Source organism: Amia ocellicauda, chromosome 7 (genome assembly GCF_036373705.1).
Source record: "Amia ocellicauda isolate fAmiCal2 chromosome 7, fAmiCal2.hap1, whole genome shotgun sequence".
NCBI classification, from domain to species: domain Eukaryota; kingdom Metazoa; phylum Chordata; class Actinopteri; order Amiiformes; family Amiidae; genus Amia; species Amia ocellicauda.
Window position 1 is genome coordinate 44,867,009 of NC_089856.1, and position 72,089 is coordinate 44,939,097.

The 72,089-nt window shown below is 41.5% G+C and overlaps 4 protein-coding genes across 10 annotated transcripts in view; 3 read left to right on the top strand and 1 right to left on the bottom strand.

The window, feature by feature from the left end:
* Positions 1–3,612: 3,612 nt before the first annotated feature.
* LOC136753967 (deleted in malignant brain tumors 1 protein) lies at positions 3,613–13,733 on the top strand. Its single transcript, XM_066710346.1, has 14 exons — positions 3,613–3,622; positions 4,067–4,372; positions 4,636–4,839; positions 4,939–5,244; positions 5,689–5,994; positions 6,471–6,779; positions 7,319–7,624; positions 8,694–8,990; positions 9,207–9,515; positions 10,026–10,331; positions 10,756–11,049; positions 11,412–11,726; positions 11,980–12,123; positions 12,911–13,733. Exons 1-14 carry the CDS (start codon positions 3,613–3,615, stop codon positions 13,114–13,116), a joined length of 3,618 nt encoding a protein of 1,205 aa, XP_066566443.1. The 3' UTR covers positions 13,117–13,733.
* A 316-nt stretch (positions 13,734–14,049) lies between these two features.
* Positions 14,050–24,966, top strand: b4galt3 (UDP-Gal:betaGlcNAc beta 1,4- galactosyltransferase, polypeptide 3). Of its 6 annotated transcripts, none has more exons than XM_066709868.1 (9): positions 14,050–14,307; positions 14,628–14,724; positions 15,421–15,521; positions 16,510–17,363; positions 18,473–18,708; positions 19,370–19,560; positions 20,105–20,227; positions 21,155–21,259; positions 22,011–24,966. In XM_066709868.1, exons 4-9 carry the CDS (start codon positions 17,078–17,080, stop codon positions 22,450–22,452), a joined length of 1,383 nt encoding a protein of 460 aa, XP_066565965.1. In that variant the 5' UTR covers positions 14,050–14,307; positions 14,628–14,724; positions 15,421–15,521; positions 16,510–17,077; the 3' UTR covers positions 22,453–24,966. The 6 variants fall into 6 exon arrangements, with proteins under 6 accessions (XP_066565965.1, XP_066565970.1, XP_066565964.1 ...); XM_066709873.1 differs by lacking the exon at positions 14,628–14,724 and adding an exon at positions 21,582–21,628 and having other exon boundaries at positions 22,011–22,141; XM_066709867.1 differs by lacking the exon at positions 14,628–14,724.
* Positions 24,967–42,991: 18,025 nt separating this feature from the next.
* On the bottom strand, positions 42,992–54,752 carry LOC136753610 (guanylate-binding protein 1). 2 transcript variants are annotated; one of them, XM_066709874.1, is made up of 11 exons: positions 54,576–54,752; positions 52,522–52,635; positions 51,213–51,417; positions 50,615–50,742; positions 50,150–50,259; positions 49,521–49,708; positions 48,678–48,920; positions 47,947–48,212; positions 47,081–47,293; positions 46,815–46,917; positions 42,992–44,330 (listed from the first exon to the last, which is right to left on the bottom strand). In XM_066709874.1, the coding sequence occupies exons 1-11, from the start codon at positions 54,702–54,704 to the stop codon at positions 43,990–43,992; spliced, it is 2,040 nt and encodes a 679-aa protein (XP_066565971.1). In that variant the 5' UTR covers positions 54,705–54,752; the 3' UTR covers positions 42,992–43,989. The 2 variants fall into 2 exon arrangements, with proteins under 2 accessions (XP_066565971.1, XP_066565972.1); XM_066709875.1 differs by lacking the exon at positions 48,678–48,920.
* Positions 54,753–67,125: 12,373 nt separating this feature from the next.
* The window catches only part of LOC136753968 (NXPE family member 2), a 5,773-nt gene continuing 809 nt past the window's right edge, over positions 67,126–72,089 (top strand). The window contains exons 1-3 of the mRNA XM_066710347.1: positions 67,126–67,780; positions 68,156–68,422; positions 71,221–72,089. The exon at positions 71,221–72,089 is cut by the window's right edge and continues 809 nt beyond it. Coding sequence (XP_066566444.1) covers positions 67,147–67,780; positions 68,156–68,422; positions 71,221–71,786 — 1,467 coding nt within the window. The 5' untranslated portion in view covers positions 67,126–67,146 and the 3' untranslated portion in view covers positions 71,787–72,089. The remainder of the gene's footprint in view (positions 67,781–68,155; positions 68,423–71,220) is intronic.

Below are 72,089 nucleotides of genomic sequence, written 5' to 3' on the forward strand. Positions count from 1 at the left end.
GCCTGATGCAGATGTGGTGTGCAGACAGCTGGGGTGTGGGGCTGCTGTGTCTGCCCCTCATGGAGCTGTCTATGGGAAGGGCAGTGGACCCATTTTACTGAGTGATGTGGGGTGCACTGGGGGAGAGACTGTGCTCTCTCAGTGTCCTTCTAGGGGCTGGAGGAGTCATAACTGCACCCATGGGGAAGACGCCTCTGTGATCTGCTTCAATTCTGGTAGGTCTTGAATATCCTGGTTTCTCTAGGTCTTGACTAGCTCACTGCCAAAGAGGCTCAGGGTAGATAAGAAGAATCACAAATCTGTGTATTAAGGTTAGGATTGAGGAGCAGAAGCTTTGTGGTCTACAGTCTTCTGAAGGAGAAGTCAACCACAAAAGTTTCTTCAGGTTCAGTCTGGAGACAACGGGTTCAGTCCCAAGACTTATCTAGCTCCAGCCTGATGAGAGAAAGCAGGCGGAGAATAATGTCTGAGCTTGACAATCACAATTAAGATGTATGATTGTGGCCATTTTTATTCCTGGATCTTCCACGAAGGAAGATCCTTATATTTGCATAAGACAGACTGAATAATAACACATGCCATTTATTTTTTTATCTCTTTTACTGATGATGTCTGTTTCTCACTTCACTGTATCCTCACGCAGGCCTTATTAAGACTCCTTCAATCACTCTGCTCTCCTCTTATCCGGCCTTCATACCTGGGGAGACAGCCCGTTTCAGCTGCAGTGCCCCCTCTGAACTCTACACCAACATTGAGTTTGACCTGTACAGCAGCAATGCTGGAAACTCCATTGTGACCCAACAAGCTGGATCCCCAAACACCAGCGTGGAGCTGACTGTGTCTAATGTGGACCCGTCACACCAGGGCAGCTACAGCTGTCTGTACAAAGTCCAGGGGAGGACACAGACCTTCAGCTCAAATCACAGCAACTCCATTAACATTGCTGTGGGTGAGTTATATGCTAACGTTACACTGTATCAGTTTATATTCTGTACATATTCCTTAATCCATACCAGTGGAATTGTTTCTATACTGTATCTGTATTCTGAATTGCTTCTAATGTAATTTGGAGAGTGTGTTGTGACTTCACTCAGAGTGGACTCTATAACCACATATCTCCGTTATTCCTACATACAGAAAACAAGCCATTAAATACACAGATTGTAATCATACTGTTATACTGCATTGATAAACACTGAGCACACCTTTTATGTGACTCATAAAGGACCACAAAAAAGTTAATTTATTAAATCATTCAAAGTATGGTGAGAATAAATCATACATTTATTCTGGGATTCTTCACCCCAACCAGTGCATCTGCAGAAACCCACCATCTCCATTAGTCCTTCTACAGGAGACGTGACCAAGGGACAGAGATTCTTCATCACCTGCCGCTCTGCCTCCCTGCACCCCAATGGGAAGCTGAATCTCCTCCAGTCCACAGGGGGCGCTGTGGGCACAGTGCGCTCTCAGTCAGTCGGCAGTGGCTCTGTCACTTTCAGGTTTCCTTCCTCAGTCTTCTCTGAGGATGGGATCTACAGCTGCCAGTATCAGACCCAGCTGTCTGGGAGAACAATCATCTCTACTCTGAGTGACCTGGCCCAGATTACAGTGACAGGTGAGGTGTAGTGAAATAAAACCATGAGACTAGCTGTTCACAAGTGAACTTGTTCTGTGGGGCACAAATTGCATTCACATTTATGGACTGATTCCCTACAACTGTGATGTAATAAGATCATTTGTTGAATTTAAGTTTAGTTGCAAATACATTCAGAATGCAGACCAGCTATTTTTTTCGGTTTCTAGAAGATAGTTGCTAATGTGTTTTGTAGGGTCACGAGCCTGAAACAATTGAACTTCTCAATAAGTAGCTGACATGCCACTGCTGGAAATGTGCCTGCAGAAATACTTTAAATCCAAATACCGTCGGGTACTTTTCAAAATCTGAGAGAGACAGAAGGGAAAAACCATCTATAGTATTGCCAAATGTAAGTAAGAGGGTAAGAGTAAAAAGATGTGCCAATATTGAAAGCAATCTATGAAAATGCATCTTGTTACAGGGATTGCTAAAAAACTGTATGCTTTGCAATATCAATGTATATAAGCTCTAGAAATGCTTGATCCACTGACCTAGTGAACTCACATATGGTAAGCTGATATCAGAGTAATTTTACTGAACCTGTCTTGTCTTTGATTTAAGATCTCAGACTTGGAGGGGGCGGCTCCTGTGCTGGAAGAGTGGAGGTGTATCACAGAGGAGACTGGGGCACTGTCTGTGAGGATGGCTGGGGATTGCCTGATGCAGATGTGGTGTGCAGACAGCTGGGGTGTGGGGCTGCTGTGTCTGCCCCTCATGGAGCTGTCTATGGGCAGGGCAGTGGACCCATCTTACTTAATTACGTGGGGTGCACTGGGAAAGTGGCTGTACTCTCTCAGTGTCCTTCTAGGGGCTGGAGGCGTCACAACTGCACACATGAGAAGGATGCCTCTGTGATCTGCTTTGATTCTGGTAGGTCTGGCTCAAATCTTTTAATAGGGAAATATGAATAATCAGAGATTCCTACTAGTTACATACAAATTGTAAAAGTGGTTTATTTGTAAAATTTGCTGATTTGTAGTAGTAGTAGTAGTGTATATTAATAGCAATAGTTAGAAGTGTAAAGCTAGGCTAGATTTCATGATAAATGAGTTGTTCTGACACCTTAAGCAACAGCAGCAAAAATAGATATGTCTAACACATTACATGCCACATAACAAGGATACAATGATAAAGGAATATGTAGTTTAAATGAGGTTCACCTTTAAGATTATATTTAAACAAATGCCCCCAATTCTACTCATATTATAAAATATAGAATTAAATGTGACATTAAACAGAGCAATAGCACAAATTCACATTCTGAATCAAGCCTACCTAACACACGCTATACATTAAACTAATGCTTTTCCTTTCCCTGAATTAATCTAAACACTCTGCATGCGTCCCCTCTAGAAGGATTGCCAATATGATCTCTCTTCTACACACAGACACATTAATTTTGCAAGGCAGGAATAATTCTTATTGAAATGCACAATACAATTTACCAAGCACATATCCAGTTAATTTATTTTTTATAGCAGATAATGTTTTAGCATAATCTGGAAGTGTAAGATTGTGATCTTTCAATAAGGGGGAAATGAGCTCTCTGCTGTTGTCAATGCAGGTTCTGTTCAGAAGCCTTCTGTCTCCCTGCTCTCTACTCATCCTGCTTTTATACCTGGAGAATCTGCACGTTTCCTCTGCAAATCTCCCAACAAACTGTACACCAGCATCACCTTTCAACTGTACCGCAACAGCGATGTGAACCCCATTGCTTCCATGCACAGCAGATCTCCAGATAACACTGCAAAGCTGACTGTCTCTAATCTGGATGCCTCACATGAGGGCAACTACAGCTGTCTGTACAGAGTGCAGGGCAGGACACAGAAGTTCTGGTCAAATCACAGTGAATCCATTAGCATCACTGTTGGTGAGTTGGTTGCTATTACTCAAAGCTTTTTTTGTGTAGGGTTCCTATTTGTTGTGTTAGCACAGCACCTCCATTACAGACAGGGAGTGCTCTTGACTTTCTGATGCATGAGGGTGATCTACCGAAACTACTTCCAAGTTCAACTTGAGCTGATATCTATCAATCGAGATTAAACACGTTGAACAGAAAAGGTGAGATTTTTCAACCCAGATGGTTGAGCAAGAATTTGCATATATTCACACACAATCTCTACCCTTGGTAAAATGTTGCATTCTTCCAATGAAAGGAGACCAAATAGCAGGGAAAAAATTAAATCCAGAAAACACACATGAAAATGATGCTGAAATCATTTGTATGCATCTATATTTAGGCAATTAAAAATAAACTGCCATGGTATTCAATGCCAAATGAATTACAATATATAGTGCTATCTAAACTAAAGCAACTCAGTTGCTTTCATGCAGTAGATTAGTAGACTTGATCAGTCTAGCCCAAGTGGCTCTGCCTAGTTATTGGATGGTTTCACTTGGCCATTGTTGCTTTTCCTTCAATCCCAGTGCATCTGCAGAAGCCCAACATCTCCATTAGTCCCTCTACAGGAGATGTGACCAAGGGACAGAACTTCTCCATCACCTGCCGCTCTGCCTCCCTGCACCCCAATGGGACGCTGAATCTCCTCCAGGCCACAGGGGGCGCAGTGACCACAGTGCGCTCTCAGTCTGTTGGCAACGGCTCTGTCACATTCAGGTTTCCCTCCTCAGTCTTCTCTGAGGATGGGAGCTACAGCTGTCAGTATCAGACCCAGGTGTCCGGGCGCACAATCAACTCCTCCCTGAGTGACCCGGCCCAGATCACAGTGACAGGTGAGTGGGTTGATGAATAAAATCATCAGACCTGCTGTCAAAGACCAAAAGAGTCAGGGAATTCAAAACCTGATGCACAGCTGTAAGAGTTTGTAATGATAAATCACTGTGGGGATTAATAACCTGTCCTGATGCATCTGTTTTCAATCCACATTTAGATGTGAGGCTAAGAGGGAACAACTCCTGTGCTGGAAGAGTGGAGGTGTATCACAGAGGAGACTGGGGCACTGTCTGTGATGATGACTGGGGATTGCCTGATGCAGATGTGGTGTGCAGACAGCTGGGGTGTGGGGCTGCTGTGTCTGCCCCTCATGGAGCTGTCTATGGGAAGGGCAGTGGACCCATCTTACTGAGTGATGTGGGGTGCACTGGGGGAGAGACAGTGCTTTCTCAGTGTCCTAATAGGGGCTGGAGGAGTCACAACTGCACCCATGGGCAGGACACCTCTGTGATCTGCTTTGATTCTGGTAGGTTAGGAGTGGAAGGGTTAACTGAAATAAAGAACAAGATACCATAATTCATTTGTAGCGGTTCTTAAAAAGGTGTCTTTTGTTATCTCCAATCAGGATTCATAGGGAAGCCCAGCATCTCTCTGCTCTCCCCTTATCCTACCTTCATACCTGGGGAGACACCACGTTTCAGCTGCATTGCCCCCTCCAGTCTCTACACCACCATTGACTTTGACTTAAACCACAGCAGCAGTGAGAATCACATTGTGACACAAAGAGCTGGATCCCCACAGACCAGTGTGGAGCTGACTGTGTCTAATGTGGACCTGTCACACCAGGGGAGCTACAGCTGTCAGTACAGAGTCCAGGGCAGGACTACAAAATTCACCTCTCCTCACAGCAACCCCATCACCATCACTGTGGGTGAGTTGTATTGTGGCCTTTTACTATATCAATTTTAAAGAGTATATACGGCATAATTCAAATAACGAAATATGTACTTTCTTTGTCTGTATCTTGTTATTATTATTTTTTTAACTATTCAGGTTTGTAAAACAGGATAAGATTTTAATTTAGCTCAGTGCTTGAACCCAATACAAGGAGGTGCAATGCTTGTAATGCTAGTAATGAATAGTGTTTTGTATTTTGTATGTTTAAATTGTTTCTGGATGTTTTACTGCCTTCACTCTTCAACACTTGGATTGTCATCACAAATGATATATTCAACTTATCCTAGAGAATTACACTGATTGAACAAAGAGACACATCATCATACACACAGCAAGTGAGATATATTGCAGGAGTTCCCTTAAAGAAATTTGTCTGACCACTGTCTCGTATGCTTCCTTTATGTTTCTGACCTCCCAGTGCATCTGCAGAAGCCCAACATCTCCATTAGTCCCTCTACAGGAGACGTGACCAAGGGACAGAACTTCTCCATCACCTGCCGCTCTGCCTCCCTGCATCCCAATGGGAAGCTGAATCTCCTCCAGTCCACAGGGGGCGCTGTGAGCACAGTGCGCTCTCAATCTGTCGGCAACGGCTCTGTCACATTCAGGTTTCCCTCCTCAGTCTTCTCTGAGGATGGGAGCTACAGCTGCCAGTATCAGACCCAGGTGTCCAGGCGCACAATCAACTCCTCCCTGAGTGACCCGGCCCAGATCACAGTGACAGGTGACACTCCTTAGTCTGGAGAGATATTAATTCAGTTCTATTAAATAAGCCTGAAGTTGAGGATGACCAGATCTCAGAATTGGCAAACTTCCCCTTTAAAATTGGTTTGTTCTTCTTCCAAAATTCAGTTGTAGAAATATGTAGACAATCGTAAACATGATTAAAACATATTTAAAAAAACACATGGTATAGTAATTCCAGGAGTTGATTTATCACACTGAAAAATATGTATTCTGTAAAAAGTACTTGTTCTAAGCAATTAAATACTATGGTATGTCGGATCCCATATAACTCACAGAATATTATAGTATGTACTATGTTTTAGTATAAAAGAGCAGGCCCGGATTGGCCTGCTGGCACAATGGGCAAATATCCAGTGGGCCGCAGGTACAGTGATGTTTGTTGGGCCTGTATTTGGAAGCATAGCCCACAGATGCTGAAATACGTGTTTGTTAATTTCGTGTCTCTGGTCACAGATTTGAGGGTCACAGGGGGTGACTCCTGTGCTGGGAGAGTGGAGGTGTATCACAGAGGAGACTGGGGCACTGTCTGTGATGATGACTGGGGATTGCCTGATGCAGATGTGGTGTGCAGACAGCTGGGGTGTGGGGCTGCTGTGTCTGCCCCTCATGGAGAGGTCTATGGGCAGGGCAGTGGACCCATCTTACTGGATAACGTGGGGTGCACTGGGGGAGAGACTGTGCTCTCTCAGTGTCCTAATAGGGGCTGGAGGATACACAACTGCAACCATGGCGAGGACGCCTCTGTGATCTGCTTCAATTCTGGTATGACTAAAATTCAGTACATTACCAAATAGTAGTATTTTAATGTGACGGTCTATTTTGTTTCTGGAGAAATAATTCATTTTACTATGATCTTATCATGTACTATGCATTTTGTTTCTCATCTTGTTCAAGATGCAGCCAAAAGCAAACTGAGCATAAAATGAAACATTGGTCTAACATGCCACACAATTAGCTAGGGGTGGGCAACTGTCATTAAAAATACTATCACAGCACTTAAGACCTCACTATGATAATGATATATTTTTGCAATATTTAAAATGTGCTGCTTGATGATAATCCTGTTTCTTGTCATTTATGCATTTATTTGGAAAATATATCTATAATTTTTGTGTCCAGAGTTTGAATTGATACCTCTTTCACAGGTGCTATTGCTAAGCCCACCATTTCTCTGAGTGTCACTTCAGTTTGATGTATATTTGCATGTGTTTGCCATTTAAAAGGGTTATCTCCCTGGTTCCAAACTTAGAGGACGAAAACTAATTTAATGACCATCTTCTGTGTGCTTTACTCCACTACAGGCACACTCGGGAAGGCGATCCTCTCCCTGGTGTCTGACTATCCTTCCTCTTTGCCCGGAGAATCAGTCACTTTCAGCTGCACTTCCCCCTCCAGCCTCTACACCAGCATTGACTTTGACCTGTACAGGAGCAGTGCTGGAAAACCCATTATGACCAGGAGGGTCGTATCCCCACAAACCAGTGTGGAGCTGACTGTGTACAATATGAATATGTCTCACCAGGGCAGCTACAGCTGTCAATACAGAGTCCAGGGGTTGACAAGGAACTTCACCTCGCTTCGCAGTGACTCCATTTCCATCACTGTCGGTGAGTCAATCACTGGAATAAATTGTATTTCCATCCAGAAAACAGTGTCAAGACTCAAATTTTTGGCATAGTGTATCATATCCAGCCTCACTTTGGCAAGGTGTCAGGCTGAGGACACCTGACTGTTCCTCAATTCACCACCTGAGGTCGCCTACACACCAGGTCGTCTATCAATTATCTCTCACCTGTCCCCAGTTACCTCTCCCCTTCCTTTAGTATTTATACACCTCTGTTCATAACATTCTCTGTGAAGCCTTTTGGATAATTGCTCCGTCGCCTGACCTCTTGCTTGTTCACCTACCTTGCCTCATGGACATCCTTTGATACAGTGTTAGCCGGCCCCAGACCTTTTGCCTGTTCTCGGACTCTGTCTGCAGCCCCGCTCCTGGATGCTTTATCCCTGGCCTTGTTGACGTAACACAAGGAGAGACATTAGAAATTAGAAAATGAATAATCCTTTTTGCGCACACTTGTGACGGTTGTAAAGAACAATACCAAACTGTCCCTTTTGATTGTTTATCTGGGGTGCCAGGTATATTCTAATATACCAAAGCAGAATAAATCTTTGTATTTCCTTCCAAACTCATCACAAGGACATGGGAGTGAGGCTCACCCCCCCCCCCCCCCCCCACCAATTCCCTAACTCCAGGGAGGTGCTATGGCAGTCAGAAGTGTTCCTCCTCTTCAAGAAAAAGACAAAGTTGTCTCCTCAGTTGGCCTGATTGCTTGTTAGCAGCTTGATAAATCCAGCGTGGGTCCTCTATTGCAATTTGCATCAGTTTATGTGTGATTATTAAAACATAAATCCATATCTACCTAACTAGTAAAATAACAAAACTATGAAAACAAAAAACAGCTGTGGTTGGGCTAACAAGACCCGCCCCGTCTGGAACTCCTTGCCTACAGAATGAAAATAAGCAAAAAAAACTGCTGGGTTCCTACTTCCTCTTTTAAGCTGACGACTTAAAGGGCCAGTCAGCAAGTGCACACATCACACACTTAAAAGGTTTTTGGGACTTTCCTCCTGTTTGCAAAAATCCATTAATTTGTGATTTATTCTCCCCTCTAGTTGATCTACAGACTCCCAACATCTCCCTTAGTGACTCTAGTGGGGAAGTGACCGTGGGGCACACCATTCAAATCACCTGCTCCACCGTGCCACAGTACCCAGGTGGCACTTTCCTCCTCCTCCACCTGTCAGGTGCAGAAAGACAGTGGATGCCAGCCACCAGTCACACTGCAGTGTTCACCCTCCCTGCTGTTAACTATTCCCATGATGGCAATTACTCCTGTCAGTTCAGCACCCAAGTGTCCAGTCGCACTTTCAACTCCTTGAATAGCAGCTCTGCGAGGGTGACAGTAATAGGTAAGGAATCCAGGGTCCAGAGTTTTCCATAGCATTGCTTCATATAGCTAGCTATCCTTACAGTAGTGCTTACACACAATGGGTGTTTGCTCTTTGAAATGCTACATTGCTACCAGGAGGTCACTGCTACAATTGTTACTAGCAGGTGGTCTTTTAAAGACACTACTTAAACACTCACGACTGAAGGTTGAAACCTTCTCATCTCTCTGCATACAGACCTGAGGCTTCAAGAGGGACACGTCTGCGCTGGGAGAGTGGAGGTGTACTACAGAAGAGACTGGGGCACTGTCTGTGAGGATGGCTGGGGATTGCCTGATGCAGATGTGGTGTGCAGACAGCTGGGGTGTGGGGCTGCTGTGTCTGCCCCTGGGGGAGCTGTCTATGGGCAGGGCAGTGGACCCATCTTACTGGATAATGTGGGGTGCAGTGGGGGAGAGACTGTGCTCTCTCAGTGTCCTTCTAGGGGCTGGAGAAGTCATAACTGCAGTGATGGTCAGGACGCCTCTGTGATCTGCCTCAGTTCTGGTAGGTCTGAATTACACTAGTACACTATCTAATACAAATCAGAAGTACACTTTCAGTCACCATTGGAGCCATTTTTAGTGACTCAAATTTTTTTAGTGTGACGTGCCAGGCTTACTTTCTGGAGAAACCGCTTCAAAACACTGGATTGGCTTCATTCAGGACAAATTCAAAGTTTTGATGTGATGGTATATACCAGTTGTTTTTACTCAAACTAGGTCACCAAATTGAGCAGGAAAAACAGTGCAAATTCTGAAGACATTAAACATAATGTCTAGCAATGTAAACAAACCAAGTGGAACTTTAAAATGATTAAATATTGCTTAATCATTTTATTATAAAACTATGTAAAGCTAATTCTGTCCTATCTAGGGACAGTGTTACTCTATTAAATAACTGTAAACTGTATTTACATCTCAGCTGGTTGTGTGTGTTAAGTTAGATGTTTATCTTGACCTGACCTTCCTGGAAGAACTTTCACATTCACCTTTTCTGTCTTTTACTCCACTGCAGGTACAGTTGGGAAGGCAGTCCTTTCCCTGGTAACTGACTATCCCTCTTTTTCGCCTGGAGAATCTATCACTTTTAACTGCACTGCCCCCTCCAGGCTCTATACCAGCATTATATTTGAGCTGTACAGGAACAGTGCTGGAAACCCCATTGTGACCCAGAGGGCTGGATCCCCAAACACCAGTGTGGAGCTGAGTATATCTAATTTGGACCCGTCACACCAGGGCAGCTATAGCTGTCAGTACAGAGTCCAGGGGAGGACACAGACCTTCAGCTCAAATCACAGTGACTCCATTAATATTTTTGTGGGTGAGTGAATCAACCTTGAATGGATCTGAGTTATTAATGGCAGTTCCTACCAGTTCCCAAGAGTTTAGTACACAACTGTCCAAGCATGATTAGGGGGGGTTGTGGGAGAGACCTCAACTGGCCAACCCTCAGATTTTTACTCACTAGAGCTTTCCTGTGGCTTCTCAGGAGCCTGCAGATTGAGGTTGTTAACTTTTTCCAGCTGCATATTAAATCACCCTATTGGTGAGAAAGCTGGGTCTGTGGACATTCTGGGCTTGCATACGTTTACAAGGAAAGCATGCTTCATCTCATCCTTCAAGAAGCAGAGAGTTCTTAAGATGGGGAGGAACTAACAAAATGGTGATTCTTAATAGGATGGGTAAAAAAAGTGAAGGAATTATCTAATAAATCTTAACTTTGTGAAATGTAATTTCTCTTCCAGTGGTTCTAGAGACTCCAAGGATCACCACCACTGCCCCCAATGGAGAGGTGTCCAGGGGGCAGAACTTACAAATCACCTGCTCCACACCATCACAATACCCCGGTGGCAGCTTTCACCTCCTCCTGTCGGGATCAAAGTTTCAGTCCAAACTGGCCATCAATCACGTTGCCATCTTCGACTTCAGTTATGTGGATTTTCATCACGGGGGATCTTACCGCTGTCAGTATCAAACTCAAGTAGCCGGCCGGTTGTTCAAATCACCTGAAACCCAGTCAGTCCCTATTGCTGTGAAATGTAAGTTGAGATTAACTTGCAATGCAGCCATTCTACAGCTAAGACTGCACAAGCACTCAATTGTACTCTGGAATTTACCAAGATGGTATCTGGCCTTTACTGGTATTCCCCGTGCTTTACTACACACTACCATGAATATATGATGATCTACCATAGTAAATGAGCCTTATAAATATGTACCATAGTATTTCCATGGTCCTGTGTTGGAAAGCACTATGGAGGCCTGCTCATCCAATTGGTAACTACTGTAGAACTGTAGTAAAGCCACAATGTTCAAAAATCCTATAATAATTTAAAAAGTATAAACCTGCATAAGGGAAGCTTCTTTTCCTTCATTCAGCAATTCTTGTTATCTTTTCCAGTGGTCCTGCACAAGCCCATCATCTCCTTGGATGTACCTTCTGGAGAACTGGCCAGAGGGGACAGCTTTACAGTCACCTGCTCCACTGCCCCACAGTACCCAGACGGCACCTTTTATGTGCTCCACAACTCGCTCAATAACGGTTCATTCTTTCACTCTGAGCCGGCTCACAACCACACAGCCTTCTTCGCCTTTGCTGCTGTGGACAGAACTCATGCTGGGGATTACCGGTGTCAGTACCAGGCTGTGGTCTCTGGCCAGCAAGTCTATTCTCCCGAGAGCGACGTTGTTGTTTTGGCAGTGAAGGAAAAGAATCGTAAATTTCTATTTTTAATCTCCAAAATTACATGCTGATGTTTATATTCATAAATCTATTTAAATTGCCCTCCAGAATGCCTATTTTTTGTAAAAGATCGAATCACTTTACATATTAGCTCTTACTAAGGCACTTTAGGATGGTGATCACAATGGTATGGCATATACTAATGCATACAAATACAACATAAATAGGATGCTGCATAGAGAGATGCATTAACCTGATGCTTGTTCTGTTTTACTTTGTCTTTCAGAGTCCGTATCAGTGCTAGGAAACACTGGTAAGATAGCTATTGGTGTAACTGGGGGGCTATTCCTAGCAATAGTCCTGGGCTCTATGATTCTGGTCTGCAAGAAGTACAAGAGAAGAGAAACATATGATGCAGCCACCAGAGGAAGTGAGTGTCACTTACAACAGATTTGGATATCACCATATGTAAATGATGCATATTTATATAATATTATTCTATCCATAATTTGATCATATTACATTAACCTACTTTGCCCTTTGAGTTCATAACTGTTCTCTTCATGTAGATGTTAGTGAACATATACAATAGATACTGCATTTATATGTCTGTATATGTTTTAATTTATTTGTTTTTGCATCTCCTGCTTTGTCTGTCCTTCATAATCTTTGTTGTTGTTAATGGTCGCATTGTTCCAATCTGCCCCAGACTAGGTATTATCTCCCCCCCCTCCCCAAAGAGATAATTAAAGAAATTCCTCCATCTCTAAGATGATTTGAGAGGAAGCAGGAGCAAATTAGTGTTCAACAGTATATTGAAGGCCATGAAAACAAAAACTGTATGCTGAAGTTACATTCACGTGTTGTGGTGTATTCCTAAATTACTTTGGTGTTACTCTTTCTGAAGCAATTAATCCATAATAACACACTGATTTCATTAGCAGAGACAAGTCACCCAGAATGCACAGTGTAGTTATTTACCTTAATAAGTATCTTTCTAAAAGACAAGAATGCGAAATACCTGACTTGACTTCGGCAAAAAAGCTAAATTATTCCCCGTTCGAGTGAATACTCCTGCGCAGAGAAGTCAGTCCTTTTCTCTTTATTTGGCCCCTGAGATCCTTTCCAAAGAAACCAGGCTACGTTCAGTAGAAGACGACTATATGTGAGAATTTTCTAGATCTCTTTAGCTGATCTAACTCTGTTCCCTTTCCTAGCTCTACTCAATACCTACCTCTCAGCTCAAGGTCAGCCATGTCCTGGCCTCTCACACAAGAACATTGATGACATCTACACTAACACAGCCATTACTTCCATGGAGAGGACATCTTTCAGGGAAGCCAACCATAAAGAAACCATCTACTCCAATGACAGCTCTTCATCACACCATTGTAACCAGGACACTGCTTACGAGTCTTATTAGGCAAACCTGGACCTACATTTCTCAATAGTGCTTTAAAAATTTGCTTGAAACTTTTTAGAAGGGAGTCAATGTGCATGCGCTGTTGACAAATACAGGCCCAGGTCCTTAGGACACCCTGTATCTTCTGAACTGCTTTGTAATTAAAAAAATAATTCAACTTGTATCAAGGGTTGAGTTTTGCTCTGAATTTCACAACTCTTCATCAAGATCTCTACATATCATGTCTGAATTCTTCTTATGTTACAGAGCCTGGGTGATCACTATGGATTTATTATCACAGTGCCAGTCTAATATCAGCAGTATGATCTGCACATTTTGTATGTAGCACCCTAATACATTAAACATGAGTAGACCTATTTATTCATTTTAAGATTAAATATTATTCATATTTTTGCATAGGGTATAGGCATAGGCATGAGATAAAAGTTTATTCCATTCACATCAGCGTTCATATTAAATTCTATTAAATTCCATGTACTTTTATGGGTTGTTAAACATTGTTATGTTTAATTTCAGTTCGATTAAATACATTTAGAAATTATTTGTGTACTATAGGTATGATCATGATTGTGTGGGTGTGTGTTGGCGAGTGGAGGGGCGTCTTCATTGTAATTGAGTGTTTGGATTTTTTAATAAATATAATGCTTATTGAACAATGTTATTTTATATCTGGGCAAATATTTAACAAGGGAATCATTATACACGAATAATTTGAAATCAATATGTTACTGAAAATACACAGATCTATACTAATGGTTTAATTACTAACTTAAATAATTTGTATGTATACCATTTCATTTCAGCAATTAAGAATTGGTAAGTGGTGCCAACTGGTGATACATGGTGTGTCCGTGTGTGGCTCTTGCCTAGAACTGCTTATCTCCAACAATACTGGCTCTTTGCCCCGCACGTTGCGTCACTTTGTCCCTGTGCCCCTCAACATGGCGCTCCTCGGAGCGGACTGTCTGTGAAGCGGGGCAGCGGAGCAGGTTAGGGGGGGTGGTCATCAATATTTACTTTCATTTCCAAGTCATTTATCCGGTGAAACTACAGGATATTTAAATCACGGATGAGAAGGCCGACGGGCTTTCACACCCCCTTTCTTCCCAGTGGAGTATTTTACAACCTGCGGCCTAGCATCCTGCCTGCGGAGCCTCGGTCTCGGGTTGGAAACCGAAGCGGGCGATCAGGGTGAGTTCCTGCGGGTTCCCCTGAAGTTTCCTTTGCTACATTGTGAGGAGTAAGGCGGGATATTTTAAAGAGGAAATACAATTATCGAGGACACTGACATTAAGAGTGTTTCCTAGATACTATACGTCTCGTCTTTATTACATACGTATTTGGTGCGTTTGTCCTTGTAAACTCGGGCTACCTGATACAACTGAGCAGTCGAGATTTTGTCTGATGAAAACAACCCTTTTGCACAGAAAAAGCTAATGTGCAAAACAATGCGTATGTGGCTGTATGCATGTCTGTCGTAGAGTGACTGGAGTCTTTGCATTCATGATTAGGCTCTCAGACATGAAACCTGCTTTATTTCTCTCTGGCTGGACACACTGGACCTGTAGTTGTTGATTCCCGCAGTAATCGCCCGTTTGCCCGCAGCTGGTGTGTATTTGCGCTGGGGAGGTACAGTAGCTTACCGGCGTGAGTGACTGCACTTGGGTGATGTTTTGCCGTTTAATTCACAGATAGATACAGTAAGTTGTAATAAATGGGACTTCATCGCCATGACCAGCAGCTTTCTGTTGGAGAACATTGATTTATATGTCGCATCCTCAGCTGTACTTCAGCGGAGGCTCGCAGGAGGAACACAGGCTGGAACCTGTTGCTGAAATGTGCGGATCTGACGAGCAGGGGCTGCGCAGTCCTGTCGGTCTGTAGCTGTGCAGATATTGTGCTTAATGTTTTATCTGTGCACTCATAATTATTCACTAGTCGTCGATCAAATGTTTTTATTGAAACCGACTAAGGGAGGCTGTCCAGTACAGACTATTTCATTTAACCCTATATTGATTGTTTAATATAGACTATTGATTATGTATTTAATTTTTCACATGTATCCTATACATATCCTTTATTATAATAAAAGTAAAGAACATAGTCGTGTTGAGCAGTTGAGCATACATGTATATATCACTGACACTAAGAATATTTTGACCAATTTTTCCATGTGCAATTGAGTGTAATTATATGTTATGGCCCTCTTGGACCCATCAGAGAAATCTGTTTAATTATTGTGTTCCCACAAACAAGAGCCCTGTCCTGACTGAAGTGTGAACTGCACTCTTGTGTTGCTTCCAGATGTAAGGATGGGCCCGATGGGAGAAGCCAGGCATAGCGAGGGCTTGTTGTATTGCAGACCTTGACCATCCCTCTCCCCTACTGGGACTTCCTCTGACTTGGTAAGAATGGAAATACTGGTTTATTTTTAGCTGGAATAATTATGTAATTTTAATAATACTAATCAATTGCCATATAACCATAATTTTAAGTGCAGTGCAGTTATACGAGTTGACCCTGCAGAATAGGTGTGTATCTAACTGTTCAACTTGTCATTGTTTGATTAGATAATTCACTCATATTTATTTTAAGATTTTAATTTTAAACCACTAAGCCAGTCCTGGATTAAGCATCCGTGTGAAAGAATGGGGTATAAGCAGAGGTGTAGTGGCACTGGTAGGAAAAAGGTTCGGGTCGGTGGGGGCGGAGCGGATTCCTCTGCATGTCACTTGATCAATGTAATGAGAGACTGTACAGTAACTCCCTCTTTTCATTTCACACATTTGTATTGTTTATTTTAAACATTTGATATGGTCCTTGTAATTAAAGTGTTTGAACTTAATACACGTCTGCTTGCTCCAGGACTCCCTTGTAAACATGGTAAATCTCAAGGGGTGTTTTGCTAGTGTGTGTGTGTGTGTGTGTTTTTTTTTTTGTTTTTTTAATAAATAAATAAAAGTACATTTGCTAAAAGGAAACTCAGTGCAGTCAGTCTTTATGGTCTTGTGATGCATTAATAAATCAATACAGAAGGAAATGCTGCACAGATAGAAAGCCAAAGTGTTCATTAGTAGTGCACATCATTTAATCTGGTTTATGTCCTGCTTAGATTTAGTCTATTGGATGGATTGTAGCCAATTGTGAATACATTCCATAAGCCATTCATTATACTACTGGGCAAGGGTACAGCCATTGTGTGGTTAAACTAGAGCCAAATTACTAATCTATTTAATTTCTTGTGGTAGGCAGTTTGGCCCATAGGGAAACTAGGGGTCTTGTCACATTTGTTTAAGGGATTCACTAAATTGAGTGTTTGGGATATCTGTAAAGTATTCAAATGGTTAAAAGAATGTGCATTGAATATAAATATTGATTTTGTTTGATTCCCAGCCCTGGTTTAGAAGCCCCGTCTGTCACCTTCGACACAGACCCACACCAAGCCAGCTCCACTCCACCCCTCTAGAGACTCACCCAGATGCATGTTTGAAATGCGCTGCTTGTCTGAGTGAAGACACACCTCTTAAATAACCTTCCTCCCTGTCTCCGCCCCACCTTCTCTCCTTTCCCTGCCTTTCTTTTCCTCGCTCAACCCCAACCCCACATCCTTCCTTACCCCAACTTTTCCATCCATTTCCCCAGATCCCCTCCCTGGCTTCTTTCCACCTCAACACTTCTCATAATCTCTCAATCATTTCTCTCCACCCCTCTCTCTTCACTCTCTCTCCCTTTCTCTCTGCCACTTTCTTTCGGTCTTTCTCATTTGTCTGCCTTCCCCCTTTCCCAGATCTCTCTCTCTTCGACTCTTTGTCCCTCTTACTCAAAAAACTTCCCTTCTCTTCACTCTTTGCTCCCTCCTCTCTCACTTCCCCACCTTCTCTCCAACTCTCCTGGAAACTCTTCCATCCTTTGGTCCTCCCTGCTCTCTCTCTATCTCTCCCCCTCTCTCCATCTCAGTAAGATGCTGTGTCTGGGACGCTCTCTGGACTCTCCCTGCACTCTGGCCCTGCTTGTGGGTTTCCAGTTCGCCTTTGTGGTTTACTTCTCTCTGGGGGGGTTCAAAGGCCTGGTTTCGGTCCTCGTCCGCTCCGCTGACCCCGAATTTGACTATTCCAAACCTCACGACGTCTACACCAATCTCAGCCAGCTGGGGGCGCCACTGATCCACCCGGAGACCACTGGGGCCACGGCGTTAGCATCAGGCAGGGAGCACCTGAAAGACTGCCCAGACCCCTCACCTCTCTTGGGTGAGTCTCCCAACCAGTGATCCCCAAACCTGGTCACCAAAGGCTCCCATTGAGAAGCTTGCATATATATTTGTCAGTATATACAATGCTCTTAGGAGAGAATAGATTTATTTGTCGGTTCCGGAGGAAATAATATAATCAGTTTAATAAAATAATTTGCTGATTCATCCACTATGGTGACTCAGTTAAGAAACTGGCAAGGTTTAACAATCATTATTTACATCTTTAAATGCAGACAGACTGGGCTGAGCTACAAGCACAAAGCTGACAGCTCTCCGTCTCGTGCTAATAAAATATTCACCGCCCGCTGCCCCCCAGCTCTGGTGCAATCAATAGCAGTCTACCTTTAATCAGATCTGGAAATTGTAGTTGGCATAAAACGGTAAGCCTGATTACAGAGGGAGAGCAATAGATAGAACCGTATTAGATTAAGAGGTTGTTGGTTTTTTTTCTACATTTTGTTCAAAATACCTTTTTAATTAAGTCCCATGCCAGTGACCCGTAGAGAAAATATCTCATAAAATATTTATTATGTAGCAAGCAGAGCCAAAATCTACTAGTTTCAGAATGGGCACTTTAATTAACAGATAAATGTAACCAAACAGATCAATTCTGGTGTAATTGATTTGTAAAGTGATCTAATGCAGCCCGGAAGATACCATTCTGTATTTGTTTATTCCAATATATATATAAATAAATGGTCAGGAACATATATTGAAGGACATTTTGAAAATATACTGAAAAGTCTTATTCATATATTAATGGAAATACATTTCAGGTACAGGTTGAATTGTGATTGTGATTATGTTGAAATATATCATTTCATATTCTTAATTCAATATCACTGGATTTTCAAAATGCATTTAACCAGATTTTTCAGGCCAAATATTTATTAGCATATATTCATGGGATGTTTCTGTAGGAGGTACAAATACCTTGGTACCCACAAAAGCTTCTCTGCAGAGACAAGTTTTTCTCTAGATATATTTCTTCCAAGTGTAGTCCTACGCTTTAGACCTTCTCTTTTGTCTGGGGGTCTTTAAGTCTGTAGTATCACAGGTGCACTCTTGAACCCGCCCTCTCTCTCCGTCTCTCTCTTTGTACACCAGTGGGACCTGTAGCCGTGCTGCTCTCGTCGTCCTTCTCTCTCGACCAGATCCGGGATCGCAACCCCCTGGTTCTGCCGGGTGGCCGCTACCTCCCCCCGGATTGTGAGCCCAGGCATCACACCGCCGTCATCATCCCCTACCGCAACAGGCAGGCCCACCTTCGCGCCCTACTCTACCACCTGCACCCCTTCCTGCAGAGGCAACAGCTCCACTATGGCATCTACATCGTGCACCAGGTTGGCCCTAGATGTTCTATGCTGGGGGTCCTAATCACTGGTTCTGGGGGGGTTCTCCACAGGAATGCTCTGTGGTTGGGCAGCAGAAAAAAACCACACACAATCTTCCAAATGTAGCCGATTGCTGTTCTTCGCTGTACAAACTTTCAGTAGTGATTCAGACTAGTTAACAACATTGTTAGTCTGATAGTGGAGTTCGTTTTATAAATATGACCACCTTCAAATAGTTAGCTGTTCCATTAAATACATTAATTGTTAAAGCTCACACTCTTCTGATATTATGCGGAATCGGCAGAGAGACATCCGTGTCTTTTACACAGTGTTAATGCAAGCAGGAAACTGTGGCCCAGCTGCCAGTCAGCGGTTTGGAGGTCAAAGGTCAGTTGAAACAAAAACTGGAAGATGTGGAAGTATTACAGGACCAGGGATGGACAAGTGTATGGAAAAAGGTCCTACCTTCATGCCCCACACCTATGGCCTGGACTCCATCAAAAGAGCCATATCTGCCATTTGTCAATTACAAGCTTGTACTTTCTTTCCTCAGTTGTCAGAAGCCACTTTCTACTACTAATACAGAAATACGTGAGGTCTGTGAGGTTGAAATATGGTTTTCATTTGGTCTAGGCCTTACTCTCTTGCATTCTCTCTCTCTCTCTCTCAGATGGGAAACTCTACCTTTAACCGGGCCAAGCTGCTCAATGTGGGGGTGAAGGAGGCTCTGAAAGACGGGGAGTGGCAGTGTCTGTTTCTGCATGATGTGGATCTGCTGCCCGAGAACGACCACAACCTATATGTGTGTGACCCCAAGTCGCCCAAGCATGTCTCTGTGGCCATGGACAAGTTCAGATACAGGTACCATGTGTCTCTGGGGCTCCTCACTTGGCAGGGTGGGATGGGGGAATTTTTAGATCCACATAGAGACGGAAAAAAAAGACCTACAGCCAAGGTTGATTATACTGCATATACTGTATATCAGTCAGTTTATAAGAACATATACAGATACTATGAATAAGAAGAGACTTGTTGGTCCATCCACCTCATTTGGTTCCATGCTGATAACGTATTGATTCAAGGACTTAAAATATTTAAGCTCAAAACTGATTGCGAACGAGTTCTGCAGGCGGCTGTTTTCCCGCTTTGGTCGGATTTTGGAGCTGATAAAATGTTGTTTCTAGAAGGAACCCACAGAGTCCTCCACAGCTATGTGTTTGGAGAGCTTCTTCCTAAATTTAAAACCTAAACTTTTGCTGTATTTTAACTGTTTGATGCAGCAGAACACTTTCAACCTACCTCTGTAGGTTAAGCCCCTTACTTCAGAAGCATTTGACATCTTGAGGCCTCCCCATGCTCTAATGACATTAAGCCGTGTCTGTGTCTGATCCTCGTATCCCTTCAGATTGCCTTATCCCCAGTATTTCGGGGGTGTGTCGGCCCTGACTCCTGACCAGTACATGAAGATGAATGGCTTTCCCAACCAGTACTGGGGCTGGGGGGGGGAGGACGATGACATTGCTGCTAGGTAAGAGAGAGAAAAAGAGATCGCTCTGATCTCTGAGTGTTCAACAATTACTGATCTCTCAATATTTTTGTAGTTCCTTGATTGACAATTGCACTGTTTTCCCAGAGATCAGTGCAGATTCTATGTCATATGTCACAGTCATGTGATCTATATACCATGGTTCAGTGTCTCAACTTTGAATTTGAAAGCAGTAATACAAATCTGCACTTTATTAAATGATATTGGGTTATTGCTGCATTTTTGATGACTCAAAATCTGAACCCTTACCCCAGAACAGGCCAACATACTGTTTTCTTTAAATGTGAATGGTAGCAAATACAAGCCAAACTTCAGGGTAGGTGTGTTATTGGTGAGAAATATATTGTGTATTTATTTGAGGGTGGGAAGCTCCGTTTATATTAGCTGGCTGAGAGTGCATCAATTATAGGACAAGTAACACTTAATGAAAGCAAGCATGGATTTGTGACGTACCCTGAAGGAACAGTCAATTGAAAAGCACCTCTTGAATGGCCATCCCATATTTGTTGCAGTTCATTTATTCTTTCCATTCTATTTTCCATTCATCTTGTCGAAGTCCACTAGAATCCATCTTTGGTTGCTTTTATTACTCTGTCTTCATTTTTCCCACCATTCTCTCAAAACTCACTGCCATCATCTGGGAGATCAGTGTTTGAGGGGCAGGTAAGTTGTCTAACCAGACCAGTAGTGCTTTCGTTTAGTTCTCCTTAGATTAGAGATCTAGTTTGTAGTACGGAATCCTCACCACGTCCTTTTGGTAGTCTAAACCTGATTTGTGTGTATTGAACAGATCCATTTTTGATTTTAACCCTCGCAGAGTAGCGAACCTAAATATAAGTTTAGTACAATGTAGGAATACAACTGGAGACTACTGCATCTCAGTACGTATGGTGTCTGGTTGTCCTACAGAGTGCGATTGTCTGGAATGAAGATCACGCGCCCCTCTGTGGCAGTGGGCCACTATAAGATGATCAAGCACAGGGGAGACCGGGGGAATGAGGAGAACCCACGCAGGTAACACTACAGACTTCTGCTTGTTAACTTGCCTGGCTTCTCAAATACAAGGCCGTATGTTTCATTATGTCAGATGGGGGGGAAAAGGATAATGTTTAATCTGAAACTTGTATCTGTATCTGAGACGGTGATTGTCGAGGATTTGTTTTCTATAGATGCTGTTGTGCAATGTTTCAATGTTTAGCTGCCTCTGAGATTGAAGAGTTCTAATGATTCAGCAGATTTTCAGAATTCCACGTGGCAGTACTTTGAGAGAAGTACAGATTTCCCTTCTCTGCACAACACATACTGCTGTTCACACAAAACTTGTATTCATTTCCAGCCCCGACGTTTCAAACTCAGATCTTTGTCAAGACTTCTGACACACAGGTACCTTCAATCTATTTAAAGAAAACAACCAAAACAAAAAACGCTTTAATGTTTTAACATGATTAACCGGTTGTTGATCAGTCCTCCTAATTAAACCTATTTTTATTAAAGAACACCATACATTGATTAACACTTATATAAACCTGTACAAAACTGTAATAACTTATCCTAATATTCAGTCATTTCCATATGGATGCAATCGGAACAAGTACATCAGTCGTGCCAAGACCTTTTAATGCACTATCCTTCCCTTTGCCACCGCAACATTTTCAAATCTTGTTAAAGCATCTTTTTCAGTTCCCATGTTATTAAATGTGATGGGGTTGGGGGGGTTAGTTGCTGACAGTGCAGTTTATTCTTCTCTCCTGTCTCTCTGCTCAAGATTTGACTTGCTGATACGAACCAGGAGTAACTGGAAGTCTGACGGCCTGAACTCTCTGACTTACGAGCTCTTGTCCAAGGAGCTGGAGCCGCTCTATACCAACCTGTCGGTCCACATAGGCGAAGACCCCCGGAAACCACAGAAGACCCACCCGCCCTACAAATCTCCCGAAGGCTCGCAAAAAAAGCAGACGCCCCCCAAGGCGCCCGGATCCACCGACCTACAGAAAACCCAAAAGGCCAAGAAAGACGCGGCAGGTGGGCTTGGAAGGGAAAGGGGTGGATCTGTATCGGAAGGGCAAGGGGGTAGTCATCAAGACGGTGGGGTCCGGAAGGCCAATGAGACCCGAGGTGTGGCTTTACCGGGCAGGCTCGGCAATCACTCGTTCGGGGTACCGGCACAGGAAGGCGGGGTTAAGAATGTGTCGGCTCAGGTGACATAAAGGAGGACACGCCCCCCACCGCTGCCATTGGCCACAGACTGTCCTCAGCCACTGTTGCCCGTTCGCCAAGTCGTCGCTGGTTCTGCACACAGATCATTCTCTGGGAACCTGCCGATTTGCCGAAACGAAAGTGAAAAATGCTGTACACTACGATTCCCCTCCTTGTTTCTGTGCCTTTTGTGTTGTCATTTTCTCTCTCTCTCTCTTTTCGTTGGGACACCCTCGCCGATCTCTTGCTGGGTTTGCAGATGCGGGAGGCTGTTTCTTTCAGTTGAATCTGCTGTGCCGTATGCTTGTGCGTGCGCTGGTGTGACTGCGTTCGACTTTCATGAGGTGAACTGTGACAATGGAGGGAGTCGCCCTTTCTAGTTTTTTTTGTTTTGTTATTGTTGTTGTGAAACATTGCCATTAATTTAAATTTCTATTGACATTTAGTCATTTGTGTATAGACACGATAATCAACAAACTAACAACAAAGAAAAATTGCAATCCATTTTGTTGTAAAAATTGTTAGAAAACAGAAAGCAGAGCAGTTATTAATGGGATATGCAAAACGGTTTCCTTATCTATGTATATCCCATAACGAATCATACTGACAATCAGACTTTTTTTTTTTTAAGGTTTATTAAACAATCGCCTGTTTCAGACCATTGCGAATGCATCAAACTTAATGCTTGGAGATTGACAGGACGTTGTATTTCGTGCACTTATTCTAACTGTGCTTTTGTTACATTGGAAAATGTCCACCATTCCCTAGTTGACACATCACCAGCTACGAAACTACTGTAGAGGGTTTGTTGTTGCACGGCACACCTACTGTTCTCTTTCACGCTAGCATCCTCTACCAACCTGCACTCGGTGTCAAGTGGGTCGGATGTGGGCTATCGCACTACAGTTTCTGTTAGCAGGTTAGAGCAGCGGTCTCTGATGGAAGTTCATTGTGCATCTCGCTCGACCCGGGTCGGTGCCGGTTAACCCACTTCCTGAGATGGACCCGGGTCAAGCTGCTTCCCGCAGGTATCTGCCTGCACGCTAACGAAAATCATAACCTGCCTCATAAGAAGACATTGATGCACATCTGTAATATGACTAGTACTCTCAGTTTTACCATAGTCTTCTGAAAGATCAGTGTGAAGTCAAGCAAGTGGAACCAATTTCGGAAGATCTCGCATCCCCGGGACTGAAGTTCGATACCCCTGGATAGTTGTAGTGTTGGCAATCTAAGTCTGTAATAGCTGATTGCTTTGAAGTTTTGCAATTCAGCCTCACCTGACTGATGTCCCTTTTGACAGGCTGAACAATGCTTTAACCAAACGTTTTTTAAACTGCAAGTCACCTTTCCAACGTGTTGCATCCCTCTTCATTCTAAAGCATCAGAACACGATTGCCTTCGACTGTCAGATTTCCAGACGTGGAAGATGTGATAGTATTTGATCATTAATTAATCCGACTCCTACCATCCACAGTTTGACAGCACTTGTTTTAGCGTGCTAGGATATTGAGAAATTATACTTGTATTAAACGGGAGACTGGATTGTGTTATATTTTTCTTGATATGGTTTGTTGTATCTTTTTGTTTTCTTGTTCTGCACTACAAATTCATTGTTTTGTAAGAATCTGTTCAAAAAAAGAAAAACTTGCTAAAGCTCTAGGTGCCTCTTAATAGAATCGATCGCTCTCCTGCAGTTTCCTCATTCTTAGTTCTGTCCTGTTTCCCCTGCAGTGTGACTCCAGGCGTTGTGCTGGCGAGGCTGAGTGTGCTTGGTAGATTCGCAGTCTGTCGCTTTCCAATGGAGTCTGTTGTTGACTGTTAAGATCTTGATATGCGCTCGCTATGCAATTACTCTGCATACATGTTGATAATATAATAATAATAATAATAATGCAATTTATATATTCTAAATTCAACCTCATTCGTTCAAATTAGTAATCCATGCCATGAGCAGGCCTTTGAAAGTTGTTAGGTTAATGCTGCGCATCAGATATCGCATTTTGAAAAGTGCAAGTGCTCCTTGCTGTACAATGCTGCATGGATGTTGACCAAGATGAAGGATTTATGATTGGACGTAATGAGAGAACCACTGGAGCACCACGATCAAACAATCCGGTCGGTGCTGGGTTAAGATGACATGGCACAGTTCATGACGATGGCAAACGGAGATACAGAACGCACAGTTGGAGAGGTACAGAAACATATCTTTATCACCTTCTGTGTACCACTAGTGAATTGGCCTGAATCAAAGTGGCAATGGCGAAGGAAAACAAATAGCAGGTCCCCCCCCACCCAAAAAAAAGCAATTGAGAAGATGAAATTGCTAGGGAGTGATTGTGTAGCTGTGTTTGTTTGTGAAATCTCTATATTTAATGAAATACCTAGTTTTGTATCAACTACATGGGACGGGCTGCGATGGCACTCATCTCTGGAGTGTGAGAACAAGATCGTTTTTATCTGGAATATATCTCTGATGTGCACTGAAAGATGTATATGTTATTAATAAATCATATTTAAAGGTGTTTATGATGAGTTTACTTTATTTTTCTCCCCCCACCCCCCAAGGTTGCCACAAGCATGTAGCCTACCTGTTATCAACTGAAGTGCCATAGTTGTCGTAGTTCAAACAAGTATTGCATTTTAAACTGTATTTCTCTATTAGAACATAAGGAAGTTTACACTCGAGACGAGGCCATTCACACCATTGTGCTCATTTGGTGTCCATTAATAAATTAGTGATCCAAGGATCCTATCCAGTCTATTTTTGAATGTTCCCAAATTGTTGCTTCAACCACATTGCTGGGGAGTTTGTTCAGATTGTGACGCCTCTCTGCGTGAAGAAGTGTCTCCTGCTTTCTTTCCTGAATGCCTTGAAGCCCAGTTTCCATTTTGTGTCCCTAGGTGCGTGTGTCCCTGCTGATCTGGAAAAGCTCCTCTGGTTTGATGCGGTCGATGCCTTTCATGATTTTGAAGACTTGGATCAAGTCCCCACGTAGTCTCCTCTGTTCCAGGGTGAAAAGGTTCAGTTCCTCAGTCTCTCGGTAGGACATTCCCTTCAGACCTGGAATAAGTCTGGTTGCTCTCCTCTGAACTGCCTCTAGAGCAGTGATATCTTTCTTGAGGTGTGGAGCCCAGAACTGTGTACAGTATCCAGATGAGCTCTAACTAGTGCATTGTACAGTCTGAACATTACTGCCCTTGTTCTCAATTCTACACTTCTGACAATATACCCTAACACTCTGTTTGCCTTTTTTAATGCTTCCACACATTGGATGGAGAAAGTGAGGAGTCCACATAGACTCCTACGTCTTTCTCAAGTGTAACTTCATCTAGTTCTATTCCTCCCATAGTGTAATTATAGTGGACATTTTTGTTACCTGCATGTAATAACTTAGCACTTGTCCACATTGAATTTCATCTGCCAGGTGTCGCTAAAGGATTATTAGGAACACCTGTTCAATTTCTCATTAATGCAATTATCTAACCAACCAATCACATGGCAGTTGCTTCAATGCATTTAGGGGTGTGGTCCTGGTCAAGACAATCTCCTGAACTCCAAACTGAATGTCTGAATGGGAAAGAAAGGTGATTTAAGCAATTTTGAGCGTGGCATGGTTGTTGGTGCCAGACGGGCCGGTCTGAGTATTTCACAATCTGCTCAGTTACTGGGATTTTCACGCACAACCATTTCTAGGGTTTACAAAGAATGGTGTGAAAAGGGAAAAACATCCAGTATGCGGCAGTCCTGTGGGCGAAAATGCCTTGTTGATGCTAGAGGTCAGAGGAGAATGGGCCGACTGATTCAAGCTGATAGAAGAGCAACTTTGACTGAAATAACCACTCGTTACAACCGAGGTATGCAGCAAAGCATTTGTGAAGCCACAACACGTACAACCTTGAGGCGGATGGGCTACAACAGCAGAAGACCCCACCGGGTACCACTCATCTCCACTACAAATAGGAAAAAGAGGCTACAATTTGCACAAGCTCACCAGAATTGGACAGTTGAAGACTGGAAAAATGTTGCCTGGTCTGATGAGTCTCGATTTCTGTTGAGACATTCAGATGGTAGAGTCAGAATTTGACGTAAACAGAATGAGAACATGGATCCATCATGCCTTGTTACCACTGTGCAGGCTGGTGGTGGTGGTGTAATGGTGTGGGGGATGTTTTCTTGGCATACTTTAGGCCCCTTAGTGCCAATTGGGCATCGTTTAAATGCCACGGCCTACCTGAGCATTGTTTCTGACCATGTCCATCCCTTTATGACCACCATGTACCCATCCTCTGATGGCTACTTCCAGCAGGATAATGCACCATGTCACAAAGGTCGAATCATTTCAAATTGGTTTCTTGAACATGACAATGAGTTCACTGTACTAAACTGGCCCCCACAGTCACCAGATCTCAACCCAATAGAGCATCTTTGGGATGTGGTGGAACGGGAGCTTCGTGCCCTGGATGTGCATCCCACAAATCTCCATCAACTGCAAGATGCTATCCTATCAATATGGGCCAACATTTCTAAAGAATGCTTTCAGCACCTTGTTGAATCAATGCCACGTAGAATTAAGGCAGTTCTGAAGGCGAAAGGGGGTCAAACACAGTATTAGTATGGTGTTCCTAATAATCCTTTAGGTGAGTGTATATATATATTAGTTAAATGCTTTTAAGCTCTCTATAAACTTTTATATCCCTAATTTATCATTGGCACCCTTTGGCACTTAGCAAAGTATACAAACCAGACTTTGGGCACTCCAGCCAAAAAAGGTTCGCCTTCCCTGGTCTATTTGCTGATTTGACCTCGGTCTAACCCATTTGCAACCAGCTCTGCCTTTACTTTGCACAAAGCGTAGAGAAAAAGAAAAAGTAACTGAAAAATAACGGAATAAGACCAAAATGTATCCTCCTAGAGTTCTTAGTGACATTGAAAGTAAAATACGTCCCATAACTCCTGAATGAAAAATATTCTCTGTTGATCATTTTCACCGGATTTGTCTTTTCTAGCAACCTTACAGTGTTATAGGAGCTGTTAAGCACAGGCAGGGCATTATCAGGAAGTGGTGTAGGTATTAAACACTGAACCGCAAGAGAAGAACAAAGTTCATCTGAACGCCATGCTCTCGGACAGGCTGAACATGAGAAGTGTTTCAGACACAAAGACACGTCGATGAGTGAGGCTTTTGCGCAGTTCACGGTAAGTCTTTGTGTTACCGTGCATGCTTCTCTTCACTTTATACTGAGCCTTATATGTCTATTCTGCTTCAAAGAACATCTCTAGCTATCCAAATTGTGACGTTTAGCAAAATTAGTAAAAGACACGAATATATATTTAGGGGAGACTGTGTAGTGTTGTAACACTGGGTTAGTTGTTACACTGTCAGTTTGACCAATCAGAAAAGAGCTGCGATTATCTAATCAATATCATAGACTCCCATTTCCTTTTCGAGCTCACATGAGAAGTGGCATGTCTGTTAGCAACACTGTGAATTTTTCAACCAAAACACGGATTTTCAGGTAAGAAAGTATGTGTGTATATATATATATATATATATATATATATATATATATATATATATATATACACAATTGGTGATGAAGCTGCCGGTGATATCTGTCTTCACTGGCACAGTGACATCCACTTCATACTCAAAGTCTTTGTTGGCTTCAATACAGTTTTGGTGTTGTTGCATGGCCTGTTTTGTTGCTAGAATTTCATCAAGCTTATGCAATCCTGCTTTGATTATTGGCTGAAGTCCTTCGACTGTTGTTTCTTGTGCCTTTCTTTCAGCCAGCACCTCCTTGGTCAGCTGCAAACTTTTGGTCTCCATTCTCTCCAAGTCTTCAAAGAACATCTTCATACTGTTGATGCCCATTCTCCAGAACATCTTATTAAAGTTGTCATCTGTGGACTGGTCTTCGGTCACTGTGGATCCTTTGTTGCATGCGAATAAAGCCGAGTTATTGAATTTAAAAGGTGTGCCACTGCTGTTTTTGGCACAAGGCACCTCGGAAGCATTGATGGCCTCTAACACCGGAGGGGGCTGGGCATCTGCAAAAGTCACCAGGAGCTGGATGTTGTCACTGATGTCCTTGCCGAAAATAGAAAGGATGGAATCAAAGATGTATTTCTGGGTGGGTGTCAGGCGAGCCAGTGCTGCCTGGACTATAAAGCAAACAACGTCGATGTGAGTGGCGCCATTTGGGTTGGAGAAAAATTCCCGGATCTGCTCGATGATCTGCTTATCTCGCTCGATCCCCTTGGTGTCACCAAACCCTGGCGTGTCCACAATAGTGAGCGAGTAAGGAACACTGAATCCGCGTTGGTAATGGATCTCATACGCTGTTATTTCAGATGTCTGGCTTTCGGCTTGGGTTTGTTGCGTCTCTTCCAGGATTAGCTTGAAGCGGAAGCTGTCCTCCCATTCTACACCCAAGATATAGTTGATCATCCCGTTTATGAGTGTGGTTTTCCCCGACCCGGTGGCTCCAAGCACCATAATGGTTTTGTTTTTTCTCTGTCGATCGTACTTTCCGAATGTACATTTCTGAAAAAATCCACGCTGGTCAATAACTTGCTTAACTAAGTTCAGCTTGTAAATGCTAGGAGTTCCTTTTTCTACACAATTCTGAGTTTTTTTTTCAATGATCTCCTGTGCTATCTTCTTTACCAGTGTCTCTGCAGATGTCACACCACTTGCAGCACTCTGACCGAAATCTCCGCAGTCACAGGAAATGCGGATGACGTAGGATGTGTTTGGCGTTAACCCTTCAAGCTTGTATGTGTATTCTTCTTTCCTTGTAAGTTTTTCAGACCATTTATCTGTATCATTTTCATCTTTTCTCTCTTTGTATTCGATCTTGTACCCCCTGAGAATGATGCCTTCCCCTATGACAGCTGGGTTCATCCAGGCTATGGTTATGGTGGTTGTTGTTACCTGCACTATTTCAGGGGCCGAAGGTGGGCTTGTAGGGAGTGTCCTGACAGTGGCACTTGTTTTGCTCTTTACCATATATCCCAGTTTACCTTCTGTGAAGTTTCTAAACTGGTACTCAGTATAGGGTTGTAAATCTGGTATAATGATCTGGCTTTCTTCATCAAGGAACAGAAATTGTTTCCAGCAGCTGTCCTCATTAGCTTTGAGTTCAACTCCAAATTTCACCACTTGAGTCTTTTCAGGTGACTGGGCCTTTATCACCACACTGCTGTGGGTGGTCTTGCAAACTTCTGGAGCATCAGGTGTTGGTGGCAGGTCAAGATATGTGCCTTCCAACAGTCCATCTTCGAACAGAAGGATACCTGCCCCAGGAAGTTGCTCATCATACTTGGATGCTACAAAAAACCTTGTTTGTTCATTATTAGCTTGGATACTCACTAGCTCCATAAAAAACTTTGCAAGCAGTCTCATTTTCTGCATTGACTTGGAGCATATCCATTGTTTGGGCTCTCTCAGGTTGTACTGCTGGAGATCCCCGGTGGTTGTGGGATTGCTCTTGTGGGCGTCTGAGTTCAGATAGTTGTACAGGTCTGAGAGGTAGGGCTCCGGCTGATGCAGGGAGGTAAACATGAAGCACACTACGTTTTCAACATCGGGGTTCAGCACAGCATCGTCCAGTTGACTTACAGAAAAGGCTACTTTTATACCCTTAAATTTGGAAAGGTAGGACCGGACCAGGGTGATCTCTCGGTCTTTTAGGTCCAGCCATTTCGATGCGGTCTTCACATTGAAGGGGGAACTTTCATTAAGTCGCAGAATGTCCATGAGTGTATCCTCCTCCTGTTCTCCTCCACGGACAGCTGGCAGCAGCTTGCGTATTTTGTCCTGAAAGGTTGATTTGTACTGGTGGTACATCCGTGTCAACTTCTCCACCTTTTTCTGTAACTCAGGAAACTGTTTTGGAACCTGATCATTCATCATGTCGCTGCATCGTATTTCAATGCCATTAACCTCTTCCAAAGTGGTTTGATATTGTTCAATGAAGTTCACTGGGAGGTTACGCACTATTCTGGAAGTCTTGAACCCAAGCTCTGATAAGGGGCACAACCAAGCTTTTATAGCCACTGCACGTTCTCCGTTTGGCCCAAGGGCTTCCGTAAGAACCCTGTAGGCGGTGATGGCCTCTTGGAACGTAACAGGTTTGCTTGGAAGGGAGAAGTCCCCAAAATAGGTGCAGCTCCACTTTGTGGCGATGGCTTTCTTTCTTCTGTCAGTTTGGCCAGGCTATTTTCTTCCACAGAAAGAGAGGGTATCTTTTTGATCAGAGCGTGCAGATCTACTCACTCACGGTCATCCTCTGAGCCACACAGGTCAAACACAAAATACGCATCGGCACCGTACTGCAAAGCTGTGGTCACATGGGTTGCTGTTAGTTTCTCTGCCCCAGTCTGGTAAGAGGCAGTGCCCCCTCCCATTTCACTGACCCTCAACTGAACGATTTTGCTGGTGGCACGGTACTGCAGAGTCAGACGAATTTGTTTATGGGATTTCCTTCTCTCATGGAAATAAGTTGCAGCCCCTTTGGTATCAATCAATCCACTTAGCAGGCTTGCCTTGAGCTGAAGGCCTGTATTCAGCACAGAAGCTTTCTCTTGGATGGAGTCGGACTCGAGGACGGAGAACTCCGTGGTATTCATTGTCTGTGTTTGTGAGGCTCTCTCTATGGTCTCCTGGACCCAAAAATTGGAACCTGTGGGAATGAGGGAAGATTATTTTTATGATGCTTATTAACCCTCAGAAACCCAAGCATTGATTTAAATAATGATTTCCAACGAAAGAACGTTGCAAATATGCAACAGTGGGACTCATTGGTCACAAAATTTTACCACTGTGATTTAAACAAAGTCCAAACGTGATTAGGCATTTTTAGATTTTGATTCCTTGCAAATAGCCTCCCTGAAATCATAGATTGTGTACCTTTATTGATAGCTTTATTGCATTCTGGAGCCCTACTTTCAATGATTGTCAAAATAAAGACCACCAGCAGAAGTGTCTCCACCAAAAAATTAATCCACTCAAAAACAGTTATTTCTCATGAACACATTATCCACATCAATACATCATAAATTACTAAAGTTTAATAAATATTACCCAGTTTCTGTACAATCAATTAATCAAGTAAGACAACAAGGGTCGATATTTCAGAGTTAAAATCACTATTTCACCGATTCGGTCTCAATCCAGCTATTGTGCAATATTGTGCAAAAACAAAAACATGTGACAACTACATGACAATTTGGCCATTAAATAGCTTGGCCTCAACAGACCAGACATTCATATATTATTCTACAAACCAAGGACAAGGGGAAAGTGTACAACAGGACATTTTCAGGTGCATGGTAAGATAAGAAAACTGGGCTCTGTATTGTGTTTCCCCTGCATATTGTCCCGGTCATCGTTAGCAGGAGATAATGGATGAACGCAGGGGTGAGAGATTTGAAACTTCAGAATGGACTGAGAAACACGAAACACAAGAATAAACTGAAAAGGGGACGCATCCTCCTTAAAGGCTTTTCCTATTTCTTGTCAATTTCAAAACTGTCATGCTTCTCATTGTTGTGAAAATAATCTAAAATGCCGTAGGCTATTTTTAGACATTAGTTTATCACGTGCCTTTTTTGCCAAGGACACTTGTAATAGGATAAAGGAAATCCATCTTTAAAGTATGTGTAACTAGTTGCAATGGTCTCAGAAGGCTATTTACTATTCTCATATAACCTACAATTCAGTAACAGGTGACTCTCTGCTTGCCTGATTTCCATTTAGATTCATGTCATTATTCAAATAACAATTTCAAAAGTGCGCATGGTTAGCGATTCAGGGACCGCCCCACCAGTATTAATAGCCATGAGCTGCTACTGCTAAGAAGTAATGTCACTTATATTTTTAGGGCCGTATTTTTTTTTATTCGACAGATGTCATTAAAAACTGATTGAGAATGATAAGACATTACCTAATGACACTGAACTGTGACTTTTGCAAGTACTGGAAAACTGACGAATTAAATTAAAGCCACGTGTATTTGGAAAGGACTTTAAATTACACTACCATAAAGAAGAGGGATCTGTATTCTAACCAAAAGATCCAAATTAATATCTGTTGAATCTCTGAGGAATAGAACATTCAGATGTTTTATTTGTATTTTATTTTTATATATTAATTTGTAAGAAAAAATTAAATAAAACATGAACTTCAATCACTAACCACACGGAAGTGACCTTCGTAGCCATACTTAATATATCAACTAACTTCATTAGGCAACATATAAGCATGTCTTTGTGAGATATACAGCAGGATTTACAGTCCCTGATTAGCACTAGTTATTGATCCCGTAATCCAGGACTAGTGGACTATAGTAAATTGGAATTTGTAAAATGTATTATATTTTGAATTGCTATGTTTTATTTAAATTTAATTTGTAATGATTGATGCCTTTTATTTAACTGTATTTTTGCCCTTTGTTTTGCACTTATTTTGTAAGTCTCCCTGGGTAAGGGCATCTGAAAAGAAATAATAATAATAATAATAATAATAATAGTGCTAAACTGTGTCTGTGAAACCACCCCATTGTGTTTATTTTCATCAGTTAAATAACAACACCTGCATGTATTTAAAAGTGGTACATATTTGTGCATTAAATTCACACACAGTTTTGATCCTTAATTTTGTGGTTAATATCTCACTGGCAACGTCAATGTCACGTTTCCCTCGGGGAGTCGGGAACAGGGGACCCAAATGTAGTGCTGGATTGCAGGATGGTCGGACAGGTGTGGGTCAGGTACCGGCAGATCAGGGCAATGGAGGCTAGACGTGGCCGTGGTCACGGGCGATGGTCGAGGGAACAGGGCTCGGAATTGCAGTAAGGACTGGCAAAACTTATAAAGGGAAGCAGGAACCAGGCTTGATAGGTGCAGGGCAAATAGGAACAGAGGAATAGAACAGGAGTGCACATGGGTGACCGGAGTGTTAATAGAGAGAGTGATGAGAGCAGGGAGAAGGCAGGGAAATGGCAGCCCCTAGTGGGGATAGAGGGGGAGCGCTAGGAGACCATGACAGTCAATTCAATTCAATTTGAATTAAACATTTTACTGTTTTCAGAATTGTTGCACATTGTTACCTGGATCAAGGGCATCCCTATGCCCATCATACAGCATGCCCAACTGGAATGATCGCCCAAGAACTGGCATCTCCATCTTCAAGGAAACCATGTTGATGGAGAGAACGCCTGCAACTGGAAATTCAGACTCTTAGACTTCAGACATTAACAAGACATTAATGCTGATTAACACATGGTTTGTAATTCAGGTATTTTTGACTTCTTTCTTTTCATGTCTTCTGGAATAAGTGTCATAGTGTCTTAATATTATTATTATTATAATTGTTGTTGTTGTTCGACTGGAAACATTGAGCTAGAGACATTTATTAAGGATGATGGAAATACAGAACTCATGGGTATACAGAACTGTTTACAGACCTAAAAGAACCGATTCAAATTACACAAAAGAAAGAAAAACACCATTCCATAAAGGGTGGCACAAAGTATATAATTGTAGGTAACTGATCGCAGTAAAATACTATTATTACTGTCAATAACAATAGTAACACTATTGAATAATTTACACTACTAGAAGTAGTATAAAATGTTATAGCACAAACATCAAAACAAAAGTATGCTCACCTAAGGACTCTTGTTGTATTGAATTTGAGGTGGGATCTGCAAGGATTTCAACCCTCTGGGGGAGAGAAAAAGGTAAGTTCCCATGTGTTAGTGAAGAGTGAGAGTCAGACAAGGAAGAAGTCACTGCGTTGATCACACTCTGGAGTCTATTAATACTGGTATGGGAGAGCACACTTGGGGAGAACTATTTAAAAAGCACATGGGGAACAAAGGAAGGACAAAGGAGAGTCTAAGGGAAAGACAACCACAGTGTGGCTAGGTGGAAGAAACAAAGGGGTTTTGTTACAGGGTAAACAGACATAGCTGTCCCTGGCCAGTTGTTTTCATTTGATGTATATTTGAGTGCCCAGAAACAGGTTAGGTTTATATTGTTTTTTTTTTTTTTTTGTCAATAAATACATGCTCTGGTGCTACCAACTATATCTGGTTGCATGAGTTTTCAGATGTATTGACCATACAGGGAAGCTGATCCATCATATGTGGTACCAGGAGTTGGGTCATTTTGTTTCCGGAGAGAAAAAAAAAGGATGAAAATGGAAGAGATTCTCAATGCAGTGTTACATGCCACAGCAGTGCAGCAGCAAGCTACAATATCCCTGCAGGAAAATAGTAAAGTCATGGCTGACCAAGCACCCAAAGATCACAAGGAGTGGAGGTCTCTTGTAGCTGAACTGCGGGCCACCGCGACAACCGCAGCACCTGCGACACCTACTCCCAAACCCATTCGAGCAAGCTATGTTTTACAGAAGATGATGGCAACTGATGATGATGAGGCTTAACTGTTGGCGTTTCAGAGGACGGCGGCTAAGGAAGCTTGGCCAGAGAACCAGTGGGCCAGCATCATTGACCCATTTCTGAGTGGAGAGGCTCAAAAAGCATATTTTGACCAGGAACCTGATTCAGCGGCTGACTACAAAATCTTGAAAGCAGAAATCCTGGCCAGGGATGGTGTTACCACGGCCATGAGGGCACAAAGATTTCATACCTGGTGGCATGAGGAGGGCAAACCACCCAGGTCACAGTTGTTTCACCTAATTCATCTAGCCTGGAGGAGGCTGAAACGCGGAGGTCCACGGGTCAGCCCGCATTGTAGAACTGTTGCTGTTTGAGGACTTTCTGAAATCTTTGCCTTCCACTCTAAACAAAATGGGTAGTACAAGGTGATCCTCAAACGGCCGATGAGCTGATGAGGTAACTGCACATCCAGGCAATCTCTCCCAGCAAAGGATTACATGTTTTAAAAGATTCACCTATCAGCAGGTCACACAAACTCAATATTATCCTAATAAAGTGATAAATCAGCACCTGCATATTAAGTTTCAGTTCGTTACACACTTTCCCCAGTCCTATGTGCATGGCATGACTTGAACAGACCAAGTTTCAGAAGCACACTGCTGTACCTGGTACGATAATGAACAAACGTCTTGGTATTTAGTTCTAGTTCTGCAATTTACAGACAGTGATGCAATTTTAGACTTCTTCATTGGTATCTCAATGTAAATGGACAGATTATTAAAATATAGTATTTTGCATTACATAAGAAGCATAAACGCTTTGAATTTGAAACGCTGTGAATTCTCGCATTATCTGCATTGATGAGGTGCATGATCAGCAATTGTGCGCAACAAAGTGCGCGATATTGAACTTGTAGACCATTAGAGCAGAATGAACAAACTAGTAAATACATCACACACGTGTTTTACATGACCACGTTAGTATTAAGATCGTCCATGATCAAATGCATAGAACCGCTTATACATGTTGTGTGCTGATATTTTAACCAGGGTCTGTCTTGTAAGATTTCCATTTGTGGAACATTTTGTGATTAGAATCAATGCAATGGCACACACATACAAACAATACAAAATGTATAACAGTTTCAGTAAATGTACTTATGAATAACTAATGTCTGTCTTTGTTACTCTGCTTACCGGAGCGCCGGACTCTGAAGCAGCCCTAGAAGCTCTGACGCCTGATCTCCGCAACTTCACCTTTTGATTTTCAGGAATTGGCTGGAAATTGAAGCCACACCTCATAGATGTACGTTTTTCGTTGTGCAATCGCTCACTGTTGAAAATGCGATGGGCTAAGTTTCGTTTTAGATTCAGCTTTCTTTTTCAGCTGAATGAAACCACTACAGGGATGTGAGCCATCCGTAGAATTTAAGTATGAGAATAAAAACCAATCGTGCAGAAAATGTGCATGACGTTTATTTATTGGATTATTTAATACTTAAACAGTTATGACATATCCCTTTGTTGTTGTTGTTGTTGTTGGTTTAGTTTTAACCTAAATCTTCAAATACTGTGCATCTTGGAAGATCAGTATCCAATGAAATGCATAGTGTTTTAGGTTGGATGTTTAGAGCACAAATGACTGCTGTTCGGCTTTTACTTCCAGATCTTTACAATTCTGGATGAATCTGACAACTTCAGTAAGAGAACTACACCAAAATCATGATAGAACATTTGATGCATTGTTATTATTACATCAGTAATAACGTTTCGTGTAACTGTTATTTAAGGTATCACAATTGTTTAATTGAAACATGCTTGTATGTGGTTGTGTATGACTAACCCTTTAGGTCCAATATGCAGATACATTTTCCGTGCTCACATCACAGGTTCAAGAGAGCTAACACATCAAACCGAGGTGTTCAGGAGAATAGGTAACCAGAAAGTGAATAGTATTACATTTTAGGATGCACCTTATTAATGACTTACAGAAACTGAGGGTAATTTCAATATCTCAGAACCAAAATCATAACCTACAACTACAAGCTCTATTTTAAAATATTTGTGCTGCATGTTCACTTCACTGTATCAATAGGGTGCTGCGCTGTGTCTCGATTACAATTGTCACCTGTATCAATGCTTTCATTGACAATGTATATTACTAGATCAATAATGAACAACTACATGGTATAGAGTTTGCACTGCGGAATAACTGTGTATATCTAGCGATGCTAACTTTGTATGCTCTACAGCATTGGCTTTAACTTTTTCAGCCTGAACACCCACACAGATAACTCCATCAGAACATTGTTATTGGTCTTTCTGTAGTCCTGGCAAACAGATAGATACATGTGTGTTTCTCATTGTTGTGTTGCTTTTTTTATTTTTAATAGTACAAAAGTCAACAAAATATGTTTAACCTTTGTGCACAGTCTGCTGTTAGTACATTGTAAAGTTCAATAAAGTACTGTCCAGACAAGAACATCAATCCCAGAACCACAATTTCTCAAGGTCTGAGCTCCATGTGGAACCCAGAACTGTACACAGTATTCCAGATGAGGTGTAACTAGTTCATTACATTACTTCTCTTGTTTTAAATTCGACACTTTTAACAATATACCCTAGCATGCCAGCACTCATCCCCGGTGTCTGGGAGTCCACCTGTCCTCCCCTAATGCCAGCAGTCCCAGCTCCCTGTAACCTAGTGCCTGCACTAGTTCCCGGTATCAGGGGATACACTAGCCCATCCACACTGACTGACGCCATGACATCAGGTAAAAGCTTGGAAGGGGAAATTTGGTCATAGTGGCCACAGACTCAACCAGAAAAAAGAACAACAACCAGAAACAGTGGATTCAGGAGACATGAACCAAGAATCGTAAAATCATGAGAAAAAGAAAGACAGATGCACACAGACCTGCTGCATCTCTCACTCACTCGAAACTCCACCCTCACTCTCCCAGCATACACTCGATAGAGAGAGAGAGAGAAAGAGATGGCGCCTCTCCCTGGCCTTGAAAGGGGCCAGGTGGTGGATGAGGTGAGGGCAAAGAAACCTGACTCCCACACGGCCTCAGTCGGTGGAAGATAGGGGAGCACACCGGCATTGTGCCCCTGGGATCCTGGACTGTGAGAGAGGCAGACACAGCAGCAAGCAAGCAGCCACAGGGGCAGAACACAACAGAGAGCACCTGTGGAAGAGCAGCTGGAGGGGTAGATAGCAGGGAACAGCAAGGCAGGGCTCTGTGACTAGAGTGAGGACACACGTGGGATACTGCAACTTGAGAAAACGAAATGGTTACAGTCTTCGAGACTTCAGTGTGGCAATATATAAATGAACCCATCATCATCTTTGATCTGTAGTTCAATAAAGGTTGTGGAAAAAATAATGTGTTGATGTGTACATCTCCTAAAATATGCAGTCATAAATCTTGCTTTGTCACCAAGGTATGAATAACATTATATAATAGTTTAGCACTTTGATCAGGATTTCCCATTCTCGCACATTTCCCAGATATTTTATGCTGCAACCTCTGAATGATCGGAATTACTTTTGAAGCAGACACGCTCTTCAACCCTGGCAGCTCAACGTTGGCATGATTGAAAGGTGCCAGAACATCAAGGCACTCATTGATGGCCACATACTCCATGCTGCTCAGTGGGGTTATGACAGTTCCAGTGAGGCAAGGGCTGCTCACACAGCTCAAACAGCCATTGCAACATGTGGAAGGTGCTGATCCACTGCTTCTCCACTTCCTGGAGCAGCTCAAGCTTTGGCTTTCCCAACTATGTTTGGACCTCTGTGAGCCTCTCCATTGCAGTTGTACTGGATTTAAAATAGCCAGCAATTCTCCTGGCTTGTGTTCTGATCTGAAATGTATGATCTGATATGTATGTACAGACTGGTGACAAATTAAAGGAAAAACCTGAATAATTGAGCGGAGGAACATAATGAATGCAGATGCCTCCAAATAGGTGTACTGCATGATACAATTAAACAATTAACATCCTATCATGCTCTGTGGCATGTATACAAATGCTGAGCAGGCCCAGTTGACCTGTTGGCAAGAGGAAAGGATGTCAGTGACTTTGAAAGAGTGGTCATTATTGGGGCACCATAGGCAGTGGTCTACAGAGATGATATAGTCAGATGAGTCATCCTTCACTATATTCTTGACAAGTGGGCAAGTGCATGTGTGGGACACCAAGAGATCGGTACATGCCTGACTGCTGAGTGAGGGGGTCAGGAGGCTCTGTTATGCTGTGGGGGCATTTTCTTGGCATGGTCTGTGTCCATGGCCACTTGTCCCCTTAGAGGGACGGGTCACTGCAAATCATTACAAAGTTATTCTGAATGATCACCTTTATCCTATGGTGACACATTTCTCTCCTGATGGGAGTGGTCTCTTCCAGGATGACAATGCCCCCATTCACAGGGCACGAGGGCTCACTGAATGGTGTGATGGGTATGAAAATTATGTGAATCATATGCTATGGCCTTTGCAATCACCAGATTTCAACCCAATTGAACACCTATGGGAGATTGTGGACCGAAGTGTCAGACAGCGCTCTCCACCACCATCATCAAAACCCCAAATGAGGGAATATCTTTTGGAAGAATGGTGTTCGTCCCTCCAGTAGAGTCAGAGACTCGTAGAATCTGTGCCAAGAGCATTGAAGCTGTTCTGGGGCTCGTGGTGCCCAACACCTTACTGAGACACTTAATGTTGGTTTTCCCTTTAGTATGTCACCAGTCTCAAAAAATACATACACACATGTATGTATTATTTTTTTCTCAATTTATATAGACAAACTCCAATAATTCAGTCTTATAGACCACACCTAATAAGGGCAGTTGGCTGTGGCAGTAAGCCATTTAAAACAGGTTTCACATTAGGCATTTTATATGTATTTCCTGGCATAGTAGCTAAGAAACACAGCTGTGAACCTGATGTTGTAGGTTCAGTTACACACAGGAGTTATTTAATATGTAGGTATTGATTTTATAATATAAAGTAAAACACAGTAAGACTATTTGTTTCATATTGCAGAAACATTTCAGTCCAAAGTTTATTGTATTTTAATGTTTAAGGTATTTCAATAACCAGTTATAAACACTGGATAAATAAATCCCATAATGGCGATTGTCCCAGAATGAGTTTTGACCTTTGGCGTCTCACATTCACTTCGTAGGACAGATGTACCTCTCGAAAATGAATGGAAACGGAGGCGGCATTGCACCTAATGCCCGGTTTCCAGTGGCGGACGCTGCGGCCCGGACGCGCCGTGTTTACAGCCGGTTAACTGGACGTCCGTCCACTGAGGACACGAGTCCCTGTCAGAGGAGCGAGTTTGACTGAGACACAGGAGGACAGCAGACACACTGTGCCGGAGATATAATCTCAAGTGCCGGTGCGATGACCAAGAAATGACAGTTGTATTAGCAGCATGGAGTGAAATGCACGTACAGAGACAGTGATACAGTTCATATCAGCGCATTAAACCCCGAGATGCACAGACCGGCGCAGCGCTGACTATTACAATAAACTGAAGAATAATAATGTATTAATACTGTATGACAGCTGGCCGGGGTTCAGGCTGTGTGTGTGAATGTGCGCAGGACAATGCAGAGACAGTGTGAAGCAACACGAGTCATTAACGTGTCCATTGACAAGATACATGAATGGATACATAAATTAATACAGCAGATCTGGGTTTCCTCTAAAACATGAAGGGCTGGTCAAATAAATGCGTCCATAAACGCCATGACTGAGACGCGCACTTCAGTTCAATTATAACCGGCTATATTGTATCCGGATGATCAATCGTTAAACGTGTGTATTGTGTTTCAGGTTAAGGACGTCTGATAAGTACATTATAAATAATAGTATGGTTTGCAGTTACAGATCTGTAGTAAGAGTAATAAGTGAAGGGAGTCACGCTGTGCCTTTTAAAATGCATATATACCAGCACACATGATGACGATATAATAACAATACATATTCGCTATGTAGTATTATTGTTGCGCATGGAAACGTATTCTTATGGGGACGTGCTTGTGTGAATATAATGTCTCTACACGTTCAGCTCTTCCTAATATCTCTGACAGAAACGTGTATTTATTACGCTGTTCACAGTCATGTAAAGCACACGCAATAAAACACGCACAGTGCTGTCCTCTCCAGTGTCTCTGTCTGTTTGAACACGAACACAATGCAGCCCCGCAGTGGAAGGGTTTGAAAAGACATAAGTAATCCATGATGTAACATCATGGGGAACAATATTTGTGTCAAGCCTTTAGATTTTAGCATGCAACATGTATCTGCTTCTCCATTAACGTTTCAAGAGAATAACCACATGCTTTTCAAACTGATACATTTATCAGGTCCCTGCTACTTGTCATTCGAGTGACACAATCTTATAAAATAAATGTACAAATATTGATTATGGATATTTTTACAATTCAGATTACATTTTTAACAGCCACTAACGTATTAGTATCTGGGGGCAGAAATGCATACTTTTTTATTGTTTAGCAAATTAATCTGATATAAAATGTAATTCAAAGCTAAATGCAACTCTACAATTTGTGAGTATCGCTTTTGCAACCAACCACAAAGTCTGACATTTGTCTAACATACAGTGACATGTTTTTTGCCTTTCAGAAATTCACAAAAGAATTGATTGAGATTTATTATTTTTGTCATTTAGCTGACGCTCTCATGCAGGGCGACTTACATTTGTACCAATTTATATAGCTGGGTATTTTACTGGAGCCATCTAAGTGAAGTACCTGCGCACGGGTACAACAGCACTGCGACACCCAGGATTTGAACCGACAACCTTCCAGTCATGAGTCTAGAGCCCTCTCCACTACTTCACAGTGCTGACTTTTATTTAGATTTATTAATTTATTCATTTACATTTATCTTGATAGGGAAGCTGCTGATGCAGCTCAGCAACAGAGGCTCCAACAGGGGTGGCCAACCCTGGTCCTCGAAGGGCTACAGTGCCTTGTGGTTTATGTTTTATTCAGACCATTAAGTCTTAACAGCTTAATTAGACATAACATTTATATGCATTCAAAGCATCTAGTGATTGTGATGTAGAGAGACCTATAAACTCTGCAGAATTGTGGCCCTCCAGGAGCAGGGTTTGAACAGGGGATCTTTGCTGCAGATCACTGTCAGCAGCACACAAGGGCTTATAGGAGTGGCCCTGCAGACTTTAAGACTTTGGACTATGCAGCCAGGGCACCAGACAGCTGCTATTGTAAATAGTTGTTGTGTGGACTTGCCATCCTGTGTGTGTCAGTAAGTGCCTGTCATAGCCTTCCTCCCCTTTCCCTCATGTCTACGTGTATGTCACTGTTCAGCCTCTGTACAGTCATTGAATAAACAGCAATTCCTTGGCTTTCCAATTACTTAGAACCTATACAGTCCATAACTGTTACACTTTTACTGGTTACAGAATGATTAATAATGTGTTTAAAGCATTTTGAAGTGAAAACTGAGCATTCGTAAATGTAGATTATTATTTTTTCAGTCAGATAATTAAAGTATCCCCAAAAAATCTACAACAGGAATGTTTAGACATGTTATTTGAACAATTAACATTAACACTTAAACAAGAAATTACTTCTATATGTGGTAAAATATAGTGACATTTGCTTAATAATAATAATAATAATAATAATAATAATAATAATAATAATAATAATAATAATAATAATAATAATAATAATAATAATGCATTTTAGCCCTTTTGCTATGTGGATTCACCAGCCCAAAACAAATAATGATAGGGAGTCGGGGTTTCTGCAACAGGTTTATTTCTCAGAACAAACAGACTTTGAACAGACGGCAGGAGCTGGGGTACCCTGTGATCAGCTCCTCCAATCATGACACCCCCCCCCCCCCCCCACTCTGTTCCTGCACCGAGTAGACACATGACCCCGGATGCCCCCACAATACAACAAGAACAAACATCCAACACAAACTGCCCCACCGCAAAACACAGAGAACTGGCAGACACACACACAGTCCCAGATCGCTGCAATAATAATCAGTGGCGTCATGCCATTGGGGCACATGCTTCCTCAAATAATTTTAATTGTTCATATTGTTTTTGTCAAACCTTTGTAGAAACATTTCTGTAAATATGATCCCTCGCCACTTATAGACCCTTAAACATCATCGAGTCTCTATCTGGCACACCGGTGTCTCTGGTGTACGTTGTGCGCAAAGCAGCAGGTACAGTACATCACAGACTGAACAACACCGATTATTACAACAGGTTCTTCAAAATGACCTCTGTTTACACAATTTAGTTTATCTTGCTTATTCAGGGGCAGTTTCAAGTATAAATGGTTTGTCTTTGTTTTGTTAAAATCAAGTATAACATTGTTTTCTTAGTTGATTTTTTGGTGGTAATGTTTTCTTTGTTTATACTGATTACAATGTGCTTAAAACAATATTTAAGGAAATAAAAAATATAGGCATTGTTGTTTTATCTCTCATACTATGTTTTTATAAGGCATACGTGTCTATAAATGTGTTTTTACAGAAATGCAGAATTCTAAAACGTGTAAGTGGGGTGTACAGCATCAATTCCTGTATATTTTACTTTTGGTACTTTAATATTTAAGTGTTCCTTAAATAATAATTCCTAATCCTAAATTAGCAGAGAAGAAAAATACATTACAGATACAGTTTCCTCCAGAATTATTCACATCCTTCATAGACTACAGTGGGTTTAAGTGACAAATGCAATTGTACATTTGTATTTGTTGCAAAAAATGAATGACAACAGAACTATTTTAAGACATTCAGTAATGGACTTGACTAAAATATATTTGTCCAACATACTTGCAAATGTTTTCAAAAACAAGATTCAAAATTATAATAATAATAATAATAATAATAATAATAATAATAATATTAATAATAATAATAATAATAATAATAATAATAATAATAATAATAAAGCCTATGTTTCTACTAATCAAATGTTAATGTATGTGAGATTCCAAAGACCTGAATCTAGCAATGGACATAGCTTTTAGTCACCATCTCTATTTTCAACTAGATGTGTGTGTGTTTGCAGTTTGTAGGCTGCTCAAAACAAGCCTCATCTTCAATGCAGAAAAAACCAATCATAAATCCAGACTGCAAACTCTTTGAAGGACTCATACCACGAGTTACGTCGTTTCTCTTCCTTTTCTTCAAAATGCTCTCTCTCTCGTCTCATCCGTTCGCTGTCTTCTTTGCTTCCTTCTTTCTTGTAAATTTCCATTTCACTCGTCTTCTTCTCCTGCACTTCTCTAGCCTTGGTGGACTTCATCTGGCTAATTTCTTCAATTTTCTCATTCAGCTGTTTGATTGTTTCTTCATAGCGCTTCATTTGCTCGTCCTTCTCTTTTTCCTCTTGTCTCCTCGTTTTCTCTTTAGCTTCCTCTTGCTGTCCCTTTAGGAAGTCTTTTCATTGTTAAACATTGTGAGGAAGAGACACAATCAAGAGAACAATCATGCCGCCGTTTTTAGAAGTTAGTGCAATTAACATTTATAGATCTCTACATATCATTAAATAAAAAATGAATTGGAATTTAAGTCATTTAACTCAATTTACAGATATCTGAAATCCACATTATCTGAAACAAATTCAAAAGATAGGTCAAATTAATTTAACATATCATTTTTAGATATCTGAAAATAACTTCCTGTCTATTTTAAGATTTCTGAATTGCCCTCTTGAGTCCATAACTGATCAGGGTCAGACATAAGTCTTGAACAAGATCACAGCATAGTGAATGAAGTAGATGCATGCCTCTATCATTCAAAAACATATTATATAATGTACACATTTAGAAAATATGAATATAAACTTAACTCTACCTAATGGCCTTAGACATTGTTCTTGGAAAAATACTTATTTCCCTCATTAACATGCAAATCAATTTATACCTTTTTTGAAATGCATTTTTCTGGATTTTATTATCTTATTCTGTCTCTCACTGCTAAATTACACCTACCATTAAAATTATAGACTGATCATTTCTTTGTCAGTGGGCAAACGTAAAAAATCAGCAGGGGATCTAATACTTTTTTCCCTCACTGTATATAATTGCTTTCTGTGTGTGTGGAATAAGCAAGATTATTTGGTCATGTCATACAAGGCATTGATAACAATTTCAAAATGGTCTGACTTTTACTTTTGTACCACAAGCTACAATTTACCCTGTGCATGAAATAGCTGGGGGCGTCCCCTGTGTCTTTTATATTCCAAATGAGTTATTTGCTTGGTAGGCAGACTGAAAAGTTAACTTGAACTATTTTAACTGCAAGGCAGGAATACACTCAGGACAGGACGCCAGGCCAATGCTGGGTAATACACACACATACAGACACACACAGGGCAATTTAGGATGGCCAATTAACCTAAGCTGCATGTCTTTGGACGGTGGGAGGAAACCCACATGGACACGGGGAGAACATGCAAACTGCACATGCCTTTGTCTTATGATTATCACCCATGTGTATGGGGCACCAAATGTAAAACAGCGCACACTTTTTGAGTGTCTTTTTTCACACATTTAACTTAAACCTTGTGATTTTTCCACATTTAGTAAATACTTAAGCCATTTTTTCCAAATTTATAAATATTTCATTTCCCGCCCCTCTGGTGCCGGTCAGCCTCTCACAGCAGTGGGTGGGGCTTCAGTAACCCTGTAATGGGAGCTGTGTTTCGGTGCGTCGGGGCATCAGATTGTGATTGTGTTTCCATGGTGCGATCAGTGGTTTACTGGCTCTCAGTGAAAACTGAATTAAAAACAATCACCGATCTGCGGATGTGGTGGGAGGGTCAGGGCAGGGTTTATATACAATGAGCGGCCAGCAGAGTAGCTGCCCAGGGTATGTAGTATAAACTCAAATATTTTCCCCTTTGAGACACTGGCCCACAATCACACCAGCATATTTGAGTGATAATAAATAACACAAAGTCCTGCTCATCAGTGCTCCACTCATATTGGATTTATAATAAATAACACACAGTCCTGGTTATCAGTGGTCCCCTCACTTGACCACACTCTAAGAAGAAAAGATTCTAACAAGAAGGGTTTCCTGGCATTTATATTTATATTTAACATTTATATTTAGACTAAATATTGATTTAAAAATTATATATTTATTTTGTGACTCAGAGATTTAGGATTTAGTTAAATATTTAATCAAATGATAAATATTTATTTTTCAAAAAAAGGAGATTTAGCATTTATTTAAGTATTTATTTAAATAAACAAAATATTTATAAATGTGGAAAAAATTGATTAAGTATTTACTAAATGTGGAAAAATCACAAGGTTTAAGTTAAATGTGTGAAATAGACACTCGGGGAAAAAAGTGTGCGCTGTTTTACATTTGGCGCCCCATCGTTTTTTTATTTTTAAAACGAAACAATGCTGTCCCACAATCGTTCTGTTCCTCCCACAACCGGGAATGGGCTTCACAATGGCTTGGTTTTACAAAAAGCTATGGGACGAGTCCGAAGATGGATGCTTAAACCAGTGGAAATGAGGTACAGGTGTACTGCTTCAATGGTCAGGCATTTTTGGGACCCATGCTTATCATGTCAGTATTTGATAGGTGTATTTACATTTGTGTATGAGCTTCATTAATAGGTCACTTTGTTTAGATGGGAGTATTGAAGAGCAGTAATTCATTACGCTGCATGTACCGAGCTTTTGGAAAACAATACACCTACAGCAGGGTATTCACCTAAATCAAGGACTGGGATAAGGAAACTATTAGAATTATTTAAGGAAAAGCTGCAAATACAAGTAAACATGTTAAAAGATCAATTGTACAAAAACTCTGTATGGGGGCAGATGGCAGGACCAGGATTGAAGTTATTAATCCCAGTAGTAATATTTCCCAGTGAAAGCTTCATTTTCTGCTTCTTACCACTCATTTCTGTTTCTTTGGCTTGTACAATGGTGTCCACTTTCTTTATTTCCTTGGCATAAGCCTTCATGTCAAAGAAAAATCTGTCCAGAACCTTTTTTGCCTAGGCAAAGTAAAGCAGATCAGATTTGATAAGAATACAATGTATATTATTCTGCCCAAACAATACTATACTAAACAATGCATATCAAGAACTGTGTCACAAGGGAAAATACAGACATACTTGAAGTTGGAATCTATGAACAGTACAGATACTAAAACTCTACCTGAACTTCACCCTCCACCTGTATGTTGTATTGTCGTACAATATCTTCTAGGTCAGCAGTAAATTCTTCATATCCCCCTGCTCGGATGTAGTGTGCAGAGTCTAACTTTTCTTTCAGGCCACTCTGCAATTCCTCCAAGACAGAGGTGCACCTCTCTTCTGACTTACTCTCAACAGCATGATGTAAGGCTTTATATTTGTCTCCCAAGGCCACCTGGTATATGATGGAGAATATAAACAATTAGAGATGACTGACATATTGGATGCTGCAATAAACAGATTCAGCATTGCCACACACTTGAAAACTGGGAAAAATATGAATAAAAACTATTAATTTAACAAAAACTAAAGTTAATTGTGCATGCTCTTTGAAGAACGCCCGTGTGCAGTTCACACTCCGTTGTAACCTACACACCTGTCTACCGAAAAGAATAATGTAAAATAATTGCAACAGTTCAGTACAAGCTGATGGTTCTTTTGGAAATATAGGGTGATGGGGCCATTGAATGTGCATAAAATATTTTTGTGATTGTCGTGACTTTTCTGATTTTCCACACAGACTTCCAGCAAAGCAGCTCCAGGGTTAGCACCCCCGTGACATCATGGCATATTTTTCGATCTATGATATCTGGTACATAGAATGAACTGGAAAATGAACAACTCAATCCACAGAATGTTTCTATTTATAGAATAACCTGAGAAAATATGGATTTTCAGTGGAGTTGCCCTTGAAGCCTTAGTGAAAAAAAGCCAGCTGGAACAGTCAGTGGTAGGGTATAGTTTCCAATTGTATCCCTTTCATCTTTTTTCTTATAGGTGCCCTTTAAAAGGCAATTGGAAACTGCTAACTCTGCAGCTGCAGCATACCATGAGCTTGGAGAGGTAGGTGTACTGTTCATCCTTCATGGAGTGCCTCAGGAAGATCTGGACGGCCTTCTTGAAGTGCTCGGTGTTGTGTATGGAGAGCACCTCAGTCACAGGAGAGCGGCTCATTTCTCTGGTGTAATATTCCAGGGCCTGATTTACAGCTGCGGAGTTCTCCTTGTGTGCCAGCCTCTCCACAGCGCTCTCCACACAGGGACGCTTCCCACTGTTTAGGGCTTCCACATAGGTCTCCACTAAAATGCCCAGCCCTGCAAGATCAAACAGAATGACATTACTGTGGATGTCACGGCTAGGGTCTTTACTAAATGGACTACATTTCCCATGAGGGTAAGACTTCATATATTAATTAATGTATTAATGCTTTTAATAAAGCTACATTACCCAGCATTATAAAACCATGTATAACATTATTTCAATCCATGACTGGTCAAAACTTAAATACCAGTCAATGCAAGAGTGAAATTATCCAGGACTGGATTTTGAAGGAAAACTACAGCACCCAGCAATTCAATATTACAGGGAAAAGAACATTAATCTTTACACACATAGAGACTTTGTGATGCCAGATGTAAGTAAGTTAGTACAAGGCAACAAATTAACAATTGAAGGTAATGATGGTTGGAATAGTCTGGCAAGTCTTCAACCTAATTCAAGGGAATTGTAAACTGGAAATGCATTATTTGCAAAATGACAAAAGCAATAAAAAGCATTACTTTTGCCCGTCACGTTATAAGACTCATCCACTATCTTTGTCTCAGCCATTCTGTAGATGTAACTTGAGAACTTTTCAAATTCCGCAACAAACTCAGGGTCAAACTCGCTGTCGTTTAGCTCCTGCAATTTCTTCAGCTTGGATCTTCCCGTCGGAGTAACGAATCCAAAGCAATTGCGAGTTGGGAAGTAGTTTCGAATGGCTCGCCTTAAGTTGTTGAATCTCTTAGCACTCTCATCAGTATCTGAAATTGAAAACATGAGCCAACATTTATTCTATCAGTGGATTTTTACTTTTGGAGCAGAAGAACCTATCAACTTTATTCACATTTCAATTGGAAAAATTAGATATTACGTCTTTGGAGTTCCCCCTCAGCTCTGGAACAATTCCCATGCAGATCCCTTTTTCAAGTCCAGCTCTTGGTATCATCAATATGAGTCACTCAGTTCAGATAAATAATTAAATTAAAATGACAAAAAATGACAGCTGGACCCCTGACAACCCTTCCTTGAAATGATCTCAATTAGAGTAGTCAAATCCTCACTATAATATCTCATCCATATAGACTTACTCCTAAAACATATTGCTCTCCTTTCTCCATCCTGGAGCGTTGACATTGTGTATAGAGGCAAGGAAGGTCCACCAACAGCACTACATGCACTAACACAACCTGATTTCCCTCAGAGGTGGCCCATTCAAGTACTGGCCAGCCCCAGCTTTGACCGTCTCAGAAAGTTCAGTAGGATATGCCTGGGCTGTGTGATGCCAGTACCCTGACCTCCATTGACTCAGTATGAGAGGGAGGTAGTCTTGTAAAATAGATGAAAGCTTAGATCACAGACACCTTTTTTTAACATCAGGGTGTGCTCCAGATAGCGGTCTGCAGTGACCGTCTCTCCATTGATGTTCAGTTCCAGTGTTAGGTCTCGGAGGGTCCAGACAAACCCTGGGAAGAAGCTCACAAACTCGGCCCCTTCTTGTCCATCACTTTTGGTGTTCATCTGGATACGCTGGGCCAGTTCTGTGACAAAGCTATGAGGTGTGTTAAGGAGAAAGATCTTGAAAAGTAATACTTTACTAATATCCTAATGTTAAACCTTGCATTTAGGATAATTTAAGATACATTTAAGATGATCTAGCTGTGATGTAGACTAGGACTGGACAATTCCAGTTAGTCTGTTTCATAGGTACATTTCAATTAGCCTGAAGAAAAACAGGTGATTTGCCTTTGAACCCATTAATGACTGGAATTAGTTAATAAAGACCTGAGCTGGAATGAAAATCAGAAACCTCTCTCGGCCTTGAAAAATTGACTTGCCTCCCCTGATGTGGCAGATATATATTTTACCAGAGTTCATCATTTCTATAATATCACATGAAAGTTCAGTATTGTAAACTGTTGCCCATGTATGTTTTAGTGTAAGAATCACTTTCTACTCTCTGTAGTGCACAGTACACTATACTCAAAGATACAGAAGATCTTGTAGTGAGTGCTGGGTAATGGTCCCCTTGCTGTTGTAGACAAACATGCTGCTGAGAAGAATTGCCAGAGTGAAGATGGAGTGGTCGTTGTCTTCATCTCCCTGCATGAGAATCACTTTTTATTGAGAAATCTCCATAGTATTAATCAAACAAATCATAGTTTCCTATTGTCGATTAACAAAAAGTTAAAATGTATAAACTTTGACTATAATGTATTTTCTCTGGCTAAATAGTCTAATCAGGAAGACTGAACAGCTCAATATGTCCCTGACAAAACCTCACAGTAATTGTGAAACATAATCCATGCACCTCTCACCTAGAAGAGCAGGGATGAATTTTGCAGTGGTCTGTGTGATTGTTTGCAGAGGATTATAGAGTGGCTTGTATAGTGACTTTATTCATATCAAATATCTTCTAGTAACCCAATGGGAAATGGTTATGTTGACATGCACTTACCTTCTCAGCATCTCCAAAGCCCTCTGTGTCCAACAGGACCAGTGTGTTGTTAGGTTTGGTGGGATGTCTCAAACACCACATCCAGATCCCCTTGGTAAGAGACTGAACAGTGGCACCCAATTCAAACCCTAGATCAAAGAATAGCAAACACAAAACTCTAAACTTACAGAAAGCTGCAGCACACTTAAGTATGTCATGTTTTGGAAGGACAGCCATTTGGCTAGGAAACCAATGTTAACATCCTGGCTTTTACTACAATAGGTCATCATGAATTGCATCTGGTTTCTCCTGTTGCACTCCCAGCAGCAACTGATTTTCCAATGATACCTGAAATGTAATTCAATCAGCCATCGAGTGCTTGTTGAATGCAATACATAACAGTTGATTGTGTCTTTCGTGCTGTAGACAAACCTGTTTCTGAGAATAACAGAATATGGCGATGCAGGGAACACACCACCTAAAAAGAAGATCAATAGGGTACACTGGTTGAATACAACTCAATCTTCACTGTTGATCTGACAGGCTAGCCAGTTCCCTTCATGGACCCGACGAGAGGGACAGTAAAACATGAAGGCATTCTGGGCTGATGGGACCTCACCTTTCTTCCTTCCAGCCAGGCGGTTCATGAGGTAGGATTTCCCAGAGCGGGCTGGCCCAGCCACCGCCACCACCACCACTGGTCTGTCAATCCTAGACAGGATCTTCAAAGCCTCCTGCTTGATGGATAACTTCCCTTCATTGTTGACCACCAACTCAACTGGACTCTCCATCTCTTCTATTGGTGCACTGGCACCTCCATGCAGCTGAGGGGGAACGAGACAGAGACTGGGACTCTTCCAGATGTCAGATATTTAAATGAATCACATTCACACAATGGTACATGTGTGTCTCTTACTGACTAATAAGATTACATTCTTCACAGCACATTAACATGGGTCACAACTAGTAACCATCTGTATTTTACAAGTACCTACATTATACCCCATGCCATTAGTGCAGTAAATTACACCAGGATTTTAGATGTGTTACAATAATTATTGAGTGCAGTTTCTTAATATGAATGTTGTTTGTTGAGCCAACACCTTGTTGCTCTAACACACTTACAATCCTTTGTGTTGCCCTTCAAGTTGATTAGCCACTTGGTTTCACATTCAGTTTGCCTGAGGCACTGCTACACTTTGGAGACAGCCTGCTCTTTCATATCATTGCAAACACAAAAAGCCTAGACCAAATACAAATGCTGTCCTACACTTAATTTGCAAATTACAAATGTATATCCTATCGTATATTATTTTATTGCCAGAGGCCACTTTCTACCATGTAAAAATTAAGACTGATAGGGTGGAGGTTTGGATTTGATACTTTTCCTACAACACAGATGCACTCTTTGTCACTACCCTAAAGGAATGCCTTTGTATACTATAACACTATATGGGTGTTACACCCGCTACCTGACAGTTCCCAGGATTCTCATCTACCAGTCTCTCGATTCCCGATTCTTGGATTTTCCTGACAAGCCCGTTCGCCCGATCTCTTGACCACCCGCTAGTGCCCTTGACCTGGAGTTTTGCTTAGCCCTTATTGTTCCCGTTTGTCAGCATTCGACCCCTCGCCTGACCTGACTTGTCCATTGTGCTCTGCACCTGGGCTCACCACACCTGGCGATCCCCGGCCTTACAATGGGAAACTCATAGTCGTTATATTTTCTCAAGTTTAACTTGCTGGCTGGATCAAATGCTAATATTTCTACTGGTTTAATTAAACATTCTGGCACTAAACAGCAGTAGTATCTGGGTAGGATGCAGAGACAAACATGCAGTTTTTAGAATTGGGAAAGAGCAAGAGTTTTTTGTAATTATTTTCCTTCTTCAAACATGTGTATCTTCCAAACAAGAGTATATACTCACCAACTCAGACTGGTCTTCACAAGACTCCCCCCCTGTACCTCTGGGGCAGGTGGGGGGTGGAGAGGCAGTGTGGAGCACTGTTGATCCCAGTACAGGAACCAGCAGACCACAGAGCTGGAAACACAACCAGTGACTGATTTGATTTGTATAGGGGAGTCAAAAAGGCCATAAAACATTGGTTTGTGTGTGTGCTATATTGGTTTGTGTGTGTATTTGTGCATACTGTATTGTGTACTTGTGTATGCAGAGACATCGCAATGGGGTAGGCAAACCAGGCAATTGCCTGGTGCCCTGAGCTGGAAGGTGGCCCTTCAGTGGGTCCCCCGAGGGGCAAGACGGAAAAACTCTGCGACCGGAGTAAACACCGTCAGCAACCCCCCCGGCTCTCACAGGAGAAAACCCCGCCCCCCCCCCGTCACAGGAGAAAACATTGTCACCCCCCCCCCACTCTCACCAGAGACAACCCCGTCAACCCCCCACACCTTCTCACCGGAAAAGAACGTCTGCATCCCCCCACACACACACAGGAAATATTTTGCCTAGGACCCCTACAGACTCTGGAATTACCATCATGTTTGTACTATATTGGTTTGCATGCACATTATATTGGTTTGCATGCACATTATATTGGTTTGCGTGTGTACAGTATCAGCTGATGACTTGACTCAAGTGGGCGGCGCAGGACTAAGGGAAGGGAAGTCAAGGCGGAGGCAGCAGAGCCAGCTTTGTCCTCAAACAACACATTTCTCAGTGGCTTAACCATGTCACCTGAGCAACACATTACAGACTACTTTTAATGTATTGATCAAACCGTGTCCGTTCAAAAATAAATAATGCCTCATAATTTAAATTTAGTTTGTTAAATAATCGCGGAGATTGCTTGTTGCTCTATGATATACCAATTTCAGTTGCACAGCTTATATTACGCTTTCTGGGGGTCTTCTGTGCATTAGCAAACAGTTCCAAACAGACTTGATGTTTTTTTAAACCTTTTTGCTTTACTTTCCAATTATACAGCACAACACTTTGCTGTAAAGATGGCGGATAAAGAAATAACTGTGGTCCACAGGCATGCTGGCAAATGAGGGATAGCGCTCTTTTAGAAGAAAAATACCAATGTAATTGTATATTTTCAAAATACATAATGGATGCCTGCTGATAAAGCAGTGGCAATTGATTGGCTGTTTATGAAGGTTTCGATCTTAGTTAGCCTACATCCAACAACTTTTATTTAAGTAATGGACAGTATGCAAATCAAGTGTTTTAATATTTCGTATTTTCATTTACAGTCATGGTTACTGGATAGTGTGGGGGATTAATACATCCATGTGAAAACACTGGGGATTAAATGATAACGTTGACCCCCCTGCTAATAGAAAATACACAATAGCTGTTAAATGTATTAGAGGAAGAAAAAAACGCATGAAATCGCCACCGAGAACAGGTTTGTATTTCTCTGGCGGATTTCAAGCGGATGCGGTTTAGCACAGAAACCGAAAGTGATGCGGCCTCTCGCCGAGTATGAAACGAAACTGAGCTCTTAATCAGTAACACAGTAACGCAATACAGCCATTCAAATACACTGATTATCTGTGTTAAACTAACACATACAGTGAAGTAGCTTTTCTCTTCTTTTCTCTTCTTTCCCGTAAAGCTGAAATTGTAGATCGTATTAAGTTTAAGTAGAAAATTAATAGATTATTATTTTTGTGGACCTTACATTATAATTATTATTAATAATAACAATAACAAATTATAACATCAGCAATAATAATAATAATAATAATAATAATAATAATAATAATAATAATAATAATAATAATAAAAACAATATGACATCAACCTGTGAAAAAACAATCCCTTCATAATTCAATTTTTGATACTAAGTGGAATTGGCTAAGCTAAAGCCTATACTGTTCACAAGCTGATATAATGCCACATTAGCGATAAAGTTGTGTTAGATGTAATGAAATTGATCATTAGGGTAAAGCCCCGAACTCACACATTTATGATTATGACAGCATGTAGAATTGTGACGTGTAGAATAATCTTACCAGTGTGCACATCATGTTGTGGGTCAGTTCCCGATGCAGATCCCACAGCAGAAAGCTCCTCAACAGAAGCAGATGTGAACTGGGTTTGTGTTCTCCTGGGCTCTTGGAGAGAACAGGCACGGCTGGCATGTGTTGTCATACGAGCTGACAGTGTACCATGAATGCACTGAGTTTCAGGGCTGACAGACACTTCTCTCACAATTCCCCTACTGGTGGAAAATAACTATTTTCAGATGTTTTCAGAAATTTCCCCCCCTAAATAAATGTGAACAAACCATTTTTGTGTTGTTGTTCAGACTATTATTAGGTATACCTTGCATGGATAAAATGTGAGAATAAATGTAGTTGAATACATCTAAATCTTAACAAGGCTTTGCAAATATAAAGATATTATGCTTGGTCATCTCCGGACGCCTACGGGCAGGTTTTAGGACGACCCGACAAAAATGTATTGTGGTCGTGTTTTCTTGAAATGGCTCATTATGGTTTATTTACGCTCTCCGCAGTTGCAGTTGCAGCTCCAGGGGGAACAGGGGCATCCGGATCCTGAAAAGGGGCTGGTAAGTCGAGAGATGAGTGGCAGTACCGAGATGGGGCCTGGGATATTCCTCTCGGCCGCCTCGCATGGACGATATGGTGCCAGCTGACCTTGATGCAGTATGACTCTCCGTCGCCTGCCTGTCATCTCCACCCAGTACACTACATTAGAGATCCTCTCAAGCACTGTACACGGGCCAGCCCAGGAACTGGTGAGTTTTGGGCACCTGCCTCTACTCTTGCGTGGTGAGTAGACCCACACCTTGTCACCCGGATCGAAGTGAGTGTCATACAGGCGTTTTTGACGGTGGGACTGCGTTCTCATATGTTGTCGTGCAAACTGATCAATCTTTTGAATGCGGTCCAGTACACACTCTCACACTCTGACCTCTTCCTTCTGCCTCCTTTCTGTTTTATTCCCTCTCTCTATGCTCCTCTCACCGCACCGCCTCTACCCTACAGTGCGGTGGCATGGTACAGTATTCAAAATACTTATGAAGGCCGATTTATACTTCTGCGTAGGTAGGTATTTGTGTGGTGAACTGGGTAAATAACACTTATCCTTACCTGTACTTATTTCTCCTAATAATTAATAAGTTCAGGAACACCTAGAGTTCAGTGGGAGTTCACTACCCCAGAGACACTAGGTGGGTATGGCAAGCAGCTGAGGCACTATACATAAGAGAGGCGCAGTGGGCGAGGCTACAATTCTCACTCAGTAAAAGAGAAGTAACTACGCAATCACATGGCCTGATGTGTGCTATTACTTCCTTTACTCATGTAGGTTGAAGTAAACTAAAAGATAGTGTTAAGTTGCAATGGGGTCATGAACTGCACTAAACTGTCATTGCTGTTTTTTTTTTATTAACTTTGTTTTACCTGTATAAACAGACTACAAGGTGGTGGAGTAGGCCTCTAGGTCTCTGTAATGTAGCACTGCGCCACCCCAGACAGCAAATTAAGTTGGCCCAACAACTTACTAGACAGCAAACGAAGTTGGCCCAAAGTTGGTTTATGGTTGGCTTGGTTAGCAAGTGGTCGGTTGGCACGTTAACCATGGGCCAGCGTTGTCAGCTTTAAGAAAAAAGATGACTTACGTGATTTACCCAGTAAATCTGTATTACTGAGGGTCAGTATTGTTCATGAAGAAGATTTTTTTTTTAATTAAACCAGTTTTTCTGTTGTTTTTGATTGTTCTGATTGTTTGTTAAATTAATTCTGGACCTTTGGCAGTGAGGGGGGGTTGTTCGAACTACCCAAACCCCCCCCTGGCTACGGGCATGTTAGTATAGTTTGCTTGTTAGTTTTTAGCCTGGAAGAAGACTTACAGCATCGGATTTCAAGGTAAGATATGTTTTGAATGAAACTGTGTGTAACTCTTAATCTGTACAAAATTAAAGTACAAGAAAATTGCCATACATCTTCTCATACAGTAAATATCATTACTTTTTAGGAAATCTGATGTCTTGGGAAAACAAATTTCACCTGAAAATAAGCAATAATGGTTTATAATGATTATGATTATTATTTGTATTGGTTTGTGTCTGGTACCCAAGGACAGTTGGTACTGAGATAGAAGTGTTGTGCCAGTGCGTGATTCGCACTACCATGTTTGCCAGTTATTTCAATGTATTTAAACAAAATAAGTAATCTTAAAACCTCTGTATTTTTAGTGTTTCTCTATAAATATAAGTTTTAAATTCACCTTGCAACCATTACTGCCTATGCAAGGTGTCTCGATTAAATCAAAACCCACCCGGTAATAGAGAACTACAGAACTGTTTTAACTGGGTTGCTTTTACATGTTTATTTGATTAATCTCTTGCTGATATTAAATGATGTCTGAATGAAAATAAATTGTGCATCTATGTTTTGTTTTGTTTTGCTCTAAACAAGCATGCATGATGGCCTGTTCACCGGTGGCTGTGGTGAGGGCAGCCCACGCTGGTTGCATTCGCATGCCTTCTCTCAGTAGGCCCGGGTTGATGAGGGTGATGGTGGAGCCAGTGTCCAGCAGGGCACAGCAGGGGACACTGTGGACATGAAGCATGATGTAACAATCATTGTACATCCATGGGACTCACCAGGAGGCTGGGAAGGGCCATTTCGGGGGTGGGGACTGTTAACTTGGGGCGTGACTGGACCTGGCGTTTGCCGGTGTGGTCGGTGAAGATGGCAAGGATGAGGAGAAGACGATCGTGGAGGAAGAAGAAGAAGAAAAAAGGAGGAAGAAGAGGATAGGTTTGGGACATCCTTCTGGGCCGACGGCATCCCTCTTACACCGGTAGCACAGGTGGGGCAGTACAGCAGTCACAAAAGATGTGTCCTCACTGCTCGCACTGCCAACAGATGCTGGTGTCAGGTGTTTTCAGCATCGGTGCAGTGTTCTCCATCAACGTTGGTGGTAGCCAGGTTGCAGGGGCCTGGATGCAGCGAGCGTTGAGGCATAGAGGTGGCGTAGCAGTGGTGGGGCGTGGCAACTGTTCCCCCAGAACAACCTCCACAAGCTTGGCCTGGTTAAGCTCGGTTTTTAACAGCAGTCGTCTCAACACAAGCTCAGTTAGGCTTAGTCTCTTGACAAATTGTAAGAGCTGCATATCAGCAGTCCATGCACTGTTTTGCTTCAGCCAAAGAGCATTGTCATGTGGGCTTACTGTCTGACATGTCCTCCGTGCAGACCACATTGTCTTGCTGCTCATGCTGTGGTCCGAGATGGACAGTCTTATGATCTTCCTCTTCCTCTGGTGGCAACGTGGTTGGCCTACACCCGTCCTGCACCTCCTGGTCACTCTCCTCCCTCCAATGTTGCACTGTGTGTCGCTGCACCTCTCTTTTCTTCCCTACTTCTCGTTGGATCTCCTCCCATATTCTCCTTACACTCTCGCCCTCTGGGTGCCTTCTCGGTGTGGCTCCTAGCAACTGCTCCTTCCTTTCTCTCACACGTGTGGTTTGGATCCATCTTCTGACACCAAATGTAACAAACTACACTTTTGAGGTTGTGGTTGAAATAATACAAAAATAAAACTGGGATTCCCAAAACAAAACTGGGCTTTACTGAACAGCACAAGACGTGCATCCACTTCCCCCCCTTTGTCACGCTGGCTCTCAATCTTAGCACACAGGTCACTTTTAGAACTCGGCTCTCTTACAACTTCCTGGGAGGCGCATCACCATGCCCTTATACATCCCCCCATCTAGTGACTCCCTTTCCACCCAATCACTGTTCTCTGGCTGTACCAGAATTTATATAAGAACTGACTAATTCATTTAAGAATTTAAGATTTAATTTGGACCCTTATAATGCTCCATACATACATTCACACACATGCATTTTAAAAACCTATGACTCGCCTACCTTGTGCATTGAAATGAACTTCACAGTAAGAGGATTGTAATGCATTAGGCTCTTTTTAAATTAATTTAAAAAAGTCAAATGTCATATCTTGGATTTTGTTCAAGCCATAGCAGTTTTCCTAAACATCAGTTTAGTAGGACAATACATTTAAACTCTGAAAATGACCTCAGAAAGTATTTGACTAATTCTTGATTATACTGTTGCTATTGCAGCTCTGGTTTGTATTAACTATGCACTTTCTACAAAACCAAAATAACAGCGCTACTCCACCTAACACACAACGTTTCCACAACATTGTATAACGTTTGTGGCAACATTGTGTTAACAGGGACACATCCCATTTAACAACACTGCGATGACCATTCCTTTAAAGATCATGCATCTAAAGATCCCATCGCCCGATACGTATTTTCTTTATCCAGTCATCCACCCTAAGGCTTTCACAGTCCCTCCCTGTTCTCAGGTAATATGAATGGCAATTTGGTAAATATGCCGTTCCTCATTGGTTCAGAAAGCCAGCTGTTCAGACCGCGTAATGCACGGACAGCAACATGGAAACTAACCGGTGAGTTGCTACGAGGCTTCAATTATGTTATTTCGCATTTGTCCAATTGAACGTAACCTTGTGTAACCTTGAACGTGTAAGTGTATGAGCTGGATAGGATTATAAGTTTTGTTGTTTGTACAAGATCTACATCCATGCTGTTTTCCAGGTTTCTGAATATGAATATGTATATGAAGTTAATGCTGGGTCTTTTATAATCATCCGTTCATAACCGCGGTGAAGTCAGCTGGACGTTTGATACTACTTTGATTTTCGACTCCCGCTACCCGACATGAACGAAAAGAGCTGGATCTCCACAACCATAATAGGAAGCGTCTTGAAACCAACTTCCACACGAAGAAGATCAATTGTGAATTCTATCACAGCCTTTGTTTTATTTGTGAATTGTAAGAATATTTTTTTGAAAATCAATTACATTCTGCATATGTGCACATAGCCATGCATAGATGGCTATATCTCCCCAACCATAAGGTAGCGTGTTCAAATCAACTTTCACATGAAGAACACTATTGTGAATTATTTCACAGCCTTTGCTTTACTTGTGTGTGAATCATACGCTCTTAGACGTAATGTGTTGAAATGCTACACACAACATGTGTTAATAGTCCTGTGACACACTGTGTTGTTTTCTACGCAGTATGTGGAGGTTGTGTCTGTCTTCTAACACAGTGTGTCGAAGTTGTTCTTTACTGTTAAACACAATCGTGTTCAACCCGCCGCCTCCACACGCCCTTCACTGAGGACAGGCTGAACTGTCGGCACAACCTGCTGTGGCCATGAAATTACGAGATGAGAAACATTCATTTATTTTAATCCTCAGGTTGTGTTCTGTTTGACTTTGAATTTTACAATTGTAAGAAAATGAATTGCTAATCGTATTAGTAGGGAAGAGCCATGGGGCCATGCGAAACAAAACCCCTGCGAAATTCCACTAGAAATTGAAACTTGTAATCTCTGAAGTTGGGCTTGAACAGGATTAATTGTGTCGTTGAGTTTTTCTTGAGCATGGCCCAGCCCTCTTCCGGACATTAGATATAATGTGTAGACGATTTTGAGTTTTAAAGGGTTCTAGTGTTGCGCTGGCGATTCGATTCTTCTAGAAGCACAGCTTATAGTAGTAGTATAGTAATAGTTATATACGCAATATTAAAAAATGATATTAAAGTACAATATGCCGGTAATGTAATACTGTGGCGATTCTGAAGCCTCGCTAAGACGTTCAGTGACGTCAATGTGTTTCTGTATTTTGTGTCTCGGGGGACTGCAATTTATACAGTGAGCTGTAAATAATACTTCATGGTTTAATCAAACATAGAAACGGATACATGATCATGTTTCTTCACTTTCGACCTGTCATAGGCCTGCTGTGCACTAGACGTGTCTCCATTGAGCCGCATCTGACTCCAGCAACGACAAGATCCACTGCACCGAGTCTGTATGTGGGGCTGTTATACTTGCCAACATTGAATGTATAACATATTTAGTGCTGTTTATTTGTGTATTATGTATTCATTCATGTTATTTACACAATTAAAATATCCAGATTTAGACGTTTAACAGATGTTAACTTAATTTAAAAAGTGGATTATTCCACAGATGTTTAATGTATAATATGCTGTAACTTAAAAAAATGAGTATTATCCATTATTTGACAGAAAAGCAATTACATTTTTATATGCTGTACAGTCTTGCATACATTATTTATGATTGTAATTCGTTGTGTACTGAATACATTACTTAAGACAAAGACATCTGTTACATGTTTGCAATATTATAATTCATAATCTGTTTACATTAAACGACTACATAGTTTCCTTTGTAAAATTAATATTTTGTTTAGCTTTAATAAGCCAACGTGTTGCGTAAAACTAACATATTATAGTGTTCATGAAATAACACATTATTTGTGCTAATATTCCTACACATAATTTAATAATAATAATAATGTAATAATTTAAATATATTCACTCATAATCAAAAATGAAAAATTGTTGATTCTTCCTGACCCAATCAGTGCGCAGGTGGACTGGGCTGGATGGTGTCGACTGTCTGTTTCAGCAGCAGCGCCGGTTCAGCGACTCATTAAACCGCCTGTGTGCGCAGACCTGCAGTCAAGAGCTGCACATCACTGATCACCGACATGAGCCCAACATACAGCACTGACACACAACACAGGACTCACCTGCTGCGTGCTCAGTGACATGTTTAATATCATGTGCATATTAATGTCACCTGCAGAGCACTTTCATTCAGCTGCTCAGATAACACAGCGCCAGACTGATGGAGATCACAGCCTTCAGCAAGAGGCAAATGGAGGGGCATCGCATTCATTAAGAGCATGTGATGCCCAGTTTATATTTAGGTAAGAAACGCATACACATATACATACATACATGCACACATACACACCATATATATATATATATATATATATATATATATATATATATATATATATATATATGCACAGTCACCTACAAAATTACTGGCGCCAATAGAAAGCGATTGTCCACAACTTTTATTAAAAGCACGCTTTGTTTATAATTAAATTCCGAGGCCATGTAGCGGCACCGCTCAGTCTATGGGTCAGTCAGTGTGACGTCAGATGTGTCGCAGTGACTGTCAGACCAGCCCACCTGTTCACTGATTGGGTCAGTAAGAACCGTCACTCAAACCTGTTGGACCAATGGAGACCCAGGAACCACGCCTCCCTGTAAATCCCGCCCTCACGACAAAACAGCGCCAAAACTCGTAAACGAAAAACATTAATCGAAAGCAAAGAAACTGGCACCGAAAGCAAAGATCGCAGCATCGTAAGCAAAGACAGGGACTGCAGTGAGTTTTGTTCTCGATTTAAAAAATTTTGCTTTCAAGTTTTTTTTTTTGCTTTCGACACATTTATTTTGTTTACAATTCTATACATTTTGCATTTGATTTTTTGATTTTTGATCTCAACATCAATTTTTTCTCTTTTTTTAGTTGTCTTTACAATATATATATTTTGAATGCGATACTTATGGCGCTAATTTGAGCCCATATTGATGCATTATGAACTGGTTGATGTATAGCAAACAGAGGGTGTCGATTAGAGGAGTCACTTCTAACTGGAGTGGGGTTGTTAGTGGAGATCCACAGGGATCAGTACTAGGGCCTGTGCTTTTTCTAATCTATATTAATGATCTGAACTCTGAACAAATTTGCAGATGATACTAAAATTGGTGGCTCAGCAGATACAATCTCGTCAGCACAGGCTATTCAAAGGGACTTAGATAATATTCAGTTGTGGCCCGACACCTGGCAGATGAAATTCAATGTGGACAAGTGCAAGGTATTACATGCAGGTAACAAAAATGTCCACTATAATGACACTATGGGATGAATAGAACTAGATGAAGTAACGCATGAGAAAGACCTAGGAGTCTACGTGGACTCCTCACTTTCTCCATCCAAACAATGTGGGGAAGCAATAAAAAAGGCAATCAGAGTGTTAGGGTATATTGTCAAAAATGTAGAATTGAGAACAAGGGCAGTGATGTTCAGACGGTACAATGCACTAGTTAGAGCTCATCTGGATACTGTGTACAGTTCTGGGCTCCACACTTCAAGAAGGATATCACTGCTCTAGGGGCAGTTCAGAGGAGAGCAACCAGACTTATTCCAGGTCTGAAGGGAATGTCCTACTGAGAGACTGAGGAACTGAACCTTTTCACCCTGGAACAGAGGAGAGTACGTGGGGAATTGATCCAAGTCTTCAAAATCATGAAAGGCATCGACCACATCAAACCAGAGGAGCTTTTCCAGATCAGCAGGGACACACGCACCCGGGGACACAGATGGAAATTGGGTTTCAAGGCATTCAAGACAGAAAACAGGAGACACTTCTTCACTCAGAGAGGCGTCACAATCTGAATAAACTCCCCAACTATGTGGTTGAAGCTGAAAATTTGGGAACATTCAAAAACAGACTGGACAATATCCTTGGATCACATTAATTAATGGGCACCAAACAAGCATGATTGGGTTGAATGGCCTCCTCTCGTTTGTAAACTTTCTGATGTTCTTCTTATGTTCTTATGATCTCTCTAGCCTGTCTGGACAGACTTTAGCCTGATAGATCCAATTTGCTAGGTCTGTATACATACTATTATCTCGAATGCAAGTATTAATATAAAACATTATACAAGGGTTTCTTCAATACAAACTACAGAATCTGTTTAGTCATTGTTGGTCATGATTATACACACTATATTGCAACACTAGCACATTGTTTTCAAAGATAAATAATAGCATGACTAAGAATTATGACATTTTGGGATTTTATAAAACAACTATCAATCTAAACTTATTTTTCTTATGTATCTCAACCTGCCAGTAGGTTAAAAACAATGGGGTTGAGTATAATGGGTTAATAGTTTAAAAGTATAAAATATATAAAAATCCCATTTAACAATTAAATTAAATTAACATTAAATCAGGCAGGTGCAAAGTGGAAACAAACAATAAAAGTTCAAAACAAATGTTGGAATACTATAAAATAAATACTCCTCAATAAAGTGCAAATTGAAAAGAAAAGATTAGTTTGTCAATGTAAATGGTAACCAATTTATTATAGCCTTCTCTACCTGCTTCATCCAGCATTTTTTATCTATTTATTTTCACCCATGATGTATTATATACTATTGCTTACATACTAGGTCTATCGGTAGTTCTCAAATTAAAGTAATAATCAACGTGTTCATTAGCCTAAATTCATTATTTAGTGACATCAATCAAGTAGACCTGCATTTTCCCAAACCCATTTTGTACAATGACACATGTGTAGTGGCTTAGTCATAGACAGCAGCACCCCATCATGTGTAGTCTGAGGTCTGTCAGTCATCAAAGGTCCTGACTGATATTTATTACACACTTTGCAGGTTGAAATACGTCTATCTAGACCAAGCTACAATTGCCAAATCCAATTTCTAATCAAATTAAATAAATAAATACATAAATAATAGAATTAGATTAGGTTAAATATATATATATATATATATATATATATACACTCACCTAAAGGATTATTAGGAACACCATACTAATACTGTGTTTGACCCCCTTTCGCCTTCAGAACTGCCTTAATTCTACGTGGCATTGATTCAACAAGGTGCTGAAAGCATTCTTTAGAAATGTTGGCCCATATTGATAGGATAGCATCTTGCAGTTGATGGAGATTTGTGGGATGCACATCCAGGGCACAAAGCTCCCGTTCCACCACATCCCAAAGATGCTCTATTGGGTTGAGATCTGGTGACTGTGGGGGCCAGTTTAGTACAGTGAACTCATTGTCATGTTCAAGAAACCAATTTGAAATGATTCGACCTTTGTGACATGGTGCACTATCCTGCTGGAAGTAGCCATCAGAGGATGGGTACATGGTGGTCATAAAGGGATGGACATGGTCAGAAACAATGCTCAGGTAGGCCGTGGCATTTAAACGATGCCCAATTGGCACTAAGGGGCCTAAAGTGTGCCAAGAAAACATCCCCCACACCATTACACCACCACCACCAGCCTGCACAGTGGTAACAAGGCATGATGGATCCATGTTCTCATTCTGTTTACGCCAAATTCTGACTCTACCATCTGAATGTCTCAACAGAAATCGAGACTCATCAGACCAGGCAACATTTTTCCAGTCTTCAACTGTCCAATTTTGGTGAGCTTGTGCAAATTGTAGCCTCTTTTTCCTATTTGTAGTGGAGATGAGTGGTACCCGGTGGGGTCTTCTGCTGTTGTAGCCCATCCGCCTCAAGGTTGTATGTGTTGTGGCTTCACAAATGCTTTGCTGCATACCTCGGTTGTAACGAGTGGTTATTTCAGTCAAAGTTGCTCTTCTATCAGCTGGAATCAGTCGGCCCATTCTCCTCTGACCTCTAGCATCAACAAGGCATTTTCGCCCACAGGACTGCCGCATACTGGATGTTTTTCCCTTTTCACACCATTCTTTGTAAACCCTAGAAATGGTTGTGCGTGAAAATCCCAGTAACTGAGCAGATTGTGAAATACTCAGACCGGCCCGTCTGGCACCAACAACCATGCCACGCTCAAAATTGCTTAGATTGTCTTGACCAGGACCACACCCCTAAATGCATTGAAGCAACTGCCATGTGATTGGTTGGTTAGATAATTGCATTAATGAGAAATTGAACAGGTGTTCCTAATAATCCTTTAGGTGAGTGTGTATATATATATATATATATATATAGATATATATATATATATATATATATAGAGAGAGAGAGAGAGAGAGAGAGAGAGAGAGACATTTATCATTAACTAGAGAACCTCTTCTATGGTGTAAAGGGTTTATTGATCAATGGAGGATCAAATCACGTTAATCACAAATGTAATTATTGGTTGTTTTGACTGTTTTGGTTATGCATTAATGTTCAAGGCATTCAAGATGGAAAACAGGAGACACTTCTTCACACAGACAGTTGTCACAATCTGTCAATATTTGGTAGAGGCACCTTTGACAGCAATTACAGCTATGAGTCTATGTGGATATGTTTCTACCAGCTTTGCACATCTGGACACAGCAATTCTTGCCCATTCTTCTTTGCAAAATTGCTCAAGCTCCATCAAGTTGGATGGGGACCTTTCCATATATTCTCAACTGGATTGAGGTCCAGGCTTTGACTAGGCCACTCCAGGAAATTAACATTTTTGTTTTAAAGCCACTCCAGTGTGGCTTTGGCTGTATGTTTGAGGTCATTGTCCTGCTGGAAGATTAACCTTCTCCCAAGTCCCGGTCTCTTGCAGACTTCAGCAGGTTTTCTTCCAGGATTTCTCTTTAATTTGCTGCTTCCATATTGCCCTCTATTTTTACAAGGTTTTCAGGCCCTGATGCAGAGAAGCATCCCCATAGCATGATACTGCCACCAACATGCTTCACAGTAGGGATGCATTCTCAGGATGATGTGTGATGTTAGGCTTGCGCTAAACATAGCGTTTAACGTTGAGGCCAATAATCTCTATTTTGGTCTCATCAGATCATAGAATCTTCCTCCCTTGGTATCAGAGTCTCCCACATGCATTCTGGCAAACTCTAGCTGAGATTTGATTTGAGTTTTTTTCAACAATAAAAGGACACTTTTGTGAAACACCTGGGCTTGTTGCAGTATGCACAGTGTCTCCCAGCTCAGTTGTGGAAGACTGTAGAGTTAACTGTCATAGTCCTCTTGATGGCCTCCCTGGCTTGTGTCCTTCTCACCTGGATACTCAGTTTTTGAGGATGACCTGATCTAGGCAGATTCACAGTTCTTAATATTCCACTTTACTGTGCTCCGGGGGATATTCAAAGCCTTGGAAATTATATCCTACCCCTGATTGGTGCATTTGAAGAACCTTATTCCTGATTTGATTTGAATGTTCCTTCGTCTTCATGATGTAGTTTTTGTTAGGAATTGTACCAACCAGCTGTGGGACCTCCCAGAGACAGGTGTATTTAACCTGAAATGATGTGACACACCTTAATTGATGTGGAATCCATTCAAATAATTACATGATTTCTAAAGACAGCTTGTTTCACTAAAGTTCAATTGTGTGTGTCACAGTGCAAAGGGGGTGAATACTTGTGATAGCCACTGTATACACATTGGTAGGAATAGATTGGATCAGAAATATATTAAGTAGAATCCATTTTACCCATATATGTAACTGAACCAATGTAGGCTATAGTTTTTTAATTCTTAATTCTTTTCCCAGCTTTCCAGGTAAAGGAAACAAACCTCAGACAAGTGGCTGGTTTCTCCTTGGCTCACGAATACCGTGTGCCCTGTTTCGTTTCTCCAATCCTACAGTCATCAGAAAATGCTTTGTGGGCGTTTGCTGTTCTGTCTTGGTTCTGTCATGGGCCTCCACCTGGTATAAGGTAATAGTGAATAATCACATGAACTGATTTGGATTTGAATAAATCTGCAGTACAGCTGACTGAAGAACATGCAGTCTGTAAATTGATCTGTATAGTCAGGTTGTAGGATGCAGAGAATTTGCATATCCTAAAGAGAGAGATATTCCTAGATTCATTATTTGCTTTTGGTTTCTATTAGGACTCTGAAACACACCCAAAGATGGAGGTTACAGTCAGAGATATAATGGCAAGCCTTGAAAAATATATCCCGTCCCCAAAGTCCAACGTCAATTTCAGTCAGTCGACGAGTGGAAAGAACAGTGAGGCGACTGTGATCGAGCCCAAAAAAAAGTACTGCGTGGGAGAGACTCTGAGCGTCTTGGTGCAGATGAGGGACCACCGTTTTTACCTCAAGACCTACGGAGGCGATTTCATCACAGCCCGGATCTATTCTTCCAATCTGAAGGCAGCAGTTTCGGGGGTTGTCGAAGACTTGCAGAATGGTACCTACCGAATCAATTTCAAGTTGTTCTGGCCAGGGAAAGTGACGATCCATTTGCTGCTGATCCATTCCAGCGAGGCTATCTCGGCTCTATGGAGAACAAGGCAGCAGGACTATGATAAAATTCTTTTCACGGGGGTCTTCATCAATGGCACAAAGAGAGAGACATCACCCTGCCGGTTTGTGAAGAGCCCGAATACTACCGTGTGTTCTTACGGGGATGAGCGGGATGGTGAGCGTTTTTACTGTCTCAAGACGCACTCCCTGCCTTGCGAGGCTCTGTATGAAATGGTCACGGGCTACAATCAAACCAGACTTTTCAGCACGGAGGAGAACAAGATGCTGCAAAGGTAGATCTACCCCAGTGGGTGATAAGTACAGTTCAATCAAATGGAGAACTAACCTCCTAGGTTGGTGTAGAACTTTTTCCAGTAATGGTAATGACTTAACATATTTGACATCCCACATTCAAGCCCATAACTCTGCGTACAATTCAGTGTCTGTGAAAATAAACTTGTCCCCTGCTTACTTTCATTTACTTTTTCATTTCAGGGCACTTTTTGGTGTTCAAATCCCAATTGATGTTCAAAATATCATAGTTGTCAGTTGTGATGGTAAGAATTAGAGATGTTGTTCATCATTTGTCCTGAAATGGCACTATCCAGCTCTTTTTATTTGTATTTATTTGTCTTTAATTAACAAGAGAAAGTGTTTATACTAAACTCAGGTGCTGAAACCCACCTTCAATGCACATTTGTTGTCTTCCTTCCCACAGACACTTTCCCAGAAACTCTAGAGAAATGCCAGTTTGGGATGAGCTCCCCGTTTCCCAGTGGCTACTTTTTCCAAAACAAGTGGTTCTCCTCCTACTGCCACACCGAGAACTTCCTCAGTCCAGACTCCATCACTGGCTGCCTGCGGGACAAAAGTCTGCATTTCAGGGGCGACTCCACTTCTCGCCAATGGATTGAGTATTTAGTGGCAAAAATTAAAGGTAAAGGCTGGTGGTTAACGCTTTGTATTTCATAATCTCACGACATACAATTCATGTATATTTTGAAGATATATTTGTATATTTTATATTGTTAGATATAGATGTATAGATAATGGATATATTATATATATATATATATATACACTCACCTAAAGGATTATTAGGAACACCTGTTCAATTTCTCATTAATGCAATAATCTAACCAACCAATCACATGGCAGTTGCTTCAATGCATTTAGGGGTGTGGTCCTGGTCAAGACAAGCTCCTGAACTCCAAACTGAATGTCTGAATGGGAAAGAAAGGTGATTTAAGCAATTTTGAGCGTGGCATGGTTGTTGGTGCCAGACGGGCCGGTCTGAGTATTTCACAATCTGCTCAGTTACTGGGATTTTCACGCACAACCATTTCTAGGGTTTACAAAGAATGGTGTGAAAAGGGAAAAACATCCAGTATGCGGCAGTCCTGTGGGCGAAAATGCCTTGTTGATGCTAGAGGTCAGAGGAGAATGGGCCGACTGATTCAAGCTGATAGAAGAGCAACTTTGACTGAAATAACCACTCGTTACAACCGAGGTATGCAGCAAAGCATTTGTGAAGCCACAACACATACAACCTTGAGGCGGATGGGCTACAACAGCAGAAGACCCCACCGGGTACCACTCATCTCCACTACAAATAGGAAAAAGAGGCTACAATTTGCACAAGCTCACCAAAATTGGACAGTTGAAGACTGGAAAAATGTTGCCTGGTCTGATGAGTCTCGATTTCTGTTGAGACATTCAGATGGTAGAGTCAGAATTTGGCGTAAACAGAATGAGAACATGGATCCATCATGCCTTGTTACCACTGTGCAGGCTGGTGGTGGTGGTGTAATGGTGTGGGGGATGTTTTCTTGGCACACTTTAGGCCCCTTAGTGCCAAATGGGCATCGTTTAAATGCCACGGCCTACCTGAGCATTGTTTCTGACCATGTCCATCCCTTTATGACCACCATGTACCCATCCTCTGATGTCTACTTCCAGCAGGATAATGCACCATGTCATAAAGGTCCAATCATTTCAAATTGGTTTCTTGAACATGACAATGAGTTCACTGTACTAAACTGGCCCACACAGTCACCAGATCTCAACCCAATAGAGCATCTTTGGGATGTGGTGGAACGGGAGCTTCGTGCCCTGGATGTGCATCCCACAAATCTCCATCAACTGCAAGAAGCTATCCTATCAATATGGGCCAACATTTCTAAAGAATGCTTTCAGCACCTTGTTGAATCAATGCCAAGTAGAATTAAGGCAGTTCTGAAGGCGAAAGGGGGTCAAACACAGTATTAGTATGGTGTTCCTAATAATCATTTAGGTGAGTGTATATATATATATATATATATATATATATATATATATATAGATAGATAGATAGATAGATATAGATGCTGGTATTGATAGAGTGAATATGTATTTGTATTGCATAGTTTGCTTGGCTTCTGGGGTCTGTTCTTCATACATGGTAACAATGTTAGCCGGCTAAGTTTCAGGACAACTTGGTGTAAACACTGGATTTTCTGTTCTCTGAAGCGAACTAAAAGTTCAGCCAGCTCTGTTATTCCCATCATTTAGTTGAATTATATCCCCTTTGAGTTTTTGAAGATACGTGTTGTTGTCGGAATAGGGCGTCATTTTTTTGTGTTGTTGTTAAAACATTGTGGGGATATTTTCCTTTAAAAAATAAGTGTATTTGCACCAAGTGCACCAGGGATCAGTCTGTGAATAAAAATAACAAATCAGATCCAGTTTAACACCATATGTTTGAAACCTTGATATTCAAGTGTAGACATGACAACTAAATATCCAATTTCACACTCGCAGACAGCTTCTTACCAACAATTCATTTTCCTTCTCCACCTTCCTCATCTTTAAGGAACTGTAATTCAAACAGGCCTAACCAGTATTTATATTTAAATAGGCTGAAAGGAATATCTAACACAGTACTAGACAGCTAAGTTATTAATATATATATATATATATATATATATATATATATATATATATTTCAATACATTATATCGTTGACCAGCACAGAGCTCTGTGTAATATCTGCATAAGTATGGGATACATTATATTGAAGACAAGCATGTTTTGGGGTCATTGACATTGATGCAATTAAAAAAACATCAACTTAAGCATTTAACTTATTTGCAATTGTCTGTCAGTCTTCTTCCCTGGCTGTATAGATGCAGCAGTATTGGCTTCATTTAATATAATGTCCTTTGCCTCTTCATACCCTTCAATATTAAGCACTGAAATTGGCAGCACACTTTTTTGCCATCGCCAAATCATACTTTTGTGGCCACTGAGCATCCTTTCATATCCAAAGGGGAACGCACACTTATCTGAGATGAGCGACATTTGGCTTAAGCTAACAAGCTAATTAAATCAGAGTTTTGGAGGAACCAAAAACCCGGATATGAGTTACCCCGTTAGCTTAATCTGGGATAAGTAATTTTAGCCAGACTTTGGTAAACTACTTACGAAGAACGGACCACTGTTATGCCAGTAAAACATTAAACTTGAAATAAAAAACAAAGGAAATATTAATTTGGAGAGATACTGGGCCTGATTTTAATTTTGTACAGACTGTTTGCTAACTGCCCGTGAAATCCATTTACTATTAGGTGGCCAGGTAGCTTACCCAAAATAAGGACCATCACCTTAGAAAGCTTTTGAGCCCTATTGTCTGCCCCACTGATACACTCAGGAGCAGATAAGGACAAACAGACCTTTCCTGCCATGTTGTCTTTACAGATCTGAAGTACACCATTCCAATGGATGGCAACGTTCCAAGGCTGGCCATCTCGAGCAATCATAACTTCAGTGTGCAGTGGAAAAAACACGCTCATCCATGGATGACTGGAACACCACAGCCTTTACATTATGCATCATACATAGCTAGAGACCTTGACAGTATAGCAGGGGGAGAGAACACTGTGATTATGATCTCTGTGGGCCAGCATCTGAGGGCCTTCCCTATACAGCTTTTCATCAATCGCATCATTAGTATCCGACGGGGAATCGAAAGACTGCTGCAGCGGAGCCCCCTGACCAAAGTCTTCATCAAAAATGAGAACACACGGAATATCTGGGAATACATCAACGTTTACAATAACTGGCATGGGCATCTAAATAACTTGGCTCAAAAGGAGGTGTTTAAAGGGCTGGAAGTGGGATTTGTGGATGCCTGGGACATGACAATAGCTTCCAATGAGTTTGCAGTCCACCCTGCAGAAATGGTTATCAGCAACCAAGTGGCCATCTTCCTCTCCTACCTCTGCCCCTCACAACCAGCATCCCCTATACCTTTCCAGTGGTGAAACATCAGAGTCATGAGTGTGAATTGTTAACTTATCTTGATTTATATGTATGGGTATAGGAAAATATGTAATTATTCTCCCTCTAAACCTGGACAAAACCAAGAGTGGGAAGCTCTCCTGAGAAAAGATGCAGGTCGTCTCATGTCATCTATGAAGGTGATAGGTGAGTAGGTCCGGGGTGATTCCAGTCGGCTTCAATTTTGTTTTTGTTTTTTGGTGGCCTAACACTGAAGGTGCTGGCGTGTTTGTGCTATACATCACAATTGGTACACAAGCTTGCCATATTACATAAATGTACATTTG

Excerpts from the sequence above, each read along its gene's own strand:
- LOC136753967 (XM_066710346.1), top strand. Across the intron at positions 10,332-10,755 it reads CTCCATTAATATTTTTGTGG|TGGTTCTAGAGACTCCAAGG; the intron begins GTGAGTGAATCA and ends TTTCTCTTCCAG. Across the intron at positions 11,727-11,979 it reads GGCAGTGAAGGAAAAGAATC|AGTCCGTATCAGTGCTAGGA; the intron begins GTAAATTTCTAT and ends TTTGTCTTTCAG.
- b4galt3 (XM_066709868.1), top strand. The coding sequence starts at position 17,078 with ATGCTGTGTCTGGGACGCTCTCTGGACTCTCCCTGCACTCTGGCCCTG. Across the intron at positions 18,709-19,369 it reads GCATCTACATCGTGCACCAG|ATGGGAAACTCTACCTTTAA; the intron begins GTTGGCCCTAGA and ends TCTCTCTCTCAG. Across the intron at positions 19,561-20,104 it reads ATGGACAAGTTCAGATACAG|ATTGCCTTATCCCCAGTATT; the intron begins GTACCATGTGTC and ends GTATCCCTTCAG.
- LOC136753610 (XM_066709874.1), bottom strand. The coding sequence starts at position 54,704 with ATGCCAGCCGTGCCTGTTCTCTCCAAGAGCCCAGGAGAACACAAACCC. Across the intron at positions 50,260-50,614 it reads GCTTTGGAGATGCTGAGAAG|GGAGATGAAGACAACGACCA; the intron begins GTAAGTGCATGT and ends ATTCTCATGCAG. Across the intron at positions 44,331-46,814 it reads CAAAGAAACAGAAATGAGTG|ACTTCCTAAAGGGACAGCAA; the intron begins GTAAGAAGCAGA and ends AACAATGAAAAG.